The 60,250-nt window shown below is 44.0% G+C and overlaps 2 protein-coding genes and 1 long non-coding RNA gene across 8 annotated transcripts; all 3 read right to left on the bottom strand.

The window, feature by feature from the left end:
• Positions 1-8,054: 8,054 nt before the first annotated feature.
• Positions 8,055-10,784, bottom strand: LOC121401609. The gene is made up of 2 exons (XR_005966387.1): positions 8,705-10,784; positions 8,055-8,643 (listed from the first exon to the last, which is right to left on the bottom strand). It is a non-coding gene; the product is annotated as an uncharacterized LOC121401609 (long non-coding RNA).
• A 3,038-nt stretch (positions 10,785-13,822) lies between these two features.
• LOC108711660 lies at positions 13,823-16,024 on the bottom strand. Its single transcript, XM_018253603.2, has 2 exons — positions 15,811-16,024; positions 13,823-15,706 (listed from the first exon to the last, which is right to left on the bottom strand). The coding sequence occupies exons 1-2, from the start codon at positions 16,022-16,024 to the stop codon at positions 14,970-14,972; spliced, it is 951 nt and encodes a 316-aa protein (XP_018109092.1). The 3' UTR covers positions 13,823-14,969.
• brd4.L (bromodomain containing 4 L homeolog) lies at positions 13,823-58,697 on the bottom strand. 6 transcript variants are annotated; one of them, XM_041587125.1, is made up of 22 exons: positions 58,444-58,609; positions 43,008-43,149; positions 42,113-42,428; positions 38,108-38,245; positions 37,797-37,932; positions 37,110-37,190; positions 35,917-36,146; positions 35,328-35,723; positions 33,431-33,559; positions 31,591-31,803; positions 31,279-31,472; positions 25,489-25,811; positions 25,068-25,178; positions 23,417-23,469; positions 22,429-22,684; positions 20,976-21,644; positions 20,232-20,341; positions 19,854-20,013; positions 19,420-19,547; positions 18,179-18,378; positions 16,793-17,012; positions 13,823-16,703 (listed from the first exon to the last, which is right to left on the bottom strand). In XM_041587125.1, exons 3-22 carry the CDS (start codon positions 42,392-42,394, stop codon positions 16,632-16,634), a joined length of 4,101 nt encoding a protein of 1,366 aa, XP_041443059.1. In that variant the 5' UTR covers positions 42,395-42,428; positions 43,008-43,149; positions 58,444-58,609; the 3' UTR covers positions 13,823-16,631. The 6 variants fall into 6 exon arrangements, 5 of the variants coding, with proteins under 5 accessions (XP_041443059.1, XP_018106486.1, XP_018106488.1 ...); XR_001934734.2 differs by lacking the exons at positions 43,008-43,149; positions 58,444-58,609 and having other exon boundaries at positions 13,823-14,609; positions 16,031-16,703; positions 42,113-42,420; XM_018250997.2 differs by lacking the exon at positions 43,008-43,149 and having other exon boundaries at positions 58,568-58,697.
• Between the last annotated feature and the right edge of the window lie 1,553 nt (positions 58,698-60,250).

Below are 60,250 nucleotides of genomic sequence, written 5' to 3'. Positions count from 1 at the left end.
AATTTTTTTTTTTTTTTTTTTTTTTTATAAAAAACAATTGACGTTACTGTTTTTTTTTTTTGTTTTTTTTTTTTTTAAAGCTTGTGCTAGCCCCTGTCTGTAGAGCAGTATTTTGGCTACTATGCTTCAAGGGACAAGTGTGAGAACATTAAGTGAATTTGAATTCAAATTTCTCTGTTGTCTCAAGGGGGACACAGGGACTATGGGGTTAAGCTCCACCCTCCAGGAGGCAGGACACTTATTCAAATGAAAAAAGGGGGCGTGCCAGTACTACGGCTTAACCCCAGGCTAGAGCCAATGTATTCAGTTTTTAAGTGTCCTGCTTACTAGGAGGATGGACAACATGCAAGTTCCAAGTTTTCAAGCTTCAAGTAGACAGGGGTGCTACCACAATCAGGGCTACCTGTATCTGTTGAGTACACCTCCTCCGTGGGAGGCCCACTGGAGTCATTCCCTGGCCTATAGGCTATACAGACTCGCGTAGGCATGCCTGCAATCCTTGAGGGAGAGCAGAGGGCCTTACAGTGCGGCTGCATGTGAGTACAAAGATTACTTTGACTTCACGCTCTGGGTTCCCCCCCCCCCATCTACTGCTATTGACTGGCTGTTGTGCTGCAAGAGGGGATGTTTCTTTCTGCCAGGGCTCCTGGTTTTTTATGTTTTCCTCTCTATTCCTACCTTTCTACGTTTCCTCAGGGGGTACTGCAGGGGTTTTTTTCCCTTACATTGGCGCCATTCGCGGCGCAGCGCGCTTCTTTTGGAACGCATGTGAGAGGAGGGGGCGGAACCGCGTTCCAAGCCTCTCTTTCACCGCATCTCGCGCCCTTTTCCATTGCGGCGGCCATTTTGCGCTTCCACTACCTCCCTGAGGACGCGTCCTTTCCTGCTCTCAGCTCCTTAACCAGCTCAGTGCCCTTATACAGCCCGTTTTTGAAACGCACCTTCCTAGCAGCAGTGATTGCCAATTGGGACAAAGCTGCTTAACCTTCAGTGCACACAGCCAGTTATTCAGCAGGTACCACAGACACTGCTTATGGCAGAAGGTAAGTCTGGGGGACTATTCCCCAGGGCGGGTGGGGGGCAGAGCACCAGCAACAGCAGGTCAAATCACCTATTTTGCCTGCAAGAATTGCCAATCCAAAATTCCAGGGGGAGCCCCTTTGCAGATCTTGCTCCAAGGGAGCTTCTGTTGTACCTGTTTCAGGGGGCTCTAATTTCCCTCACACAGAACTATCGGGTCCCCCGTCAGGAGACGACACTCCTCAAGACAGCGCAGCTGGGCCCTCTTCAGAACCCCCTGCTCCTCTGTGGGCTCTGCAACTCTCACAGTCTGGCCTCCCTTCAAAATCTACCTGCCCTCGCAGATAATTTGGGTAAAGCCTTGACCAGACTGGGTCAAAGATCCAGTGGAAAACGCAAGAGACCAGAGCCTTCCAGACCACGCACAGGGACCCACACTCCCTCTGATGGTTCAACTGCGGGAGGGGATTCCTCTCATTCAGAGGGCGAACTTCTCCCCTCTGAGGTGTCGTCGGAGGATGAAGAGGAACTTGAGGATGAGGCTAAAGGCCACGATGTCCAACACGATATCGAACATATCATCAAAGGTGTTACTGAGGTATTAAAAGTTTCTCAGTCAAAGGAACAGGCTCAAACCTCCAGCTTGTTCAAAAGACAACACAAATCCTCGCTCTGTTTCCCATCACACGATCAGCTCTTAGCTATCATACAAGAAGAATGGAATTTTCCGGAACGAAAATTTCAAGCCACTCGCAAATTCTCCAAATCCTACCCCTTTTCAAAGGAATTGGTGGACAAATGGTCTATGCCCCCTACAGTCGATGCTCCTGTCTCTCGTTTGTCAAAATCAACTACACTTCCAGTCACAGACGCGGCTGCATTCAAAGACCCATCTGACCGACGTCTCGAAGGTTTTCTCAAAGCCGTTTACTCGTCAGCCGGTTCTACCCTACGTCCAGTCCTAGCGTCGGCCTGGGTAGCCAGAGCGATTCAAGCATGGGCCGACTCCCTCCTTACTGATATTCAGGAGGGTGTTCCAAGAGTCGACCTCGTCTCATCTGTTCAATCTATAACTGAGGCATCGGCCTATCTGTCCGAAACCACACTAGACACCGCACAGATCACCGCACGGACTTCAGCTCTATCAGTAGCCGCTAGGCGAACTCTCTGGTTGAAGAATTGGACTGCTGACCTCAGTTCTAAGAAGTCCCTAACTTCTATACCCTTTAAGGGACAGAGACTGTTCGGTGAGGAACTCGAGAAAATTATTTCCCAAGCCACTGGGGGAAAGAGCACATTCCTCCCACAAGCTAAGGCTAGATCTACTCAGTCCTTTCGTCAAAGAAAATTTTTTCGAGGCCAATCTGCCCGATCTTCACGCAGATACAGTCCGCCTCGACGCTCCAAACCTTCTGACAAGGGACGCCCAACTTGGAAGAATTCCAAATTCCAGAACAAATCTTCCTCCGACAAGCCCGTATCAGGCTGACGGGCCATCCCCTCCGGAACCGCAGCAGTCCATAGGGGGAAGACTTCTGCAATTCCGGGAGGTGTGGAGTCGACACTCCTCAGACGCCTGGGTCAACGAGATCATCACAGAGGGTTATCATCTCGATTTTTCGTCCTTTCCCCCAAGAAAATTCCTCATGTCCAGAATTCCAACCAGTCCCACCAAGGGCCAGGCTTTTCTGGATTGCATCACCAAAATGGAGCAAAGTGGGGTGATCGTACCAGTACCCCCCTTAGAGACTTTCTCCGGTTTCTACTCCAACCTCTTTCTAGTCCCCAAGAAGGACGGGTCCTTCAGGCCAGTTCTAGACCTGAAATTCCTCAACAAGTACATCCGCTCAGTTCGCTTCAAAATGGAAACTCTGCGATCAGTCATTCGAGGCATGGAGTCGAGGGAATTTCTGATGTCCCTAGACATCAAGGATGCTTACCTTCACGTCCTGATTTGGCCTCCTCATCATCGGTTTCTGAGGTTCGCCTTCAAGAATCGTCACTTCCAGTTTGTGGCGCTCCCCTTCGGTCTCACATCAGCCCCCAGGGTGTTCACCAAACTCATGGCGGTGACGGCTGCGGCATTACGGCTTCAGGGGATTTCGGTGACCCCTTATCTGGACGATCTGCTACTCAAGGCCAGCACAGCAGAGAGGAGCGCAGAGGATCTCCGTCGAGCGATTGTCCTTCTACAAGAATTTGGTTGGACCATCAACTGGAAGAAATCCAACCTTGTTCCCAGTCACCAGATGACCTTCCTGGGTCTCGAGTTCAATACTCTGACACAACGTGTCTTACTCCCACTCGACAAACAGGAGAAGCTACGATCTCTTTCCAGACTTCTCCTGCACTCTCAGTGCCCTACTGTTCATCTGGCCATGAAAGTCCTGGGATCAATGGTGTCCACCATAGAGGCGGTACCCTTTGCTCAACTTCACCTACGCCCCCTTCAATCCAACATTCTAGCTGCCTGGAAGGGCGGATCTCTCCTTCAGAAGATGACTCTTCTGCCCTCCACCAGGCTGTCTCTCCAGTGGTGGCTCAAGCCGAGCAATCTGTCCAGGGGTCAATCCTGGGCCACACCGGATTGGACGGTTCTCACGACCGACGCCAGTCTCCTGGGGTGGGGAGCAACATTCAACTCCTGTATCCGCACAAGGTCTGTGGTCTCCCGCGGAGTCCAAACTCTCCATAAACATCCTGGAACTCCGCGCCGTAAAGTTGGCGCTCCTTCACTGGTCCTCTCTTCTCCAAGCCAAAGCGATAAGAGTCCAAAGCGACAACTCCACCACAGTCGCATACATAAACCGCCAGGGAGGTACCCGCAGCAGAGCAGCGCTAGCGGAAGTTCAGCAGATTCTAAGTTGGGCAGAATCCAATGCGGCAAGACTGTCCGCCATTCACATCCCGGGAGTCGACAACACCAGAGCGGACTTTCTCAGCCGCAATCTCCTGGACCCAGGGGAATGGGAACTTCACCCAGAAGCCTTTGCGGACCTCGTTCATCGTTGGGGGCGTCCTCAAATCGACCTGATGGCCTCCAGGAACAACTGCAAAGTGAACACTTTCTTCGCCCGCTCACAGGATCCTCTCGCTGCAGGGGTCGACGCCATGACACAATGTTGGCTGTTCGACCTAGCCTACATCTTCCCGCCTCTCCCCATGTTACCACGGGTTCTAAAGAAGATCAAGCGGTCCCCTGTCACAGTCATTGTCATAGCTCCATTCTGGCCCAGAAGAACGTGGTTCTCGGATCTCCGGGACATGTCCATAGCACCGCCCGTTCGCTTAGCCCTCAGGAACGATCTACTCCGACAAGGTCCCATCTCCCACCACAACCCGGGCCTCTTCGTTTTGACGGGTTGGCTATTGAGGCGGCCATCTGGAAACGACAGGGAATAGCGGACGATGTCATTGCTACTATGCTGCAATCACGCAAACCCACTTCTTCTAAAGCTTATCACAGAGTCTGGCGCAACTATTGGAATTGGTGCAACGACACCGCAATTCCCATCTCCAGCCCCTTTTCCCTCACGGACTGTAACATCCCTAGAGTGCTGTCTTTTCTCCAACGGGGTCTGCAGTTGGGCCTGAAGCTCAGTTCCTTGAAAGTTCAAGTTTCAGCTCTCTCTGTATTGTTTCAACACCGTTTGGCTCTGGATGATTCCGTCCGCACCTTTCTGCAGGGTGTTGCACACATCAGTCCTCCATTCCGTCCACCAGTCCCTGGCTGGGACCTGAATACTGTTTTGGATGCTCTTTTGGATCCCCCCTTCGAGCCCCTCGGGACTGTCTCTGAACAATGGCTTACCTGGAAAGTTGTCTTCCTCGTGGCAATATCATCAACTCGGAGAGTCTCTGAACTCAGTGCCTTATCTTGCGATCCTGCCTTCCTTGTCTTCCACAAAGACAAAGCGGTGCTCCGCACCTTACCGTCTTTTCTGCCTAAGGTGGTTTCATCCTTTCACATAAATCAGGAGATCGTTCTACCCTCACTCTGCCCGGATCCCAAGAACGACAAAGAACGCAGACTTCATGGTCTGGACGTTGTCCGGGCTCTCCGCTGGTATATTCAGCGATCCAAGGATTTTCGACTGTCTCAAAATCTCTTCGTACTGCCTTCTGGGGCCCGCCGAGGCCTGGCAGCATCCAAGACCTCCATTGCTCGATGGCTACGGGAGACCATTCGTCAGGCTTACCTAGCCAAAGGTAAATCTCCGCCGGAGGGCGTCCGAGCCCATTCCACGAGGTCGGTGGGGGCCTCCTGGGCATGGCGCAACTCGGCTTCTTTGGACCAGATCTGCAGAGCGGCTACCTGGTCCTCCGTTCACACCTTCACAAAATTTTACAAAATTGACACGTTTTCCTCTGCGGAAGCCGCTTTTGGCCGCAAGGTGTTGCACTCTGTAGTGCAATAATGTGTCTTTTCTCTCGCTCCCACCCTGCTGTTCTGGGGCTGCTTTGTTAAGTCCCCATAGTCCCTGTGTCCCCCTTGAGACAACAGAGAAAACAGGATTTTTGATACTCACCGTTAAATCTGTTTCTCTGTGGTCGATAGGGGACACAGGGCTTCCCGCCCTATGCGAGTTTGACCGTGTTGGTCTGTGTGGAATTTCTTCCAGAGTTATCTGTTCTGCCGTTAATATTTTATATGAGCATTACTTATGTTTTTTTTGGTTAGCAGGTCTTTGATACCAACTGAATACATTGGCTCTAGCCTGGGGTTAAGCCGTAGTACTGGCACGCCCCCTTTTTTCATTTGAATAAGTGTCCTGCCTCCTGGAGGGTGGAGCTTAACCCCATAGTCCCTGTGTCCCCCTATCGACCACAGAGAAACAGATTTAACGGTGAGTATCAAAAATCCTGTTTTTTGCAACAATTTTTTTTTTTTTTTTTTTTTTTGGCACAAAAACTTATAAATTCAAAATTATATTTCCAAAAACCCGACTGTTTGGTATGAATTAAGCACAAAAAAATGTGAACAACTCAAATGTAAAACTTTTACATGAACTTGAAAGCTTTTGCATGCCGAAGTCGAGCCATTTTTTAATTCAAGATTTTTGAGGTTTTTTTTTTTTTTTTGAAACATTCGGTTTTTTTTTCCATTCGATAGTTTTTTTATATTCACTTTTTTTTCATAAATAAGCAAACGTTCAAACTTTTTGTTTTTAAATTGTGACTTTATTTAAAATTGAAAAAAATAAAAAAACCCTCACATTCAATTATTTTTTTTTTTTTTTGGTAAAGAAGCCCAGATTTGTGGTTCAAGAAACCAGATAAAACTGATAATGATCTTTAAAGCTAAACAATCAATCAGGGGCAACACTGGGTTCATCTGCATTCTCATTGGCTGGGATATCCAGGTATTGGTTTGACATGTAAGATAACCAGGTCAGCAGTTTGCAATTAGTTGGCTGCCCCTCTCTGTGTCAGACTTGGCTTATACGATGAGTAGAGCACATACGTGGTTTAAAGGAGAAGGAAAGCTACAGAGGCAGTTTATTACAAATAGATTAGCTGCAATAGTACAAGCTATAATACTATATGTATTCTGTAGAATGCTTTACCATACCTGAGTAACAGCTCTAGATACTCTGTTTGTTTAGAATAGCAGCTGCCATATTAGCTTGGTGTGACATCACTTCCTGCCTGAGTCTCTCCCTGCTCACTCATAGCTCTGGGCTCAGATTACGGCAGGGATGGGGATCAAACTGAGCATGTTCAAACCCAAGCCCTGGAGGTTTAAGCTGAAAACAGGAAGTCTGATACAGAAGCCCATGAGTACACAATAGAAGGAAAGAAATACGGTGTTTCTTCTGACAGAGGACTCAGAGCAGCATTACTTTGAGCTTTTACTGGAGTATTTATATAGACCTTTCTGATAAAGCTTAATTAAAGGAGAAGGCATGTTAGGCACCCCAAGTGATTGTATTAACTTACCTGAAACCTGGGGCCGGTGCTCCTATCCACAGAAAACTGCACCGGACCGGGGTTGAGCACCACGGATCGATCCTCTTCCGGCTTCATATTTCCCGGGGCAGACGCATGCGCAGTTGAACGAAATAGCCGACTTTTTAGTTTAAGTTCAGGCTTTTCACTCTAATGCACATGGGCATCTGCGCGAAGAAAGAAGAAGCCGGAAGAGGATCGCTCAGTGGTGCTCACTGGTATAACCCCGGGCCGGTGCAATTTTCTGCTGATAGGAGCACCGGCCCGGGGTTTCCGGTAGGGATGCACCAAATACAGGATTCGGTTCAGAATCCCTCTCTCCGGCCAAACCGAATTTGCATATGCAAATTAGGGACAGAAGGGAAATTGCGTGACTTTTTGCCACAAAACAAGGAAGTAAAAATGTTTTCTCCCTTCCCACCCCTAATTTGCATATGCAGATTAGGCTTTGGTTCGGTATTCAAATGAATCTTTCGTGAAGGATTTGGCCGAATCCAAAATAGTGGATTCGGTGCATGCCTAGTTTCAGGTAAGTCAATACAATCACTTGGGGGTGCCTAACATTTGGCACCCCCAAGTGCTGCAAGCCTTTCCTTCTCCTTTAAGTAAACCCAATCTGATGAGGCTACTTTAGCAGGACAATGTGGTCTCCACTTAATAAGCCAAGTGATGGAGATGTGGCTAAATTCTGGGCAGATAGAAGTTGGGAAGGCCATTGTTTCAGCCCTAAAACTGCCGACTGGAGGGAACAAACAGCACCCCCTGTTCTCAGACAGAAATCCTAGTCTGCTCGGTGGCACTGGCGCGGTTTATCGTGGTTCTATACACCAGGCAGCATGGAGACCAACGACCTGCTTCTCTTCTCCGCGCTCCACAATAGATTCTTCCCCCACTAATACTCAAACCAAAGGGTCCTTTGTTGTTGTATCATCATTAGTTTGGGGGCCAGTGATTTATCCATAAACGCTCCAAACCCAGGACATTAAAAAAAAACCTCATAACACTGCAATGGTTTTACAGCCCATTATAAAATATGATCGGAATATTTATAACCCCCCCAAAAATGTTTTACAAGGAAACACAAAGAAAAAAAAAAAAGTTTATTACAAGTAAAATGTCACCATTTTAGAGTAAAAATTCTATTTATTTCTTAAATTCACAGACAGTCTTTATAAGAACATGGTAATACAAGCCCGTGATACATTTGTGGTTTGATATAAATTTGTTTTTTTTTTTTTGTTTTTAATTTTATTTTTTTTATTTAATCTGTTTAGTGATGCTCTGCAGGTTCTGTAATAATCGAGTGGCGCTAACCTGTCCAATGACAAACACTGTAGCAAATAACTAATCTTAAGGCTACGGTTATTCATTCAGGAGGAATAAAATGTCTGACACTGACCCAAATGCCCCCAGAGAACTCAAGTTCCACTACAAGTATACGGTTTCATGTACGAGACCTGATAGGTATCAACCATTAACGAAATACAATTCTGTCTATTTGATGAGTGAGATGGGTCTACTTGTTTCAACCAATAACAAGAGAAGGTTCTACCTGTTTGATGCATGAGATCTGAATCGGATTAATTTCACCCAATAACAAGAGAAGGTTCTACCTGTTTGATGCATGAGATCTGAATCGGATTAATTTCACCCAATAACAAGAGAAGGTTCTACCTGTTTGATGCATGAGATCTGAATCGGATTAATTTCACCCAATAACAAGAGAAGGTTCTACCTGTTTGATGCATGAGGCCTGAATCCCTATGAGAACTGATGAATACTCATCCTTTAACAAGTGAAGGTTCTATCTGATGCATGAGATCTGAATCTGATAATTTCACCCAATAACAAGAGACGGTTCTACCTGTTTGATGTACGAGAACTGATGAATATTCATCCTTTAACAAGTGAAGGTTCTACCTGTTTGATGCATGATATCTGAATTGGATTAATTTCACCCAATAACAAGAGAAGGTTCTACCTGTTTGATGCACGAGACCTGAATCCCTATTAACCAGAGAAGGTCCATCCTGTTTGATGTTTTTGTAAATGGAAATTAAAGCACAAAAACAGGTTTCCCCAATCATTTCCTTTGCCACCGAGGAGTTCATCCACTATAGGTCAATAAGTCCAAGTCCTCACACAGTATTTATATATAATACAGAATAGATGTGTATAACACTGTCCAAGCTTTACACCTGCGCTGCAAAACATTCACTCACTGGCGAGACTGGAATTCTGGGATGTCGTTATCTTCTATCGGCTTAATCACAACAAGCTCGGCGGCCAACTGAGAAAGAACATGGACGGAGCTCCGGCCCTACAATAGAGCAGGATTCTTCATAGAAATGCTCCTAATTATGCGCAGTAAGTGCTTTAAGAAGTTCTTTGCTTTCTGGCCTGTTCTATCGTAGACGTTTCTCATGAATAAAGAAGTTGATCGATGGAGCTCAATTAGAACATAATCGGAACCAGAGTCCGTAAGTAGGGGCTTCTCTAGAGTTGATACCTGCCACTTAGTGATCTAAAAGAACTTCTCCTTCCATGGTTCTGTAGCCAAGATATTGCCTCGGGGTAGGAAAGGGGTCTGGACCACAACTGATCTAGAAGGTCTACAAGGGGCCGGATATATCCACCGTGATCAACTCCATCATTTATCAGCCGACTTCTGACCCTAAACATTTCTGTTTCTGTACATCATCTTTGAGTAACTGCACGTCCAAGGCAACATTTAGCACTGCTGCAAACTCTCTCCAAGCTGGACATGGCCGCCCTTTTCACTGGAGACCTGGAGATAATGGACATTGCCCCCCAACAAGACTCCACTGCAAACAGTAAATGCAACTTAAACCAGTGATGTCATAGTTTGCCAAACTTACACTGTTGCAATGACATCATGATTTGACAAAAGTGAGCCCGCCCAGTTAACTACACTTGCAATGACATCATGATTTGACAAAAGTGAGCCCGCCCAGCTAACTACACTTGCAATGACATCATGATTTAACAAAAGTGAGCCCGCCCAGCTAACTACACTTGCAATGACATCATGATTTGACAAAAGTGAGCCCGCCCAGCTAACTACACTTGCAATGACATCATGATTTGACAAAAGTGAGCCCGCCCAGCTAACTACACTTGATATGACATCATGATTTAACAAAAGTGAGCCCGCCCAGCTAACTACACTTGCAATGACATCATGATTTAACAAAAGTGAGCCCGCCCAGCTTCAGCTAAACCGTTTCCAGCCACCATTTATGGGCGTCCAGTGATTTAAAGAAATTAAAAGCACTTATACTTATAATTAAAAGCACTTATATACCAGGATTTGTCCAAGATTCAGTCTTTCTCAGAAGGATTCGGCCGAATCAAAGTGCCTGAAAGAACCAAATTGGATACAAAAAAAAAAAAATCACGCGACTTTTCATGATGGACGAGGAAGTCGGAATTCTTTTTTTTTTTTTTACTGTACACGGTTCTTTTTTCCCCCCCACGTTTCCCTAATTTACATATGTAAACGAGGATTCGGTTCACTATTTGGCAAAGACTTTCATAAAGGATTCGGCCGAAACCCTAAAATAGTGGATTTGTTGCGTGGCTACTTCTACTGTGTAGAACGTGGCTGCCAATAAGGAAGTATTAATGAGTAATGCTGCTGTATGGGACTGATGCAGGGAAACCCTCACTAACCCCTTTAATAACACTAAGGGGCACATTTACTAAGCTTGAGTGAAGGATTCGAATATAAAAAAAACTTCGAATTTCAAAGTTTTTTTTTTGGGGTACTTTGACCTTCGATTCAAATGATTCGAAGTAAAAATCGTTCGACTATTCGATAGTTGAAGTACTGTCTCTTTAAAAAAAAACAAAAACAAACTTTGACTACCTACTTCGGCACTTTAAAGCATCAATGTTAGCCTATGGACCTTCCCTGAAAGTTTTCTAAGCTATTTCTGATCAACGAAAAATCGATCGATGGATTAAAATCTTTCAAAGTATTTGCGGTAAATCCTTCGACTTCGATATTCGAAGGATTTTACTTTGAGGGACGAATATCAAGGGTTAATTAACCCTCGATATTCGACACATAGTAAATGTGCCCCATAATATCTGAGGTCACTTACAGGTGAAATGATATGAAAATACTTTTCACTTTTCAGCGATGCTCCCGTCTGGCAGATCTAAACTTTATGAGATGCGGGTGTCAAATGACTTCAGCTTTAGTCCCCAGATCCCAAGACTTTTAGAGGCCCATTTAACAAATGCCGAATTTATCTCCATATTTTCTGAAAACGAATTCGACCAAATCTGCGCAGGTTTTTCTCTCCGTATTTATCAATACTAGGGATGCAACAAATACACTATTTTGGATTCAGCCAAACCCTGAATCCCTTCGTGAAAGATTAGGGCGAATACCGGATCCTAATTTGCCTATGGGAAACAATGTTTTACTTCCTTGTTTTGTAACAAATTGTCATGTGATTTCCCTCCCCATCCTGAATTTGCATATGCAAATTAAGATTCGGATTCAGCTCGGCCGGTCAGAAGGATTCAGCTGAATCCTAAAAGGCCGAATCCCAAACTGAATCCTGGACCCTAATCAATTCACTTTTCCAAAAATATTCTTTGTGGGTAAAAACCCCCATAAAAATCGAATCGTACAAATTTGTTCCGATTTTTGCGACCGGAAACGACTTCATTTTCGGATAATTGCGGGAAACCCAGCTTAGATCGAGATATCTTTGGGACTTCTCCCATTGACTTAGAATTCGAAAAATCCGGCATCTCAGACTTTTTTTCCATCCTCTGGCTATAATAAAGCCCGAAACATTTGCGTTTTCACAAAAATGTCAGATTTTATAGTAAAAATACATACATTTTTGGGGTTTTTGGTATTCATAGTTTAATAAATAACCCTCTGCTGTAGGTCTGACACATGTAGGGAGAGAAGTTTAGGCTAAAGCCGTGTATTTAGCATGTAGATGTATGAAGAAAAGGAGTCTCCGTGCTTTTGTCAGACTGCTTGGTTAAAGGAGAATTCAACCCTAAACTTAAACCCCTACCCAACATAGACCCTCCTCCCTCCAGCCTAAGTGTTACCCCGGGCAAATGCCCCCAACGTTTTACTTGCCCCTCTGTGCAGATTCAGGCATCGGAGTTCACGGGCGCCATCTTGTTCTCGTCTGAATGAGACCGGCATGTCGGCGCTTGCGCAGTAGGAGGAATTTTTTGTTTCGAAACTCATGAAATTTGGCGAAACGCCGGTCTAATTAAGATTACCGAAGCGACTGAAGATGGCGCCCGCAAACTCCAATGCCTGAATCTGCTTCTAGGGGTAAGTAAAACGTTAGGGGCATATGCCCGGGGTAACACTTGGGGGGGGGGCCGATGTAGGATAGGGGTATTTTTAAGTTTCAGGTTGAATTCTCCTTTAAAGGAGAACTAAACCCTAACAATGAATAGGGCTAAAAATTTAATGTTTTATCTAATGAACTTATTGCACGAGGCTAAAGTTTGAGCTTGTCAATAGCAGCAATGATCCAGGACTTCAAACTTGTCACAGGGGGTCACCATCTTGGAAAGTGTCTGTGACACTCACATGCTCAGTGGGCTCTGATTGGCTGTTGAGAAGCTAAGCTTAGGGCTCGTCACTAATTATCCAGCAGAAAATGAGGTTGGTCTGTAATATAAGCTGATGCTACAGGTTTGCTGATTATTAAATTCTGATGCTAATTGCACTGGTTTCTGTGCTGCCATGTAGTAATTATCTGTATTAATTACTAATCAGCCTTATATTGTGACATTTCTATTCTATGGGGCAGATTTACTATTGGTCGAATATCGAGGATTAATTAACCCTCGATATTAGGCCGTCGAAGTAAAATCCTTCGACTTGGAATATCGAAGTCGAAGGATTTACCTCAATTCGTTCATTCGAACGATCGTAGGAAAAATCACTCGATCGAACGATTAAATCCTTCGAATCGAACGATTGGAAGGGTTTTAATCCATCTATCGAAATTCCTTCGATCCCAAATTGCTTAGAAAGCCTATGAGGACCTTCCCCGTAGGCTAACATTGATGCTCTGTAGGTTTTAGGTGGCGAAGTAGGTGGTCGAAGTTTTTTTTAAAGAGACAGTACTTTGACTATCGAATGATTGAATAGTCGAACGATTTTTAGTTTGAATCGTTCGATTCAAAGTCGAATTCGTAATCGAAGGTCGAAGTAGCCAAAAAAAACCTTCGAAATTCGAAGTTTTTTTATTCTAATCATTCACTCGAGCTTAGTAAATGTGCCCCTTAATGTACTGTATATTGTGAGTGGGTCCCTAAGCTCAGTAAGTGACAGCAGCACAGAGCATGTGCAGTGAATCAGCAGAAAAGAAGATGAGGAGCTACTGGGGCATCTTTGGAGACACAGATCTTTACTGCTAAAGGGCTGTGGTTGCCTTGGGCTGATACAGAAACACAAAACATAATGTACAATATTTCTACCAACTTCTTTAGTTAGGCTTTCCTTGTCCTTTAAGCCCTACTCTATTGAGGAGTAGATGTGATTCTTATTGCCTTTACTGTTCTTCTAAAGCCACAGGTTCCTTCAATGTCCAAACAACTGGGGGTCCTGCAGAGCATCACTGTCCCACCTAGAAAATACTGCACAAGTATCAATCCCTGACAACTTTCACTGCTCCTCTCTAACGTCTTTGCAGAGAATTTCACCACCGCACCCAACACATACGAGGGGGTCACTCTCCCCCCCCCCACGCCAATACAAAGAGGGAAATTTAAGGGGGAGGTTTGACATAAAAACATAAAATAAAAATGCAACCAAGGTAAAATAAAATGAAAATATAATAAAAAAAGACTTTATTGCATGAAATCAGTTACAACACAGACTTCCGTGCCTGTTACTCAGGGGGACAAGGACGGGAGGGGGAGACACTAGCTAAAAAAAAAAGGATAAGGTTTTGTGGGAGTCGGAGAGGAGGAAAGAGGAGGGAGGGAAGGACAATGTTTATGGCACATAAAGGATTTCTTTTAGTTTTTTTTTTTTTTTTTTTAAAACAGTTCAAATTATATATATATTTATATATCAAAGAAAAACAAAACAAAATGAAACAGGAGGAGGATAAAATTACAGAGAGACGAGAGAGGGGGCAATAAGGGCCGTTAGAACAGTCAAATTTTGTTTCAAATGAAAGAAGCCAAAATGATGAGAGTTAAAGTACCTCCCCCTCCCATTCACACACACACAGTCTGCACTACTAATAGGGGTCGCACAGCCCCTCCCACTTTTACTGCAGCTCTGGGGACGACGGGGTTGGGGGGAGGATCCTGCGGAGTCTTGGGGTCGTGTGTGCAGAAAATTGCACTAAATCAAGCTGCGGTGCGCCGGGCTGTGGAGGCCGCGTTGATTGAGGCGTATTTAATGGTCACATGATGTGGCAGTTGATTATCTGCTGGTAGCCAATGAATGAGCAGAGCAGAGTTGCACGCGCATATATTGCAATTGTGTCCACAGACATGCGGGGAAAGCAATCCATCCGCTCCCAACTGAAAAAAGTCGCGCTCCGTCAAGCACGTGATCATGCACAGTATCCGACATACTCGCCGAGCAACACATGTGCAAAATAAACCTGTAAAGAAACGTGCGGTTATATGATCTTCTATGTCCATGATGGGCCGTGTACACGCTCCTCCCGTACAAATACACGCAGAGCAATAGAAAACAAAAAAACCCCACCAATGATGTGTGCATGTGTGTGCTGCGTGTATTCTCCTGCAGTGTGAGAAAGGATTACACGCGTGTCTGTGATCTAAGCTTGCATAGTCATTTTGGGTTATAAAACTCCTGCCGTGTACACGCACCCTCAGAACATGCCAAGAACATAGACAAAGACATAGAAACAAACAAAACGTTAATGGCAAGCACATGGAAATGTACTAAAAAAATTGTGTGCACGGGGGCCGGGTGCAATGGGTAGGAAATTGCACGCTTACATTCTTTGCATGTGTTTTGGGCAACACGCGGTCACAGAAGCACGCGTGTAACGGGCAAGCGAATGGTGTCGTTTATCATTGAAGACTATCAGACTGCACGGGGGATGCTGAATGTATACAGTGCAATTTGCACGGGGGATGCTGAATGCATACAGTGCAATTTGCACGGGGGATGCTGAATGTATACAGTGCAATTTGCACGGGGAGATGCTGAATGTATACAGTGCAATTTTCACGGGGGATGCTGAATGTATACAGTGTAATTTGCACGGGAGATGCTGAATGTATACAGTGCAATTTGCACGGGGAGATGCTGAATGTATACAGTGCAATTTGCACGGGGGATGCTGAATGTATACAGTGCAATTTGCATGGGGAGATGCTGAATGTATACAGTGCAATTTGCATGGGGAGATGCTGAATGTATACAGTGCAATTTGCACGGGGGATGCTGAATGTATACAGTGCAATTTGCACGGGGGGATGCTGAACATATACAGTGCAATTTGCACGGGGGATGCTGAATGTATACAGTGCAATTTGCACGGGGAGATGCTGAATGTATACAGTGCAATTTGCACGGGGGATGCTGAATGTATACAGTGTAATTTGCACGGGAGATGCTGAATGTATACAGTGCAATTTGCACGGGGAGATGCTGAATGTATACAGTGCAATTTGCATGGGGAGATGCTGAATGTATACAGTGCAATTTGCACGGGGGATGCTGAATGTATACAGTGTAATTTGCACGGGGGGATGCTGAACATATACAGTGCAATTTGCACGGGGAGATGCTGAATGTATACAGTGCAATTTGCACGGGGGATGCTGAATGTATACAGTGCAATTTGCACGCCACAACCCTAAAGTGCACTTGTAAAACACATGATGGCAGCAGCCACAGTTCACCCTGAGCACCCGTGAAACAACCTCCACTTGGAAGTGCAATATTTAATGCATTTATATCATTGCACATCCGGAGAGCTCGGGGGTCACACGCATGCTGCACAACAGACCAGAATGTGAAGGGATATTTTTTGTTCTGCATACTCACTGCTCTGCAGGTCTTCGCTTATTCATACATTGCACTACATCCAATAATTAATACAAGTAATATCTGAGCACGGATCAGAGGCAGTTATTTAAAAAGACGGTTGGAGACAGCGCTGTACCCCTTGCAGAAATGCTCCAGCAAACAGGCCATTAGCAAAGCTTTCCAGATTAGTGATTATGATTTGCACACACGCAGAGCAAAGTTCTGCAACCCCTCCCCCATCCCAATAGTCATTATTTGTCTAGCACCCACATCAGTCTCCTCTTCAGCTTCAATAATACCAGAGAGGCCATTAATACAGACAAAAGAAGGAAACAGATTCACAAATGCCCCCACTTGAGAGTCTCTGCTCTGTCACATGTTACTGCACAACGATTGGATTGAATGGGGTGGGGGCAGGTATCACCCTTATTTTCTATTACCGCTTTTGGAGACTCTGCGTCTCGACATACAGGGGCTGGGATAAAAATACAGGAAGGGGAGTAAAATTCAGCGTCTCTTATGGTGACATTAAAAAAAAAACATGTGAACCGGAGGGGGGAGGAGCCGCTGGGAGTAAAATGGTGATGGAGGTGGTGGTGTCGGTGAAGAGACCGGAGTCTTAGGAGAACAGGTTCTGTTCAAATATCTCCATCAGTTCACTCTGAAAATTCATATCTATAGAGGGGGCCATCTGTGGGGATAGAGGGGAGAAATTATTAATTAGGACAAGAAAACGGGGGGAAAAAAAAAAAAGCTACTCTAAACAATAATGATACCCACCGCCTGCCTTCGTCTCCTCTCCTGTTCCCGCTTTCTAGCCATTTCTCGCTGATCCATGATTGGCTGAGAGCTCTGTGCGGGTGATGGGGCTGCAGGGAGGTTGCTCTGCACATGTTGCTGCTGTTGTTGTTGTTGTTGTTGTTGTTGTTCTTGCCGCCTGCGAGCCTCTTCGTGGGCTTTCCTCGTCTGATCCTGCACGTCATCATCTTCCCGGGTCCTACTGCACAGGTTGTGTAGGTTACAATCACTAGCAATGTTCTATTACCTGCTCAATGCTATACTACTGCGTTAATAAACGAATGAAGAAGACGTTCAATGTCGAGTAGAGTGATGAGTGGGGTGGACTCGCCCAAAAGAAAGGGGGCTCCAGGTGCTCAAGCCCCAGACCTTCAGCTCAGGGAGGCAATTGATGCAAATAGAGAATAGTAAAGGGCTGGCACATACCGGACCACACTCCGTAAATTGATGTAGTAAAAAAAGGTTTTATTGGAACAAAAACTTTACAGCGAAGCCTTACACGTTTCATACCTATGGGGCACTCAGTCATAGGAGAAAGTATCCCAAGGCACACAAGGGCAATGCAAGCAAGCTGCCTTGCTTGTTTATTGCGAAATGCAACGTTTCGGGGTCACGCCCCCATTCTCGTGACCCGAAACGTTGCATTTCACAATAAACCTTGGGATTCTTTCTGCTAGACTGTTTATGAGGCTGCCGATCCTCTACCCTTGTGCACCAGGTATCGTTTTGATAATTATCGGAGGGTGTGTGGGAGCCAAAGTTGAACTAGCACTCAGTCATAGGCTCATAACTAAGTGCCCCTAAGGCACGAACCGCGTAAGGCTTTACTGTGATGTTTTTGTTCTAATAAAACCTTTTTTATGGAGTGTGGTCTGGTATGTGCCAGCCCTTTACTATTATCCATTTACTACAACTATATGCTCAACCCTGTCATGGACCCCCCGCCATGTTTCCCAGTCCTCTCTGCATTCAGAAAAGACTTCTATTGTCTACACATGGGCTTCTGTATCAGACTTCCTGTTTTCAGCTTAAACCTCCGGAGCTAGGGCTTGAGCACGCTCAGTTTGCTCCTCTGTCCCTCCTCCCCTTCCAGCTGTAATCTGAGCCCAGAGCTATAAGTGAGCAGGAAGAGATTTGGGAAGGAAGTTATGTCACAACAAGCTAATATGGCCGCCGCTCTCCTGAACAAACAGAGAGCTTCTAGAGCTGTTTACTCAGGTATGGTAAAGCATTCTACAGAGTAAATATAGTGTTCTAGCTTGAACTATTGTGGTTAATCTATTGGCAGTAAACTGCCTCTGTAGCTTTCCTTCTCCTTTAACTGCAATCGTTTTGGATTCTTGCAGGCCAATAAGAAACCAGCAGTACCTCATTCTCTCCTGCTCCCTGCGCATTCTTTCTGCTTGCTCGGCCTGATGTTTGAGGGCCCTCTCGCGCTCCTCTTTCTCTCGGGCCTGCCTCCGGAAAAGTTCAAAGCTGTCACTTGTTGACTTGCCGGCAGAAGTCGGGGTGACTGGCGGCTTCTGCATCAGACCGGCCCACGAACCCATGTTTTTAATCTTTAGGTCCTGAAAGAGAAAAGCAATGCTCATCTTTCTATGTGTGTGTGTGTGTCACAGGAGCAATATACACCATTGCTGTAAATATCCATCAGAGGGCCCACAAAAACCAACACATGAGGCTATTGCTGTTGGGAGATGGGATTTTCAGGAACCCAGTAAAAGCCAGTGGCTCCACGATATCCATTCAAAGAGGAACTATCACGAAAATTAATATAAGCTTCTTCATACTGAAATAAGAAACTTTCTAAATACAATCAATTAAATATTCTGCATTGTTTCTGAAATAATCAAGTTTATGTTCACTATTCCTCTCTCAGCATCTGTTTCCCTTCATTCTCTCTTCATGCAGCAGTTGGGTGTCAGATATTCATTGACAGTTAGATCCAATATATCTTATAGGAGGGCTTCCTTTCCTAGCAGATGAATTAGAGCTCACTCAAATTACGGATTCCAGTATAAACAAAATAACTGCCTCTTGCACAAATAGAGTGAGCTCTAATACATCTTCTAGGCAAAAGGAGCCCCCCTATAAGATATATTGGATCTAACTGTCAATGAATATCTGACACCCAACTGCTGCATGAAGAGAGAATGAAGAGAAACAGATGCTGAGAGAGGAATAGTGAAGATAAACTTGATTATTTCAGAAACACTACAGAATATTTAATTGATTAAGAAAGTTTCTTATTTCAGTATGCTGAAGCGAATATTAAATTTTTATTTTCGTGATATATAAAGTATTCCAGTGAAGTGCCCAGCGTCGGACTTGGGGGCCCAGGGCCCACCGAGTCTGCAGCCCCAGGGGCCCACACATCATCTTCTGGGCCCCCCAGCTGCAAAGCCCTCTCTGCCAGGGTCTGGGAGGGAGTTAAGGAGAGCGGGTCTGGGCTGGCAAGGAGGGTTTTTTCCCGGTGTCCAGTCCGACCCTGTGAGTTCCACTTTGGGAAATGTATTCCATATGAAGAAGTGATGAATGTAACCGATTCAAGAACAAACAGCCTAAATATTTCAGCCATTTCAGCAGATGGTCGTGCACATTACACTCACCTTTTTAGGAGCAACAGGTGTCTTAGGTTCTTGCTTTTGTTTCTCTTTTTCCGGCATCCCTTGAGGTGGGAGGCTCTGATCAGGCGGTCGTACGGGACGCCCACCGTCCATTGGCTTCAAATCTGGCCCTAAGAACAATGATGGACATGAGACGATTAACATGGGATAAAAAGCCCAAATACAAGGGGGCTCATTCATAAACAGGCAAATTTGCTCCTGGGCTATAACCCATAGCAACCAATCAGATGATTGCTTTCAGTGTTCAACCTGCAACTGACTGAAAGAAGGCTAATCACTGATTGGCTGCTATGGGTTACTGCCCAGGTTTTATAAATGAGCCCCAAGGACTGATAAGTAAGTAAGGAGTAAGTCCTTCATCTACAACAGGCAACTAATAATAAATGGGCAGGAAAAGGCAAAATAACTAGACTGACGTGGTTGGATGTGACTAGGTCCTTTTAGAACCTCTGGAACTTTCGGAGGTTCTGGGCGCATTCCGGGAGAAAAGCCCTCTGGACGCACTGAAGGCGAATGTCGTTTATCTTCTTTCATAACGAGAGGCTGAGGCTGCAGCACCAATGCTCCTCTCATCTCCTAGAGAACAGAGGCAATCAAGACCGGAGCTAAGCAAGCACAATGAAAGAGGGGGTTCAAGCAGGGAATTGGGTAATAGAGCAGCAAGAGCAGAGGGAACTTGAAAGGAAGCCTCGTCTGAGAACAAATCCATCGGAATGAAAAAGAAAGGGCAACTGAAGAGTCAGGTAGAAGATGGAGAGTGATGACTAAAGTAACAATGCTTGCTGGAGTATTACCTGCTTTTTAGGTTGAACAGACTGTGGGGAAGGTGGGTGGGTCAGACCCGGATAGGGAGGAACCTGAGGCGAATGCAGGAGAAGAGGGGAAGGAGCTTCCCGCAAGTGACCTGAAAACAAACAGGACAGGTTATTACACTTCCACTGAACAGAAAGGTCCCATCTTTAAAGGGATACTGTCATGGGAAAACATGTGTTTTTTCAAAACGCATTAGTTAATAGTGCTGCTCCAGCAGAATTCTGCACTGAAATCCGTTTCTCAAAAGAGCAAACAGATTTTTTTTTTACATTTAATTTCAAAATCGGACTTGGGGCTAGACATATTAGCTGCCCCAGTCATGTGGTAGATCTAAGAATAGTACTCAATAGTAAAATCCAGGTCCCAGTGCGACACGTTCAGTTACATTGAGTAGGAGAAACAACAGCCTGCCAAAAAGCAGTTCCATCCTAAAGTGCTGGCTCTTTCTGAAATCACATGACCAGGCAAAATGACCTGAGATGCACCTACACACCAATATTACAACTAAAATAATACACTCGCTGGTTCAGGAATTCAATTTTATATGGCAGAGTGATTTATTTGCCGTGTAAACAGTGTTATATAGAAATAAAAACGACACCACAAAAATCATGACAGAATCCCTGTAACATGTATTTTCCTGCTGATAAATTCCCAGACACTATTTCTTAGGCTTTCATCCCCTCCCCTCTTTATGGTGAATTGTGATGACCCAGCCTTCCTACCTCCAGGATAGGTCTCTTGCTTCTGCTGCCGTGGAGAAGGATGATGATGATGATGATGCTGAATCACTTGTTGTTGTTTGGCCTGTTGGTGCTGCACATGATGCTGATGTGAAGAGACTAATGTGCCTTGCAGAGCTGGGTGCTGCTGTTGTTGTTGTTGCTGCTGCTGCTGCTGGGGGGGTGGCGGTGCCTGACCCGCTGGCTGTTGCTGAGGGACTACAGGGGGAGACTGCATTTGGTGTATGTGAGAAGAGGCAGGAGGAGGAGCTGGGCTAGCAGAAGAGGATGGAGGAGGGTAAACCAAAGGCTGGTGGTGCCTCATGGATTGGGCAGGAGCAGCCATTGGTGCTTGGGACTGAACCTTGACAGTTGTGAGAAGTGAATGAATAGGAGATTGAGTAGGAGGTTGCTGTGACTTATGAAGCTGCTGCAGGTAGGAAGGGAGACCTGTGTGAGGAGAGGGAGGTCCATCATCTTCCAGAAGAACATGAGGGGGTTGTGCATGGTGGTGGTGATGATGATGATGATGGACATGGGCAGGAGGCTGGTGGTGGGGCTGTGGAGGAGGAAGCGGTGGAGAGGCAGAGGGAGGCCGAGCAGGTTTTGTAGGGAGGGCAGCAGCACGGTTGGATGGCCTGGAAGGCTGCTGGGGCATTGCGTTGTGTAGGGCTTGCGGAAAAAAAAAAAAAAAAAGTTAACAGAATGATAAAATATCAGCATTTCAGTGCTAAAATACTGCCCCTTTAATAGCGACCAAGTACAAAATCCACATGAACAGTTGCGTTCCAATGCATGATCTATGCCTGTCTGTATGTAGTTAGCTGCCTCTGTTATACTGCGAAATAATCGTTAACGTTTCATATGTATGTGTATTACACACATGAGCAAAACAGGGACACTGAAGCTGCTCCATGTTTGGTCCTTGCTAGGTAGATAACTTTATTAGCCGTGCAGCGATAATTGCCCTGCATAACGGACTCCTGCCAAGAAAACAGTCACACAACAAACGGGTGAAGGAAGGGGCTTGTACGCTGGTAATTACCTACCTCGCAGGGACTAAACAAGGAGTAGCTTCAATTTGCCCCGCTGAACTTGCACATTAACAAAAGATATACATGGTTTTATTTTTTTATTGAAACAATTGGCAAAAAAATATATTAAGCACAAGCCCTATTCATTGAACTTATGTTTCTTAATCCTCTTTCTATTCAGTCCCTCTCCTATTCATCTCTTATTCAAACCAATGCATGGTTGCTAGGGTAATGTGAACTCTAGCAACCAGATAGCTGAAATTACAAACTGGAGGGCTATTGAATAAAAAGCTAAATAACTCAAAAACGACAAATAATGAAAAATGAACACCAATCGCAAACGGTCTCAGAATATCACTCTCTACATCATACTCAAATTTAATTTAAAGGTGAACAACCCCTTTCATGTACAGGACACTTACCTGGAGGGCTTGTCAGGGCATGTTGGTTGAGGTGTGGGGGCGAGCAGTGCTCTGTCTGTCCAGCAAGGTGAGGAGGCAGATCAGGAGGAAGTTGCATGACTGCTTCAAAAACATTTGCAGGATGGAGAGGGTGGTGGAGAGAAGGATGCGAGGAGTCCAGGCTGGAGGGTGGAGGGTAAGAAGGCGCTAATGTAGGAGAAGGAGGCTTCATGACAGGAGGTGGTGCGATCAGAGGCTGTTGCATAGGGTGATGATGCTGAAGAATAGTACATAGAAAAGGGAAGATAGAAAAAGAGAAATCATGAGCCAAAGGCCATTGGATATTAAAAAAAAAAAAGAGAGGAAAATAAAATAGGGCACATAAAGGGGAAGAGAACAATCAATTAGTAAGCCTATTCTCTTTCACATTAAACATAGGATATATAAAGTGAGAGGGCAGCTACATATTACACATTATCTGCCATTAAAACATATTAACCTTATTAAAGGAGAAGGAAAGTCCTTTTCCACTTGGGGGTGCCAAATGTTAGGCACCCCCAAGTGATTGTATTGACTTACCTGAAACCCCGGGCTGGTGCTCCTATCGGCAGAAAACTGCACTGGTCCGGGGTTATTCCAGTGAGCACCATGGGGCGATACTCTTCCGGCTTTTCCTCTCTTCATATTTCCCGGGGCAGACGCATGCGCAGTAGAATTTTTAGCTAAAGTTCGGCTTTTCGCTCTACTGCTCATGTGCAGCCGCGAGAAGAAAGGGGAAGACGGAAGTGGATTACTCCATGGTGCTCACTGGTATAACCCTGGGCCAGTGCAGTTTTCTGCTGATAGGAGCACCGGCCTGGGGTAAAATCACTTGGGAGTGACTAACATTTGGCACCCCCACGTGGAAGAAGAATTGCCTTCTGCTTCAAACTAGGAGACATCAGTATCTTGTAAATTCAGATTTAGCATTTGAAATCAAGTGTATTGGATCTTTCTGCCTCCATGTTACCTTTCTAGACTCTCTTCCCGAGTGACCCTTTTTCTTCTGATTTGGTGCCGTTTCTGCAAAACACAGGAGGAGAAGAGACATTAGAAAGTGCAAGCGATGCCTCACACGTGTATCCGCTGCATCATGTCTCTCTTATTCAATCAGGATGCACCTCCAACCCACGAGCCATGGGACCTCAAACACTGCCTGAAATCCAGCTAACACATGCTCTGTCTTTTTTCTTTTTTTTTTTTCTTTATTAAAGGGATACTGTCATGGGAAAAAAAATTATATTTCAAAACGCATCAGTTAATTGTGCTGCTCCAGCAGAATTCTGCACTGAAATCCATTTCTCAAAAGAGCAAACTGATTTTTTTTTTTAATTCATTTTGAAATCTGACATGGGGCTAGACATTTTGTCAATTTCCCAGCTGCCCCTAGTCATGTGACTTGTGCTCTTATAAACTTCAGTCACTCTGCAATTGGAGTGATTTCACCCCCTGCCTTCCCCCCAGCAGCCTAACAACAGAACAATGGGAAGGTAACCAGATAACAGCTCCCTAACACAAGATAACAGCTCCCTGTTAGATATAAGAACTAGGGGTGCACCAAATCCACTATTTTGGATTCGACCGAACCCCCGAATCCTTCACGAAAAAAATACCAAACCGAAGAAGAAGAAAACAATTTTTACTTCCTTGTTTTGTGACATAAAAGTCACACCATTTCCCTTCCCGTCCTAATTTGCATATTTATATTAGGATTCAGTTCAGCCGAATCTGAATCCTGCTGAAAAAGGCCAAGTCCCAAACCGAATCCTGGATTGGGTGCATCCCTAATAAGAGCAGCACTCAATAGTAAAAATCAAGGTCCCGCTGTGACTCCTTCAGTTACACATTAAGTAGGAGAAACAACAGCCTGCCAGAAAGCAGTTCCATCCTAAAGTGCTGGCTCTTTCTGAAAGCACATGACCAGGCAAAATGACCTGAGATGCTCCTACACACCAATATTACAACTAAAAAAAATACACTTGCTGGTTCAGGAATGAAATTTTATATTGTACGATGAATTATTTGCAGTGTAAACAGCATAATTTAAAAATAAAAACAGCATAAAAATCATGACAGAATCCCGTTAATAAAATAAACACAGACACCTAATAGAATTCATAGAAGCAGGATCATTCCAATTTGAGGAATGACATACAACGTAGACACCAAGGAGCAGATTTATCAAGGGTCGGTTAGGAAATTCAAATTCTTGAAAATTTTTGTTTTTTTGGGTCAATTGGGAATAATCCCAATAAATTAGAAATTTATCAAACCTTTACCATGGGAATAATTCGAATTTGACTATTCGCCACCTAAAACCTGCCGAGTTCACATGAAAGTCAATGGGAGAGGTCCAGTGACCCATTTGAAGATGTTAATAGCCTTCCTGACATTCCAGTTTTATTTTGGAGAAAAAACATGATTCGAGTTTAGTCGAATTCAATTCAAGTTTTTGCCTCAGTAAAATTTGTTCAAGTTTTAGACAATCTAATTTGTTCTTAAATAACCTCCCAATCGAATTTCGAGTGTATTCGAATTTATTAGAGTAAAAAACAAAAATTTACATGAATTCGACCTTTGATAAATGGGCCCCAAAGTAACGCAGTACATTGGTATCTGACCTGGGTCGGACTCCTCGCTGTCGGACGTGCTGGACTCACTCGAGCTCTCAGACTCTGAAGAGGAATAGCTTTTGACTTTAACAATGCCAGATGTGGGAGCTTCTATTTTATCTGCAACCAGAATAAACAATTAGAACATTGGGAGAAACACAAACCTACAACTCACTCCCTTCCCATAACAACTTCCAAGAATGGTGGCCACACACAAGCAGACATTACTTGCTGACCCAGCCAATCAGATTACTGGCCTGTGTGTGGAGGCAAAATGATAACCTATCCCGTCCTAGACTGGCCAGATATCTACAAGTTAGTGAGATGAGGCAACAATCCACTGGTTTGGTAAGGTTTTGTTTTACTTTTATGCGGGGCTTTACCTTCACAAATTTTAAATATCAATAAATTATTTCCCCCCCTCTCTCACCCTGTGGTTTTCGCTTCTTTCGCAAACAAGAGGTCACATATCTTTCCAACTCTCGCAGCGTGGACGGTTTAAGTGTCTCAAAGTCTATCTCAATCTCGTCGGGATTGGAGTTCTTTAGGGAAGGTTCGCGAGACTGGATGATGTGCACAACGCGGCCCAGCTTCTCGCCTGGCAGCTTATTAATGTCCAAGCTTAGCTGGCGTTTCTCTTCGTATGACATGGGCCGGCATCGTTGCGTATCTTCCTCGGAGGACTCACAGGGTGCTGGAGGCGGAGCTGGACGAGCAGGGCGTGTCACAGGGGGAGGTGCTTCTTTCTTGATGCTAGAGACAGAAGTGGATATGAGAAGCAGAATCTTTTACCAACGCTATAGTGTTGTGTGTGAAATGCTAGTATTCTGGATTTTAATTAAAAACAACGACAAAACGGGATTTGTGTTACTCACCGTTAAATCCGTTTCTCTGTAGTCGATAGGGGGACACAGGGAACAGCTGGGGTTAAGCTCCACCCTCCAGAGGCAGGACACTTGATAATGATTTAAAAGGGGCGTGACCTGGGGTCTGGCTTAACCCACTGCTACGCCAACCTAATTAGTTTGTACCAAAGAGACTGCTAAACATACCATAAAAACTTGCAGAACTGTAAATCAGAAAAGGATTTCCTCACGGACCAACGTGGTCAACATCTCGCCGCGAGGCGGGAAGCCCTGTGTCCCCTTATCGACTACAGAGAAACAGATTTAACGGTGAGTAACAAAAATCCCGTTTTCTCTGTCGTCTCAGGGGGACACAGGGAACAGCTGGGGACTTAAAGCAGCCCCGAGAACAGCAGGGTGGGAGCGAAGAGTTAGTGATACATTATTGTACCACTGACTGCAACACCTTTCGGCCAAAGGCTGCCTGGAAAAGGTGAAGAGGGTAGACTGTAGAATTCTGTGAATGTGTGAACAGACGACCAGGTAGCCGCTCTGCAGATCTGATCCAGGGAGGCAGAATTGCGCAAGCCCAGGAAGCACCCATGGATCTAGTGGAATGTGCTCGCACCCCTTCTGGTGGCGGTTTTCCCTTGGCCATGTAGGCTTCATGGATGGTCTCCTTCAGCCAACGTGCAATGGAAGTCTTGGATGCCGCCATAACTCTTCAAGGTCCCGTAGGAACGACAAACAGTTTCTGTGACCGTCTGAAGGACTTCGATTTTTCCAAGTACCAACGAAGGGCACTGACTATATCAAGGTTGTGAAGGCGCTTTTCCTTAGAGTTCTTGGGTTCAGGACACAGGGAAGGCACAACAATTTCATGGTTTGTGTGGAATGAAGACACTACCTTGGGTAGAAACGAAGGGACTGTGCGTAGAACTGCTTTATCTTTGTGGAAGACTAGATAAGCTGGATCGCAGGATAAGGCGATGAGCTCCGAAACTCTCCTGGCTGATGATATTGCCACTAAGAACACTACAGGTGAGCCACTTGTCGGAGATGGTCCCTAGTGGCTCAAAAGGCGGGTGGGTCCAGTAAGGCCTCCAGGACTAGGTTTATATACCAAACTAGAGTCGGAGGGCGAAAGGGGGGTGCCACGTGAGCTACTCCTTGTAAGAAGGTATGCATGGAGTCTTCTAGAGCCAGTCGTGAATGGAAGAGGGCCGACAAGGCTGATACCTGTACCTTCAAGGAACTGAGCTTGAGGCCTTGTTGTAGGCCGCGTTGTAGAAAGGACAGAATTCTTGGGATGTTGTACTCGAGGAACGGTAGTTGGGCATCTTGACACCAGTTCCAGTAGCTGCGCCACACTCTGTGGTAAGCTTTAGATGAAGTGGATTTACATGACTTTAACATCGTGGCAATGACCTCTTCAGTCATGCCTCGTCGTTGCCAAATGTCTGCCTCAATAGCCATCCCGTCAAAGCGAATAGGCCCGGGTTGTGATGAGCTATGGGCCCCTGACAGAGAAGGTCTTTTCTGTTTGGAAGACGAATTGGTTGTGCCACCGACAATTCTTGAAGATCGGAGAACCACGTTCTTCTGGGACAATAACGAGCAATCACCGTGGTGGTGCACTGTTTTATCTTCTTGAGAACCCGAGGCAACATGGGAAGAGGAGGAAATATGAAGGCTAGGTCGAAATGCCAACTCTGCGTCATGGCATCCACCCCTACAGCCAACGCATCACGAGCAATGAACCTCTTCACCTTGCGATTGGATCTGGACGCCATCAGATCGATCTGGGGAAGGCCCCAGTGCCTGACAAGTAGAGAAAAGACATCCAGATGAAGTTCCCATTCCCCTGGATCCAGCTGGTTCCGGCTGAGGAAGTCTGCTTTTGTGTTGTCCACTCCCAGGATTTGTCCTTCGCTAGATTTTCTTGTTGCAGCCACCAATGGAGAGAGTCCCTTGTTGCTTGCAGTAGTGTGATCTTTTGATAGAGGGAGCCTCCTTTCCATCCAGATAGGATGTTGGCTTGCAGGTGACGTAGGTGTATCTGAGTGAACGGTACCGCCTCTAAGGAGGAAACCATCAATCCCAGTACTCTCATGGCCAGATGAGTGGTAGGATGGTAGTTGTGGGCTAATATGCTGATCTGGTCTCTGATCTTCATCTGCTTGTCTAGTGGTAACACAACTTGCTGTGTGAGGGTCTTGAATTCTAGATCCAGGAAGGTCATCTGGTGGTTGGGACATAGGTTGGACTTGTCCCAATTGATGGTCCAGCAGAATTCTTTAAGCATTAGAATCGCCTTTTGAAGATCTGCTTTGCCCTTCTCCCTTGTTCTGGATTTCAGGAGAAGATTGTCTAGATAGGTCGTCACAGAGATTCCATGGAGTCGTAGTGAGGCTGCAGAGACCGCCATTAGTTTGGTGAAAACCCTGGGGGCCGAGGAGAGGCCGAAGGGAAGGGCTACAAATTGGTAGGGAAGGTTCTTGAAGGCAAACCTCAGGAAGCGGTGATGGGGTGGCCAAATGGGAACATGAAGGTACGCATCCTTGATTTCCAGGGACATCAACAATTGCTCTGGTTCCATTCCCCGAATCACAGATCACAGAGTCTCCATTTTGAACCAAACGGAGCGTATGTGTTTGTTGAGAAACTTCAAGTTGAAACCGGAGAATTTCTCTAGAGGAGGAACTGGTACAATCACTCCGTTCTGTTCCATCTTGGATATGCAGTCCAAGAACGCTTGAGCTTTGGATGGTGCGGAAGGGATTCTGGACATGAGGAATTTTCTAGGGGGGGGGGCGGGAAGAGAAGTCCAATTGATATCCTTCTGAAATTATTTAGTTGACCCAACTGTCTGACGAATGTCTGTTCCACGCCTCCTGGAATTGGAGCAACCTTCCCCCTATTGGTTGCTGCGATTCCGGAGGGGATGCCCCGTCAACCCGAGGTGGAATTGTCGGCTGGGGGCTTGCTGTGGAACTTCTTGGTCTTCCACGATGGTCGCCTTTTGTCACTGGTTTTTGATCGAAAATTGGAACGTTGGGGTGGACTATTGCGTCTAGTTTAACAGCCGCTTTGGCCTCGAAAAAATTTTCCTCGTCTGTAGGAGGAGGTAATTCTACTTTTGGACTGAGGGAGGAATGTGCTCTTTCCTCTGGTAGCTTGGGATATAATCTTTTCTAACTCTTCTCCGAAAAGCCTTTGACCCTTGAATGGTAATGAGGTAAAGGACTTTTTGGAGCTGTGGTCAGCTGTCCAACTCTTGAGCCATAGGGTTCTACGTGCTGCATCGGATAGTGCTGAAGTGCGAGCTGAAATCTGTGCTGCGTCTAAAGTTGGGTCGCACAAGTAGGCTGATGATTCTGCTATAGCTTGTGCCTTGGAGAGAAGTTCAGATCTGGGAGCTCCGTCTTGGATATCACCAATTAGGGATTCAGACCATGTTTGTATGGCTCTAGATACCCAGGTAGCCGCTAGTACTGTGTGTAGAGTGGATCCAGAAGATGAATATATAGACCTTAGGAAACCCTCCAGTCGTCTATCAGACGGATCCTTGAATGCTGCTGCGTCTGTGACAGGCAGGGTTGTGGTTTTGGTAAGTCTGGATACCGGTGCATCAACCGCTGGTGGCATTGACCACTTGTCCACCTATTCTTTGGGGAAGGGGTAGGACTTAGAAAATGTACGTGTAGCCTTTAACTTCCGTTCAGGTGAATTTCACTCGTCCAGGATGATGGCGAGGAGTTGGTCGTGAGCTGGAAAAACTGTAGAGGATTTGTGTTGTCTCTTAAATAAACTTGCCGTTTGGCCTTGTTGGTCATTTGGTGGTGTAATTTTTAGTACATCCAGCACCCCCTTTATGTTAACATCAATATCATGTTGGGGCTCATTGCCTTTTGAATCTTCGCCCTCTTCTTCAGAAGATATGTCGGATGGTGGAAGTTCCCCTTCCGACGGAAAGGATTCTGCTCCTGCTGATGAAACTTCCGAGTGAATCTGACTTATGGTATCACCTCTCTTGCGTTTTCCGCTGGTTTGCTGGCGCAGCTTAGCTTAGTCCTTGCCCAAATTGTCAGCAATGGAAGGAAGACTCTGTAGAGAAGCCAGAGACTGTGAGAGCTGGACAGCCCAGTGGGGGGCTGGTGGTTCTGTGGAAGTGCCAGCGCCGTCATCTAAGGGGGTGTTGTCTAAATTGGAGATATCAGACTGGGAGGGTGTGGGTCCTGGGATGGAAACAACTCCCTGCCCCTTGGAACAAGGTCTGCAGAAGGGTTCTCCCTGACCCCCTGTAATCTTAGCATTGCATTTGGAACACTTAAAATAAGTGAACGTTGATGTTGCCACTGCTGGTGCTCTCCCCCCTGGCCTGGGGAATAGATCCCATGACTTACCTTCTGCCATTGCAGTGTCTAGGGTACTTGCTGAATAGGTTAGCAGGTAAGTTATATTTCAGCCCTAATGTGGGGAAACAGTGAACTCTGTTGTTGCTGCTGCTGCCTTAAATACTCCTGCCTGAGGGAGTGTGGAGGTCGCCTGAAGTCCGGAGGGACCTAGCTGGTTCCCTGTAGTCCCCAACAAAAACTCTGGCAGGCATTGTGTACGCGCATTGTTTGTGGCGCAAAGGAAAAAAATTGTGCCCGTTTGGAACGCAATGGCGCTTGGACGGCAAGGCATGCGTTCCAAATGCAGCGCACAGCAAAATGGCGCCTGGAATGCGCCTTCCGTCCCAGCTTATGTGCCTGTTAGATTGAGGTGAGCGGCTAAGTGCTGTGGTTCCCCTACCCGCCAGGCAGTGCAACCATCTGGGGAAGGCCCCAATGAGCATCGCCTCTCTGTACACTGGGGAACTGAGGCAGACTGCGAGATGAGGGAGGGGGGAGACGAAGAGGCAGGAAATAGCAGCAAAGACCGAAAGTTGAAAGGGGAGAGCAGGCAAGTGAGAAGAGTCAAATTACTCACACTTTTTGTCCATACCGGCAAAATACCATCTGCGTCCTTAATAGGGGCAGGGACTGTAGTGGGTGGTCAATATAGCCCGCAGGCTAGGATGAGACCCCGGTATGGTTTCCCACGAAGGGGGTCCCCCTTATAATACAGGTATTCCTGATCCAGGGGGGGCCCTCGCTGCCAGCTAAACTGGCTTGACTTCTTGTGCAGGATGTCCAACCTCCTAGAAGGACACTTGAAAACTGATTAGGATGGCGTAGCAGTGGGTTAAGCCAGACCCTAGGTACGCCACTTTTTAATCATTATCAATTGTCCTGCCTCCGGAGGGTGAAGCTTAACCCCAGCTGTTCCCTGTGTCCCCCTGAGACGACAGAGAAATTGATTTATTGTGCATCTCTAGCAGCACCACTGACCTTGGTGTACCTCCAGACACTTGAACACTTTTTTTGGGTTTCTTGGCTGGTGGCTCTCTGATTCGGCCCTTACGGGTTTCCTCCACCTCTTCTTTTCGCTTGTGCTTTTCCTTGCGTTTTTCGCGCTCTTTCTTCTTTGGTTTGTTCGGCTGTGGCTGAGATAGAGCTGCCAACTGCTCGTGTACAGCTTTCAACTGCGTATAAACAAATAAAGCAACTTGTCAGATAAACGTAAACGCTCAACGGATTCTCGGCTCTCACCCCATTCTTCCCTGTGAATCATTGATAGGCTCATCGATGAATGTCACTCACCTGTTCCTGAAGCTCTGCCAGTCTTTGTGCCCGTTCTTCTTCGCTGTCTGAACTGCTTTCGCTGTCAGAAGAGCTATCACTGCTGGTGTCACTAGAGGTTGGCGGAGGGATTTTTATGGATGGGGCCGGGGGTCCTGGAGCAGGAGAAGGCACGGGAGCTGGTGCCTCCTCCGGTTCATCTGGCATTTTGGCAAAGCGCATTTCAAAAACATCCTAAAAAGGGAAAAGAAACCATGCAACAACCAATATAACAGACAGAAATTCTATGACTCCTCTTTGATTTACATGGCAAAATTGGGTCTTATTTACATATAACAAATATCCTGCCCCATTCAAGGCCTCAGGAGTACAAGGAAGATCAGTAAATCAAGAGGAACTATATCTGAACCCTTTAATTATCTGTCAATCTATAGATGCCCATTTGAGAAGGTTAAAAGCCACCAGTTACAAGACGTCTCATCGGTGCAGAGATACAGGCCACTCTTTGGGGTGTGCTGGCCAAACATTGCTTGACTATGTTAGCTATGGACTGCTCAGTTTCACCTGATAAGAGTTTCTTATGGGACCCGGCAAAAATAAAACGCGGCACTTATACTGTGTATAACTTTAAGGGGTTGTTCACCTTTGAGATAACTTTTAGTATAATGTAGAGTGATATTCTGAGACAATTTGCAATTGGTTTTCATTTTTTATTATTGAAGGTTTTTGAGTTATTTAGCTTTTTTATTCTGCAGCTCTTCGGTTTGCATTTTAAGCAATCCGGTAACTAGGGCCTAAATTACCCTAGCAACCATGCATTGATCGGAATAAGAGACTGGATTCTGAATAGAAGGATCAGTGATTTATAATTAACAATAACAATACATTTGTAGCTGTACAGAGCATTTGTTTTTAGAAGGGGTCAGCGACACCCATTTGAAAGCTGCAAAGAATCAGAAGAAAAAGGCAAATAACTATAAAAAATAATGAAAGCCAATTGAAAAGTTGTTTAGAATTGGCCATTCTATAACAAATAAAAGTTACCTTAAAAGTGAACCACCCCTTTGAATTAACTTGTAGCATGATGTAGAGAGTGATATTCTGAGACTATTTGCAATTGTTTTTTATTTTTTATAATATGCAGGGTTTTTTTTTTGTTATTTAGCTTTTAATTCAGCAACTCTGCAGTTCGCAATTTTTAGGTACATGGTTGCGTGGGTCCAAATTAACCTAGCAACCATGCACTTATTTGAATAAGAAACTGGAATATGAATAGGAGAGGGGCTAATGAATAACAAAAAGTAGCAATAACAATAAATATGTAGCCTTATAGAGCGTTTGTTTTTAGATGGGGTCAGAGACCCACATTTGAAAGCTGGAAAGAGTCAGAAGAAGAAAAATAAATACATTTAAAAAAAACTATAAATAACGAAGACCGGTTACTTAGAATTGGTCATTCTACAACATACTAAAAATTTACTTAAAGGTGAACCGCCCCTTTAAGCGGCTAAACCAAGTGAGTATTTAACTGCCGTATATGAGAGGAGAGAGAGGTTATTAGGAATCGTCACTCTTGCAATCTTCTACCAAAACAGAACACTTGTAGAACTCCGTAGCTGTAGATGGAGCTCATATTACATGCAATCAGGGCAGAAACTGTGGATTTTTACTTTACAAAATTTACTGGAATCCAAAAACCCCGGTGGAAAGTCCTCATTTAAAAGTGTTTAAAGAACGGTGTCCACATCTTGTCTCTATGAATGCTGCTAAGATGGGAAAGCTTCTAAACAACCAACTGTCCCTCTGCAGACCCACATGCCACACATTGTGTGTACTTTCTTGCAGAAACAAGTTGCATTACCTGCAGCTTGCGAGCCATGATCACAACTTCATGATCGGGGGGATTGTACTTGTAGCAGTTTGAGAACATAAGCCGCACATCAGAGGCAAAGTCCTGTGCGTTCTTGTAGTCACAATTCTCCATTTTTACCTGAGGGGGGGCAGCAAATAAAAAAGGTTGCCACTCACAGCTGTTCATCGGGCAGGTAGGTTAGAGGAACAATGTAGCTTATTAACGAATAATAAGAAATAAAAACACAAGTGCTTGATTGTGGTGATGTTAGGTAAAACCCATTTTTTGAGAAAACAAAACCCAGCCTTTAATAAATAGACCCCTAGGGATACTGGCCCTTTAACACATCCTCTGTCAAAATAGTAAGTGCTGTGCACTTTTGTATTTTCATTTCTCTTAATATCTGCTAGATCTGATGTGGAATCTAACAAATAATTCCAGGGAGCTTGAGAAAAACGGGCACTGGCCCCATTCTTTCTAAGCCAACAAGGCTAATGTTAAAGGGATATAGTAATGGGGAAAAAATGTTTTCGTTTTTTTTTTTCGAAGTTAACAGTGCTGCTCCAGCAGAATTCTGCACTGAAATCTGTTTCACAAAAGAGCAAACAGATTTGTTTATAGTGAATTTTGAAATCTGACATAGGGCTAGACATATTGTCAGTTTCCCAGCTGCCCCAAGTCAGGTGACTTGTGATAAACTTCAGTCACTCTTTACTGCAAGTTGGAGTGATATCAACCCCTCCCATTCCCCCCCCCAGCAGCCTAAAGCTGGCCATAGACGCAAAGATCCGATCGTACAATCATCGTACAATCGGACTTTCCCATCTCCCGACCTGCCACTAACCATTCCGATCGAATAAAGTACAAAAGAACAGATGAGCCGATGTTCTGCCCCTGACAGCAATCGTATGAAATTTATGTCCGACCAAAGCTAATCAGTAAGGGATACCAGACACTCAATGGCTAGTGAAGCGGGGGTGACCCCTGCGTGTTTATTGCGTCAAATGTAACGTTTCGGGGGCGTGCCCCTTCGTCTGACGAAGGGGCACGCCCCCGAAACGTTACATTTGACGCAATAAACACGCAGGGGTCACCCCCGCTTCACTACCCATCAAGTGTCTGGTATCCCTTACTGATCTTCAAGTAGGAGAGGCGCCGACCTCTCTAACCAGCACCGGGCTTTTACTTCGAGAGAGGTGGGGAAAGAGGATCTTTGTGAATCGACCAAAGCTAATGACAGTCTCCCACTGAAAATCGTACGATCGGCAATACACTTAGAGATATTATCGGCAGCCGACAGAAATCTTTTAACCTGTCCGATCGACCGATCTCCGCTGGACAAAAAAATTTCGGGACTCTCCACACACGGTCCGAAAATCGTATGAATCCTCGATTCATACGATCAGATCTTTGCGTCTATGGCCAGCTTAACAACAGAACAATGGGAAGGTAACCAGATAACAGCTCCCTAACACAAGATAACAGCTCCCTGGTAGATCTAAGAACAGTACTCATTAGTAAAAGTCCAGGTCCCCCTTGCGACACATTCTGTTACATTGAGTAGGAGAAACAACAGCCTGCCAGAAAGCAGTTCCACCCTAAAGTGCTGGCTCTTGCTGAAAGCACATGACCAGGCAAAATGACCTGAGATGCACCTACACACCAATATTACAACTAAAAAAAATACACTTGCTGGTTCAGGAATTCAATTCACTGTTATTTGCAGTGTAAACATTGTCATTTAGAAATACACCATAAAAATTATGACAGAACCCCTTCAATGAGAGTTGTGTGCTAAATATACTGCACATCATTACTTCTGCTGGATTACTAGAACCATAAACACAGCTGTTCAAAGCTCTATTTAACTAAGAACAATAAGATTAGGTAGAAACAAATCACTGACCTTAATGGTACCCAGATCCATTGGGTGCTTGATAATTTCACAGTAGTCATGTAACCCAAGGGTTTCCACATCCACGGGCTTGTAAAATGGCCAGGCATACGCCTGATGCTTTTTGGAAAACATTTCCCGGACAATGCCTGCACAATACCGTAACTGCTCGCTGGTCTTGCTGTCCTTCTCTGCAATTGGTGCAGGTTGGGGATGCAAGTCAGGGGGGGCAGGTAGTTGAGAGTCAGGCACCTCGGTCTTCTTAATCGGTCGAATCGGACGCCCACTCTCCTTTCGAGGGCCAGCCTTGGGAGGCTTGGGATCACTAGGGAGTGGGGAGGACTCGTGAAGTGGGTCATGGGTAGTGGGTGTTGTGGTGTCTGCTTTCCTCTTCACTCCTTTCTTTGTCTAGGGAGTTGGGAAAGTATAGCATCAACAATGGTTCCAGCTTCCCACCTTTATTTCTCCATAAAAAATAAGAGCATACACATTCATACCTTCAAAATAAACAATGCACAGCAACAGCATGGGCATTATAAAAACTGAAAAATAAAAGGTATTCGTCTCATGAAATAAGCAAAATACAACCACTTGACCTCACCTTTGCAGGCTGCGCAGCAGTGTGGATGACTGCGGGATGATTTGCCAGTGGCTGAGGAACTGGCGTAGGGACTACTGTCGTAGGAACCACCACATCCTGAGTGATGATGGGAGAGAAGCTGATGGGAGCTTGAGTGATAGCCGGAGGGTGTGCTTGTTGGGGTTTGGTTTGTGGAGGGGTGGGAGCCCTGATCACAGCAGGGGGCGTTGGGGTTGCAGGCTTGGACACAGCTGAAAACAAAAAGGGAAAAAAACGTCTGTTTGGTCATTCATTGGAGCAAATACGGACTGATCTTATTGCACCAGCCTAAATTTTCAGCTTGTCAATAGCAGCAATGATGCAGGACTTCAAACTTGTCACAGGGGGTCACCATCTTGGAAAGTGTCTGTGACACTCACATGCTCAGTGGGCTCTGAGCAGCTGTTGAGAAGCTAAGCTTAGGGGTCGTCACTAACTATCCAGCAGAAAATGAAGTTTGTGATGATGCTACAGGGCTGATTATTAAATTCTGATGCTAATTGCACTGGTTTCTGTGCTGTCATGTAGTAATTATCTGTATTAATTACTAATCAGCCTTATATAGTGACATTTCTATTCTATATGTACTGTATATTGTGAGTGGGTCCCTAAGCTCAGTAAGTGACAGCAGCACAGAGCATGTGCAGTGAATAAGCAGAAAAGAAGATGGGGAGCTACTGGGGCATCTTTGGGAGACACAGATCTTTACTGCTAAAGGGATGTGGTTGCCTTGGGCTGGTACAGAAGCACAAAACAATGTACAAGATTTCTTCCCAGCTTCTTTGGTTAGGCTTTAGTTTTCCTTTAAATGTTTTTACTCTGTATAATATATATTCCTTGCTTGCACACTGCTCGTATATTCAGTATATCTCCTGCAGGGTACAGTTCTGGCATGATAAGACTTTAAGGAGAACAAAACCCCTTGCTCCCACACAGTTGCAAAGCTGAAGTCAACTGATCATTCTACAGCCGGAAAGAATCAGATGCAGCGAGACATGGTGTCTGACAACACTGCTGTGCAACTCTACATGGTTATAGCAGGTACATAGCTAAGGACACTAAACAGGTGGTGCAGGAAGGGGGGGGGACTTTTATTCTCCTTGGATGCCAAGTTTGGAACCTTTACATATGAATCAAATTTATGTACATAGGAAAAAGCATAGAATTTTATTTACGTGTAACTGGAGGTTTGACCGCGCTCTTGTCTCCTAGTGACCCAGAAAGGACTCTGGTTCTCATGGGGGTGATTGAAGCATCTGAGGGGAAAAAAAGCGCACAAACAGTATTAAAGGAGAAGTATTAATGCCCATCTGTCCTCAGCCTGCATCCTCCATACCCCACAATTCCCTGCACATGTGATTTCAATAAGGAACGGATCACAGTGCAATGCATTGTGGGATATGTAGTTCCTGCATGCCGTCTGTAAACTGATGAGTTGTTACAATTTGTAACATCAGTGTTTAGTCCCTCCTTCCCTCACAGGATTTCAAATGATGCAGAAAGAGAAGAACTGGTAAACAGCTGGACTGCAGCATAGAAAATGGCATTTATTTATACTTTTTGAAGAAACAGGTAACCTGTGATGGTATATTAGGGGTTTCTGTGTTATGTGGGCCTCTTAATCAAATTTTGGTTTGGAAGCCGGAGTTCCTCTTTAAATTATGAAAAATGAAAACCAATTGCAAGTTGTCTCAGAATATTACTCTCTACATCATACTAAAAGTTCTCACAAGTGAACAACCCCTTTAAGGTGTGAGAAGATCCAAATTATGGAAAGATCAGTTATCTGGAAAATCCCAGGTCCCCGGCATTCTGGATAACAGGTCACATACCTGTATAAATGTATTTTTTGGATATCTCACCTTGTTCTTTTCTTGCCCGCCCACGGCCTTTGCACTGCACAACTGCCAGTTCCGTCTCTTCCTGGGGCATCTCTGAGATCTTCTGCAGAAAAAGCTTCTCCAGGGCTTCGGCCATCAGCACTATGTCATCTCCAGGCTAGAAAAAGGGACACATTGTGATTGGACAAATTGTAACCTACCCCTCTATTGTTACATTCATTATTTTATAATAGTGAACCGGCACATTCGATTGGTTCTCCTTTCCCACCGGCGCTTCAGATACTGCCCTAAATATTTACAAAGTAAATAGTATTCTAATTCATCTATCTCACCTTGTTATAGATATAGCAGTTTGTAAACATTGTGTTGAAGTCCTGGATACATTCTTGGGCGTTCCAGTAAAAATGGTTCTCGAGACGCTTTTTAATGGTGCCCATGTCCATTGGGGTCTTAATTATTTTATAATAATCCTACAAAAGAAGATACGAAAGTAAGTCATGAATGTGTCCCTTCTTTTTTTGCCTTCCTCTGGATCAACTGGCAGTTAGGCAGGTTAAAATAGAGTTGAAAGGTTGAACATGATGGACTTGTGTCTTTTTTCAACTGCGCTGATCACTTATCATTCATTACTGCACAGGTCTGGAACTTCAAACAGTGAGAGCCACAGTTAAGTAGAAACGAAAAGCTACCGTCTTTAATACTAAAGAAAATAACATTGTAAAATATGTTTTAGTTCCCTTTAATTAAAGAGTCACACCTCAAAACACATCATTTATTAAAGCTGATTCAGCAGAATTCTGCACTGGAATCAGTTTCTCAAAATAACAAATTGTTTTATATTTAATTTTGAAACCTGACATGGGGCTAGACATATTGTTAGTTTCCCAGGTTCCCCCAGTCATGTGACTTGTGCTCTGATAAACTTCAGTCACTCTTTACTGCTGTACTGAAAGTTGGAGTGATATCACCCTTCTCCCTTCCCCCCCCCCCCAGCAGCCTAACAGAACAATGGGAAGGTAACCAGATAGCAGCTCCCTAACACAAGATAACAGCTGCCTGGTAGATCTAAGAACAGCACTCAATAGTAAAATACAGTTCCCACTGTGACACATTCAGTTACATTGAGTAGGAGAAACAACAGCCTGCCAGAAAGCAGTTCCATCCTAAAGTGCTGGCTCTTTCTGAAAGCACATGACCAGGCAAAATGACCCGAGATTGCACCTACACATCATTATAAACATAAAAAATACACTTGCTGGTTCAGGAATTACATTTTACATTATTTAAATTATTTGCAGTGTAAACAGTGTAATTTAGAAATAAAAACGACACCATAAAAATCATGACAGAATCACTTTAAGCAATGCACGCCACATTCTCAGTTTGTACCTTCTCTGTGCAATTTCTTTGTACTGGTTCAAATCAGAAGCTGCCATACTGCTTACTAAGGATGCAAAAGCCACCGTAATGGAAGAGGTGAGTATATTGTCCCCTCAATGGCACAGAATATGACCTCAAGCCTCCGGGAATGAGTATTCACCACTCATATAAAGGCAAACAGCAGTCAAAAGTAGTGGCCAACGCCTGCAATAATTTATGTGCCATTATGGGTGACAAGTCTCCAACAAATGTGGAGGTCATGCACTGATCAATCCTCTCTATGGTACCTGATGAACCAGGCCACAGGTCCAACAGATGGATATCACACAAATAGCCATAAACAAGCTTGTCTGCATTCTTTTTACTATTCAAACTGCATGCGGTTTACTCCCCTTTACTTCCTTATTTGCTACTTGCCAACATGGTATAACTGCACGTGAAATCTTTAATCAGGACCGATCATTTGTATTTTGCCAAGATCCGGTCTTTTAAAATCAACCTCCAACTTGGTACATATGCCCATATGATAATGTGGCATGGGTGAAACTGGCCAACCAATTTGAGTCATTTATGGCTGGCTTTAAGCCATATTACATAAGCCAGTAATGAAATTTACTTGCAGCGATTCAAATGTTAGCAAAGGGGATGGCATTTTGGAGAGATCGGTCACCCGAGGTAGTGCAGATTACACCATGGGAGACAAATCTTGCCATGTACCACTGCCTTAAAGCTGGCCATACATAGGGAGATCCGCTCAATGGCGATGTCACCAAAGAAGCATTCTCTCCCCTATATTGCCACCTTGAGGTGAGTGATATTGGGCTGATCCAATTGCGAGCCCTAGGGATCATGATCGGATCACAACAAGAAGGATACGGGAAGGCGGATCGAGGGCCGCATCAATGAACCGATATGGTCCTCGATCCAACAGGATTTCTCATTAGCGATGCACCGAATTCAGGATTCGGGCTTTTTCAGCAGGATTTGAATTTGGGCAAACCGATTCTGAATCCTAATGTGCATATGTAAATTTGGGGTGGGTAGGGAAATCACATGACTGTCACACTTTTCCCTTTCCTGTCCCTAATTTGCATATGCAAATTAGGATTTGTTTCGGTATTCGGCCAAATCTTTCACCAAGGATTCGTGGATTCGACGCATCCCTATTTTTTATACCTCGATCAGGGAAGCATGTCAGAGGGCCCCATACACTGACCAATAATAATGACAATCTGCAGCTTATATCTGTCTGTGTATAGGAGCCATGACGTTTAAGAAGCCAAAGATCTGGCAAATATAAAATTGAGTCCCTCACACAGTCTGCCAGGCATATCTCAGCTGCGGAGAAGGAAAGCCTCTAAAAAAAACATGGGTTAAAAATATCCGCCATTATAGCAATACTACCATATTCCTCCAGAGCAGCTTTGTGCTCCATAGTGAGCTTGGGAAACGGAAAAGTGCCAGCAATGTATCAAGTACCTGTATTCTCTTACTGCGGCTTCCATTTCTCCTGTAGAACTGATTTCCCGGGGCAAACGCATGCGTGCTGCATTCATGAGCTGTCCCATACCTTTTTATTTTTCTAATTTGCATAGTATGTTCAGCAAAAAAAAGCACCGTGTATGTCAAGTTGAAATTTATTACATGCAAGTGCTTAACTGCTGGATTCTTACAGGGGCACAGAATTGACGAGGAGGAATCAAAGATGGCGACTGCAAGCCAGAGGGCATTGCTGCACTTGAAAGGTGGACTAATCATTTCAGAACATACTTTTAATTTTAATTTGTCTTGGTGGTTTTTTGTTGTTGAATTCTAACGAATTTTTAAAAAAATTTTTTTGATGTTACTGGTCCTTTAAAAGAAACATATATATATATATATATATATATATATATATATATATATATATATATATATATACACATACATATACATATATATATATATATAAATATCACAATATTCATGAGAACCAGCAATCCCATATAAAAGGATCCTTGAGAAAGGCCCTAACAAGGACCGAAACATTGGACATTGATGCAACAGAAATAAATGAGAATATTTTATAATATAATATTATGTTATATATATCCTAACCGTGCACCCCAGCTATATAAGGCGCAACAGTGTGCGCCTTGGAGTGCGGACACTTTGAGAAAGGCCTCAGTGGAGGCCGAAACGTTAGTCGCATTTAAACAATAAAACGTTTTATTATTTTCATAAGACCTGAGAGTGCGGATCCTCTTTGGCACCAGTCACAAGATAGAGGGGGAACCAAAAACATTTTCACCAGCACGCAGAATAAACAGGATAGCAACAACACTGTTTTAATGAGTGTAAATTGCTAGATTTCTCATACCCTGCCTGAACGTTTCATGTGGGCGATCTGTTTCCACCAGACGGGCACAAAAACCACATACAACGCCCCTCCCCTCAGTGGGTCAGACTCCTGTGCACAGCTGCAGTCCCAGGTAAGATAATGACAATACATTGTTAGGCCAAACAGAATCCTTGGCTGAGCCGAATTAAAAAGGGGTGAAATGTACCAAATGGGAAAGGCACAGGTATTTTGTGGGCTAAAAGTCTACTGAATTTATTATAAAAAGATGGAAAGGATTTTGGGCTGAACTTGTTGCATTCAGTCAAATGAGATGCTGTTTATGATGCAGCTATTTCGCTATGCACACAAATCCGAATTAGACGCAACTGCCAGCTCCCATCTAAAAGTCAATAGAACACTTTGAGAAGCAGTAACATTAGACTTCCTTTACTTTCATCATACTGTCTGCTGAACAGTTTTCCTCTAGGAAACACTATATACACTGTATTCTGTGCAGATGTCTCTTTCGTGTTTATGTCCACCCAATGAATAAACCAACTGCAAAGCAAAGTTGTCTTCTGTCCAATGTGGCCAATTCCCTCAGAATGGCAGGCACTGTGAATGTATTGGTACTTACAGGCAGATTCAGCTTGACCACATCAACTGGCACCTGGAAGGGCCATGCAAACTGGTGCTTCCACAATGTCTTCAGCACGGTCTTCAGTAAGTACTGCAGCTGGTTGGTCTGGCGCTTCGGTTGGTTGGGTCTTGCGATTTCAGGAGGGGGGGTTTGCATCATTGGGGTCTGTGGCTGGGGCTGGGCAGGCTGCTGTTGGCCCGACATCTGAGCCCCTTCTACTCCGTCACCCATTACAGATGTGGCTCTCAGACGTGTACCAAGCCCAGTCTCGGCTGACATAGCGTAGCTCCCATCTCACGCACAGACAGGTGACCTGGAGATGCAGAAAATAGAGGTCAGTATAATTGCATGGAACACACAATCCATTCATTAAGACAAAAAGATATTTAGTTAATAGCCTTAAGGTGGCCATACACTATAAGATTCGCTCATCTTAACCCGATATGGCCACTAACGACTGGACGATATTGGATGAATCCGAATGATCGGTTCTGGGACCGCAAATTGGATTATAATAATATAAATGGGCTCTGACGGGTCGCAGGACGGGTCCCTGCTGAGCAGAATCTCTGGGTTTCATTACAGGCAGCTGTTAGAATTGATACAATAGTTGCTGATCCTCCAGAGATGCTGCTGAGAAATGGATCAACTAAATGCTGCAAAATTGTAACAGTTCAGAGTCTGCGTCTGAATTACTGAGCTGTCAGATCAGAGACGGGAACATTCAACTTTAAACTTAGGTTTTGCAAAAACAGTAAAAAATAAATAATGGAAAGTAATTGAAAAAAGTATTTTTGGGGAATAATCTAAAAACAATTGAACTGAAAAGTGTTTGGAAAGTGAACAACCCCTTTGAAAGTACAAAGTCATTTATAAGGACAAAAAAACCTGCCTGTATGTTTCTGGGGAGAAAATACAAATGATATCCCTTGACAAAGCAGGAAGAGGGAAAGCAAGTACAGGTATGGGTCCGGTTATCCAGAATGCTCGGGACCTGGAGTTTTCCAGACAATGGATCTCTTCATAACTTAAGTCTACAAGAAAATCATGGAAACATTAAATAAACCCAAAAGGCTGGTTTTGCCTCCAATAAGGATTAATTATATCTTAGTTGGGATCAAGTACAAGCTACTGTTTTATTATTACAGAGAAAATCATTTTAAATATTTGGATTATTTGGATATAATGGAATCTATGGGAGATTCCTTATGAGGAGCTTTCTAGATAACAGGTTTCCAGATAAAGGATCCCATACCTATATATAGTAATTATTATTTAACAATTAACATTAGATGACCCAGTCCCTGTGTCACAGGTCAGGCTTGCAATTTCCCAGCTATCTGGTTGCTGGGGCTTAATAACCCTAGTAACCAGGTAGCACTTTGGGGGTCAGCATGGAAAACGAATATTAAAAGGATTGAAGAGAAAAACAAGCAATAAAACAAAAATGTGTGCGGTCTTGTGGGGTCAGTTGATTTTCAGTTGCTGGGCTAAAAAGGACAGGACAAGAAAACCATAAAAAAACTAATCCTAGTTAAACTGTGTTTATAAATGTGTTTTTAAAGGACAAGGAATGTTAAACTAAAGCAGTAGCTATAAATGTTGTACATTATGTTTTGTGCTTCTGTACCAGCCCAAGGCAACCACAGCCCTTTAGCAGTAAAGATCTGTGTCTCCAAAGATGCCCCAGTAGCTCCCCATCTTCTTTTCTGCTGATTCACTGCACATGCTCTGTGCTGCTGTCACTTACTGAGCTTAGGGACCCACTCACAATATACAGTACACATAGAATAGAAATGTCACAATATAAGGCTGATTAGTAATTAATACAGATAATTACTACATGGCAGCACAGAAACCAGTGCAATTAGCATCAGAATTTAATAATCAGCCCTGTAGCATCAGCTTATATTACAGGGGAAGCTCATTTTCTGCTGGATAATTAGTGACGAGCCCTAAGCTCAGCTTCTCAACAGCTGCTCAGAGCCCACTGAGCATGTGAGTGTCACAGACACTTTCCAAGATGGTGACCCCCTGTGACAAGTTTGAAGTCCTGGATCATTGCTGCTATTGACAAGCTGAAACTTTATTCTGGTGCAACAAGTTCAGTATATAAAATATAGCATTTTTAAACATATTCATTTTTAGGGTTTAATTGTCCTTTAATATTAAAGGCCCCAACAACCTGCAGAGTTTTACAACAGATAATGCAATAATGTACAAGGGGGCAAATTATTTTAATAGACTCAAAAATGGTTTCTGAAAGAATTATTTCAGTACACACTAAACAAAGAATATCAAATACATTTTTGTAAGAGACAAACTAAAACAAATAAATGCATAAAAGGTTCCCAGCAAGTGTAGTGACACAGCCCAGCAGCAGGCTGGAGGCTAGACAGTCATACAATAAATACAATCACATTCTTTAGGAAGTTATGTAATAAAGAAACTAAAAGTAAACAAAGTTTTGGCTTGATCAGTTTTGGGAGCCGTTTCTGTGCATCGATATGAAGTATATATTTATTAGTGATGTCCTGGGTGTTTAACAATAATCTACTGTAAGTATAAACAGCCGCACAGACACACATCATCACCCTCATCTCATATATAAAACATTGTCTCTTTACTTAAATGCGTCCGCACTTTACTGCCTTACTGTGCAGATTGATAGTGATGCATTACATTATTCTGAGACTTGTATATATTCCCATTACTGTGTTATTAGAGACATTCTGATTGGCTGCTACATTGTGCCTTGCAACAGCCATTATCCAAATATGAAAGAAGCTCACGGGCTTCTATCCTGAGAAGTAAAAGTCGTGTGTGCTTCAACCACCTTGTAAGAACTTGTGAAGTGGGTGCAAAGCAGACCGGAAACCCTTGCCAGGGGTTACATAGACATACATGATGAAATACCACTGCAGCACCTCTTACTTGCAAAAGCGAAAAATTGCATTAATTGGGTCAGACCTAACAAATTACATTTTTCACTTTTGCAACTAAGAGGCTCTGCAGCGGTATTTTTTTCTGAAAGGGCCGTCCCAGACAGGGCACGCGAAAATAAAGGACAGGGCCCGGGGAAATAAACGGACAGGGCCCGGGGAAATAAACGGACAGGGCCCGGGGAAATAAACGGACAGGGCCCGGGGAAATAAACGGACAGGGCCCGGGGAAATAAACGGACAGGGCCCGGGGAAATAAACGGACAGGGCCCGGGGAAATAAACGGACAGGGCCCGGGGAAATAAACGGACAGGGCCCGGGGAAATAAACGACAGGGCACGGGGAAATAAACGACAGGGCACGGGGAAATAAACGGACAGGGCCCGGGGAACTAAACGACAGGGCACGGGGAAATAAACGGACAGGGCCCGGGGAAATAAACGGACAGGGCACGGGGAAATAAACGACAGGGCACGGGGAACTAAACGGACAGGGCCCGGGGAAATAAACGACAGGGCACGGGGAAATAAACGACAGGGCACGGGGAACTAAACGGACAGGGCACGGGGAAATAAACGACAGGGCACGGGGAAATAAACGACAGGGCACGGGGAAATAAACGACAGGGCCCGGGGAAATAAACGACAGGGCCCGGGGAAATAAACGACAGGGCCCGGGGAAATAAACGACAGGGCACGGGGAAATAAACGACAGGGCCCGGGGAAATAAACGACAGGGCACGGGGAAATAAACGACAGGGCACGGGGAAATAAACGACAGGGCACGGGGAAATAAACGGACAGGGCCCGGGGAACTAAACGACAGGGCCCGGGGAAATAAACGACAGGGCACGGGGAAATAAACGACAGGGCACGGGGAAATAAACGACAGGGCCCGGGGAATTTAAGGACAGGGCAAAATAAAAGACTGGGGAGCCGGTGAGAGCAGCTATATAGTCACTGGCTGCAATGGGAGAGCTGAGGCAACTGCAGACGGACATGCAAAAAGGCTCCTATTTACAGTTACACACACCCCCGGCCCGGGCCTCCTCTCCCAGAAAATGGCGCCGGCTCGGGGCTTCTCTTCAGGCCAAGGGCTCCTCCTCCCCCTTTAAGCCACACCGGGCAGCGTACATATTTACATCTATAGAGCGCCCGCTAGGTCTGTATATGTCCATATACACCCGCACCCAGGCGCCTCAACACTAGCGGACTCACCGTCCGACACAGGGCCCGCCAAGGAGACACGGCGTTACGCAAACTGCGCAGCTCCTGCAATCAACCGCGCACAATGTGCGTAAGTGGCCGATTCCCCAATGGTCTTCCTACGCCTATGGCGTAAGTCCCCCCCCCCCCCACCGCTATGGATCAGCGAATAGGATTCCCACAATTTACACTTCACATAAAGCGTAGCAGGGAGAAAAAAAAAAAAAAAGAATTTAGATGCCGGAAAGTGGACGTAAAAGACAATTCACAGCCGCGCTGCGGAAGTGACGAAACCCGCTGAGGGAGCGTGGTGATGAAACTCTCTGTAATGGAAGCAAAACGGAAACCGCGTAGCGGGCACATATACAAGGAAAGGACTTACGCAAAATACGTAACTTATTACTGTGCTGATATCTGATCTCCGGCGTGCCAAAGCTCATTTTTAAAGGGGCAGTAACGCCGAAACTGAAGGGTTTCTGCATGAGATTACAAAGGACTGTTGCCCTGCAGTGGTCATTCACAAACACTATTGCTATTTATACAAGTAACAGGAGGGGTAATAGACACACTCTGGAGAATACAATGGGTTTATGTCTTACACAGGGGACACACGTCACTTATTAATGATTCATTAAACACATTAGCTCTGGGAAATGTAAAGGGAATGATGACACTGTGGGAAATATTAGTGTACTCTTTCCCCTTGAAAGGAACTGGGGCGGGGAAGGGGAAATCTATTTGTGTTTTGGGAAGACAGATGTTTGTCATTCCCTGTGTGCCCTGCCCATGAGAATCAATGACTGCAATTACCTTAAAGGGATACTATCCAAAACACATCAGTTAATAGTGCTGCTCCAGCAGACTTCTGCACTGAAATCCATTTCTCAAAAGAGCAAACAGATTTTTTTGTATTCAATTTTTAAAATCTGACATGGGACTAGCCATATTGTCAGTTTCCCAGCTGCCCCCAGTCATGTGACTTGTGCCTGCACTTTAGGATGAAACTACTTTCTGGCAGGCTGTTATCTCTCCTACTTAATGTAACTGTATGTGTCTCAGTGGGACTTGGCTTTACTATTGAGTGTTGTTCTTAGATCTACCAGGCAGCAGTTATCTTGTGTTAGGGAGCTGTTATCTGGTTACCTTACCATTGTTCTGTTGTTAGGCTGCTGATGGGGTGATATCACTCCAACTTGCAGTACAGAAGTAAAGAGTGACTGAAGTTTATCAGAGCACAAGTCACATGACTGGGAGAAGCTGGGAAACTGACAATATGTCTAGCCCCATGTCAGATTTCTAAATTAACTATAAACAAATCTGTTTGCTCTTTTGTGAAACCGATTTCAGTGCAGATTAACTGGTGTTTTGAAAAAAACATTTTTTCGCCATGACAGTATCCCTTTAATATCTATATGTTACAAACACCTTTTTAAAATGAGACTTCAGCCAGCTGGCATCCCCTTTAGGGTCAGGGCACAACGGTCAGATTCGGGGATATTAGTTGCCCGGCGACAAATCTCCTCTTCTTTGGGGCGACTAATCTCCCCAAACTGCCTCCCCGTCGGCTAAAATGTAAATCGCCTGCGGGATGCAATTCGTTTTCCAAAGTCGCCCGAAGTTTTCTCGTGAGGTGACTTCGGAAAACTAATTGCTAAGAGTGTCATCCAGCCGGCGATTTACATTCTAGCCAGCGGAAACAAACAGCTTGTCTAAATTTCATACCCATCATTCAGATATTTATTACGTTTACGGCTACATAAGAAATAGTGGTTTGCGAAATATAGCAATATACATTTTCTCATGAATCAATATTTAATTTATATTTTCCATGGAACAGAATGCTAACAATGCTTTTATGGATGTAGATCATAATGGGACATCATCACTAAAAGTAGATCTCACTAGTAAAGTATGGGCTCTCCTGAAGTACATGTGTTCAGCATATGTGACTTATCCCTATGAAGCCCAGCTGTCCCCAAAGTATTTTCATTTATTCTGATAAGGTAATAAAATCCTGAAATCAGCTCAGAACACACAGCTAGCAAGATCTAAAGTGATAGATTTACTATGCAAACAAATTCCTTGGGTATATTAAAATATAGAGCGAGGGAACCAGATCATTGGTAAGTTCCATGTCATTAGAGGGGTTTCCCACGATGCAGAGCACAATTTTCCAGATTGATAGCACTAAGCTCCAGAGTTCAATAAAGTAACATAGTAATATAGTAACATAGTAAATTAGGTTGAAAAAAACACACGTCCATCTTTTTACTTTTTTTAACCTACCTATCTGCCAGTTGATCCAGAGGAAGGTTATAAAAAAAAAAGTGTCAGCAACGATGGTCAAATGGCAAAAACAGAAGAGTCCAACTGTGTCATTTTATGGGGCTAAAATGTGCCAAAATAACATGTGTCTGTAGGACCATCCCTTGAGAGGTGGCAATGGAACAACCTTCACAGTTTAACTATTTATCCTCACCAGAGCCGGAATAATTCCATTAACTGAATGCCGTATTCTCCCGACTGTGTGTTCAAGTTACATGTGTGATCAGAACAGGACAAGGTATGCAATGTGTCCCACCCCACACACAAAAACAGACAATTTGAATCAATTCAGCAGTTAGCACAGACAATTTTGTGATGCAACTCCTTTCCGGGTAGAAGAACATCGAGATCTGAAGCAATGTAGCACAATTCAGGCTTGGAACAAAGTTGCAGCATGGAAATTGCATAGTCCAGACTCTCCTCTAACTGAAGCAGATAGCCAGTGGCCAAAAAGTCAGACTGGGTAAATAGATAGGCTGTGCAAAAAACAAAAATGTATCTAATATAGTTAGGCAAAAATGTAATGTATAAAGTCTGGAGTGATTGGATGTCTAACAAAATAGCAGAACACTACTTCCTGCTTTCCAGCTCTCTAACTCTGAGTTAGTCAGTGATTATAAGGGGGGGCCCACGTGGGACATAACTGTTCAGTGAGTTTGCAATTGATCCTCAGCATTCAGCTCAGATTCAAAAGCAACATTTATGACCCATGTGCCCCCCCCATTGTCTCTGATTGGTTACTGAATGGTGACCAATCAGTGGAAACCGAGAGATCTGAAAAGCAGGAAGTAGGGTTCTGGCTATTATGTTACACGTCCAGTCACTCCAGCCTTTATACATTACATTTTTGGATAACTAACTATATTAGAAACATTTTTTTTTATTTTGCAAGTACTATCTATTTAACCAGTTTTTATTTTTATACTGAACAATTCTATGGGCAGATGTAAGCTGTAGACAGATTAAGTCGGCACCTTAATGCCCTGTGTATGGGGCCCTCCAACGGGCTTTCCAAATCGATATCTGGCCAAAAGTCATCAAACAAGCTTTAGTGGGCAATGGATGGGAGAAGATCTGCCAGCATAGAAAATGATGTGTGTGACTGTCCTTACTGCTCCTAAATGCTCATGAAAAAAAGGTCAGACCCTGCTAAAAGTAAAACAAGTGATCAGAACATAAAGGTGGCCATACACGGAGAGATTCGCTCATTTGGCGATGTCGCCAGACGAGCGGATTTCTCTCCGATATGCCCACCTTGAGGTGGGCAATATCGGGCTGATCCGATCGTGGGCCCTAGGGCCCACGATCGGATCCTAACGAACGGGAGGTCGGATCGCGGGACCGCATCAACGAACAGATGTGGCCGCAATCTGACGGGATTTTTAGTCCCATCCGATCGAGATCTGGCCGACTTTTGGCCAGATCTCGATCGGGAAGCCCGTCGGGGGCCCCATACATGGGCCAATAAGCTGCCGACTCGGTCTGTCGGCAGCTTTTATTGGCCCGTGTATGGGCACCTTAAGGGTTGCTAACCTAAATAACTTCCCATAATCCACAATGTAAATGGCTCCATCCACTGCAAGGGGGTGAGCCGAAAAGCACCTAGACCGCCACTAAATCCTCACCTGGAATCACAGAATCCTCACATGGAATGTATAAATTGACAGTTTTCCCCTGCAGCATCAGCCATTCACCTCTGATCATCAACTGCAGTCAGGGCTCAACAATCCAGTGGGATAGAATTTGTTTGCATGTCCAATTGAATCAGCAAAAGGAATGAATGAATCACAAGCCATCATGTTATTTAGGGGCAGACGGTGAATCATCCATTACAATCTCTTTATTGAGCAAAGTGCATGACAATGCCCAAGTCTAATGGCCGCAAACTCAAGAGTTGCTTCGGGTGAGTCTGAAAATGTTCTACCTTGAATTTCGCAATTAAAACGGTGTACAATAAGCACCTGCAGTTATTTCATTTCTATTTTCTCTTAGAGCTCATAACGACTTTGTACTGTATATTGCAGAGTCCTCCCCTCTGCCCAGAGATATAATTCAAGGGAAAAATTGTCCTAAATATGAATGTCCTCAGGAAGAACACTCAATACTGAGAGCACGAGAACTGAAGCAACATCAACATAAGAACCGTTCATTAGAAGCATGGGGTTTTTAAAGAGGTGGTTCACATTTAAGTTAACTTTTCAAGTTTTTTTATGGCCAAAACTGTCAAATTCGACTAGGGAATTGTTAAAATTCAATTAGAGTTTTTTTTTTGAAAAAAAACTCATTTAATTTGCGAGATTTATCTTAATCTGGAGCAAACACTCTACTGAATTTATTATAAAAAGATGAAATGGATTTTGAACTCGTTGCATTCAACTAGTCAAATGAGAAGCTGAAGCTATGATGCACCTATTTCGCCAAGCACACAAACTAATCCGTATTAAATGCAACTGCTAGCTCCCATCTAAGGGGCAGTTTATCAAGGGTCACATTGAAACTTTGAAATTCTTGAATCGAGTTTTTAAAATACTGATCCAATTTGTTTTTAATTGGAGTTTCCAGATTGATCCAATTCACCAGAGTTTAGAAAATTAGAATTTTTTTTATCTTCTATTCAGGCCTCTCCTATTCATATTCCAGTCTTTTATTCAATTCAATTCAATGCATGGTTCCTAGGGTAATTTGGACCTTAGCAACCAGATTGCTGAAATTGCAAACTGGACAGCCACCAAGTAAAAAGTTAAATAACAAGTGTCAGCTCCAGTGGCAAAATGTTCATGGTACACATTAGTGATATGCGGGTTGATAAAAACTCAACCTACATCCAAACCCTCCTTCTCCCCTCTTTTTATAGACCCCCCCCCACTGATGACATCACAAAAGGGGCATGGACAATCATGCGCTATAAAACTGGAAGCTGGCAGTTTAAGGTCCAGCCCAAAGAGTCCAGCCCAAAGAGTCCAGCCCAAAGAGTCCAGCCCAAAGAGTCCAGCCCAAAGAGTCCAGCCCAAAGAGTCCAGCCCAAAGAGTCCAGCCCAAAGAGTCCAGCCCAAAGAGTCCAGCCCAAAGAGTCCAGCCCACAAATGGTGTGTTGAGGTTGACCAGAACGCACCCAACATGCGAGTAATGGGCCAGCCTGTATATCACTAGTACACATATTTTATCCACTGGTAAAGAAAATTCCATGCATACCATGAGCCTACAGGATGCTACCACTGGAGCAAAGGAAAACCAAGACTGGGTTTGGTAGATTCAACAAGAACGCTACTGCCTGAATGTCTGATGCCGACTGCAAAATTTGGTGAATTAGAAATCACCTTCTAGTGCTAGTTTTTAAAGTTTGGGCCCTGGTTACAGTCACAGCAATGCACAACATGCCGATTTTATGCTTCCTCTTCTGTCACAAGATTGGGGAAAACCCTCTGCTTTTTCAGCTGGATAATATACCTAAGAACAATACTAGCTTCATGCAGTGGTGGATTGCCGAGACAGAAGTGGAAAAACGTGACTGCCTTGCACAAAGCCCATGACCTTAGCCAAACACATGTAGGACCAACTGGACTGTGAGTCAAGCCTGATCAGCCAACATGTGTGCACATCTCTCTAAACGTTCCAACACCCAGTGGAGATCTTCCTAGAAGACTAGGGCAACAAAGGGTGTAGAAACTCCATATTATTCCCTTGGTTTGAGAATGGCATTGGGCAGGCAGGATACTTTTGAACAATACAGAGTAGCTAGTTTTCCGACAAACAAACACAACCAACCTGGTAGCAATCCTCATGATGCAACCGCATGCAATTTACATGTGATCCAACTACACGGGATCATGCGAGTAATGAGTCATCATATGTGAGCAGTAGCACGAGAACGCAGCTCAATACAGGTGAACGGGGATGACATTGGAATGATAATGCAGTCAGACTGAGCAGAAATTGCAAGTAAAACGTAAAGGCAAATATAAACGTAAGGAATTACGGATGTTTAGCACAGTGGGGCACCTTATAACGCTGGGACAATTAGCAACACAGCAGCAAACCACACACTTGCAATATTTTTCCTGCGAGACATTGCTACAGGCTCGGGACATAAATCCTTCGACTCGTTTTATGGTACCTCCGACTCCTCTGTTTTTAAAGGAACCGCAGCACCAAAAACTGAAAGTGGATCAAAGTAATTCAAATATAATGTACTGTTGCTCTACACTGGCAAAAGCAAAGTATTTGCATCAGAAAGATTATTATAGTTTATATAATCAAGTTGCTGTGTAGCCATGGGGGCAGCCATTCAAGCTGCTGGAAACAAGGAGAAAAGGCACAGGTTACATAGAAAATAACATAAGCTCTGTCCAATACAATGGTGTTTTTTCTGTTATGTGTGATGTAACCTGTGCAAACACACAGCTTTTACTAGTACATGCTAACTGTATATTACAGGTTAATATGAAAGATTCGGCCGAATAACGAACCGAATCTGAATTTGATTATGAAAATAAGGGGTGGGAAGCAGAAAACAGTTTTTACTTCCTTGTTTTGTGATAAAAAGTCACGCAATTTCCCTCACCACACCTAAGTTGCATATGCAAATTAGGATTCGGCCGAATCCTGCTAAAAATGGCAGAATCCCGAACCGAATCCTGGATTCGGTGCATCCCTTTTTAATATACTGATGCCTTTTCCATGTTAAAGGAGAACTAAAGCCTAACTAAAGATGTAGCTAGAAATGTTGTACATTATGTTTTGTGCTTCTGTACCAGCCCAAGGCAACCGCAGCCCTTTAGCAGTAAAGATCTGTGTCTCCAAAGATGCCCCAGTAGCTCCCCATCTTCTTTTCTGCTGATTTACTGCACATGCTCTGTGCTGCTGTCACTTACTGAGCTTAGGGACCCACTCACAATATACAGTACACATAGAATAGAAATGTCACAATATAAGGCTGATTAGTAATTAATACAGATAATTACTACATGGCAGCACAGAAACCAGTGCAATTAGCATCAGAATTATATATTACAGGGGAAGCTCATTTTCTGCTGGATAATTAGTGACGAGCCCTAAGCTTAGCTTCTCAACAGCCAATCAGAGCCCACTGAGCATGTGAGTGTCACAGACACTTTCCAAGATGGTAACCCCCTGTGACAAGTTTGAAGTCCTGGATCATTGCTGCTATTGACAAGCTGAAACTTTAGCCTCGTGCAATAAGTTCAGTATATAAAATATGGCATTTTAGCCATATTCATTTTTAGGGTTTAGTTCTCCTTTAAGTACGACATACAAAGCATTTTATCACTGTCAAAGCTCAAAAATAGAAACAGCATCCTTTGGTTATTCTAAACTAAAGTCAAAGTTAAACTTCATAAAACAAAAACAATTGGAAAACCTGAAACAACTTATATATGAAATGAACCCGGCATGTAGCTGTAGAATAACTGCTGCTAAATACAATCCAAAAATCAACTAGTAGTAGTGTTCTTAGAAACAGAATTGCTTCAGCCATATCTTTTTATAGAAGCTCTTAAAGCAACAGTAACAAAAAAAATGAGTGTTTTAAAGTAATGAAAATATAATGCAGTGTTGCCCTGCACTGGTAAAACAGATCAGTTTGCTCCAGAAACACTACTGCAATCCATATAACTAAATGGTTGCCAGTATCAATAAACCTAGCAACCAACCACCAGCTGCTTACACAGTAGGGCTCATTTATCAACACTGGGCAAATTTGCCCATGGGCAGTTCCTACCCATAGCAACCAATCAGTGATTGGCTTTTTAAAGGCAGTTGCGAGTAAAGCAACGAATGCAGCAATTAGATTGGTTGCCATGGGTTACTGCCCATGGGCAAATTTGCACAGTGTTGATAAATGACCCCCTATAACTGGCAACACTCAAAACTGTGCAACACAAATCAGACATATTTTATAGGGGAACTCACAAAATTAATTTTTACATGATGAAAAAAAAATCTGAGCAACTTTCCAATACACATGAATGGGCTCAAATGTATTTGTAACTGTAATTGCTACTGAAAACAGTATCTGTCTGTCCCTGTCTGTGTTCTAGTTCTGGGTGTCAATATAATGTAGCAGGAGGCATTTGTCTGCTGATCAGCTTGGCTTCTGCTACACAGTTTAAGGAGTCAAAACAAACATTGCAGCCAATATAAACAGCCAGACACTGTTTTCAAAATTACACTTATAAAAACTTTAAAGGGACAGTATACCCCCATTTTCAACAATGGTTCCATGAAAAGGGCTTAAGCTGAACATACTTTTGGTAAGTTTTAAAAATTAGGAAATAAATTTATTATAATTAAAACCCATACATATTTCATAATTAAAACAATATGAAAAACTATGTTCAGCACCAGCTCTATTTGGTGAACCACTGTTGAAAGGAGGAGTTTAATGTCCCTTTAAAATAGTTGTTCACCTTTAAATTAACTTTTGGTATGGAGTAGAGAGTTATATTCTGAGAATTTGCAATCGGTTTTCATTTTTTTATTATTCGTGTTTTTTTAGTTATTTAGCTTTTTATTCAGCAGCTCTCCAGTTTGCAATTTCAGCCAGCTGGTTGCTAGGGTCCAACTTACCCTAGCAACCATGCAATCATTTGAATAGGAGACTGGAATATGAATAGAAGAGGCCTGAACAGAAAGACGAGTAATAAAAAGTAGCAATAACAATATATTTGGAGCCTTTCAGAGCATATGTTTTTAGGTGGGGTCAGTGACCCCCATTTGAAAGCTGGAAAGGTTCAGAAGAAAAAGGTAAATAATTCAAAAACTATAAAAAATAAATAAATAAATAAATAATGAAGACCAATTTAAAAATTGCTTTGAATTGGCCATTCTATAACATACTAAAAGTTAACTTAAAGGTGAGCCACCCCTTTAATGTACAATATACATTTCATTTTATTATTATACACCCTTATGTTAATCAAACAGCTTTTGTTTGAAGGCTGGCATTGTACTAAAAAGGAATCCAACTATTAATAAAAACAACAGAGCAAGTGTCCGGAACTCAATCCAAAAAAAAAAAAAAAAAAAAAATGGACAGATCAGTCAGGAGTAATCAATTTGCTTTACTGATCTTCCTGTGCAGCTATTATGTGGATATCCAGCAAGCACAGAACATTGGCAGGGCAAGAGTGGATTTATATAGTACTTGTCCATGAGTGATACTTTGTATCTATGTACGGCAGATAAAACTAGCAATGATTGACACAAAAACAATGCACCCGATTTCCAGGTAAACACTTCCGGCGATTATTTGATTTAATTTAGATCAATGGAGCAGGGGGCACTGAGCAGATCTGCTTCTCTCAGCCTGCAAAAATACACAACAGCCCGTGGGCCCATAGACTGAAGGCTGGAAAACAAGATAAAACATGCATCAATAAGGTTCAAACTTTAGAACCCTTAAGGGTTGGGGCAGACGAGCAGATTCGCGGAGATTTAGTCGTCTGGCGACCAATCGCCACTTCTGTGTGGCGACAATCTCCCCGAACTGCCTTCCGTCTGCTTGAATGAAGAATCGCCTGCGCAAATACACTCGCGGCGCTTAGAATTCCGAAGTTGCCCAGAGTTTCCTCGTGTGGGCAACTTCGGATATCGAAGCGCCGCGAGTGCATTAGCGCAGGCGTTTCTTCATTCAAGCAGACGGAAGGCAGTTCGGGGAGATTGTCGCCACGCAGAAGAGGCGATTAGTCGCCTGGTGACTAAATCTCCCCGAATCTGCTTGTCTGCCCCTTAAGCAAGACTTTTCATCCCAACTGAGATAACAGAGGCACAGTAAATGATACCATCTATAGTCTATAAGGTGAAATGTAAGGTATGTTGTTCACCTTCCTAAGGGCAGACACGTGTGATTCGGGGAGACAGTCTCTGCCTTCCCGTCGGCTAGAATCTAAATCACATCTTCTTCAGGTGACTAATCTCCCCGAACTGCGTTCCTGCTGGCTAGAATCTAAATTGCTGGCGGGATGGCTTTCTGAGAGCTTCGTTTTCCAAAGTCGACCAAAGTTGCCTCACGAGGAAACTTCAGAAAACGAAGCGCTCCAAGTGCTACCCCGACAGCGATTTAGACTCTAGCCGACAGGAACGCAGTTCGGGGAGATTAGTCACCTGAAGAAGAGGTGATTTGTCACCAGGCGACTAAATCTCCCAGAATCTACACATGTGCCTCTGCCCTTACACCTTTTCACTTAGTTTGTTTTCAGATTGTTCACCAGAAACAAAGACTTTTTTCAATCGCTTTCTATCTTTTATTTTTTACTGTTTCCCCAAAATTTAAGTTTAAAAAGTGTCTCTTGTCTCTCGTGTCTCAGTCTGGCAGCTCAGTGATCCAGTAGCAGATTTTGAACGGTTACAATTTGCTACATTAGTTGATAGATAGATAGATATATATATATATATATATAGAATATTAGCAACTATTGTATCAATTCTAACAGCTGATTTTAATGAAACTCAGGGATTCTGCTCAGCAAGGACAAAGATAAGAAACGTATCACCTAAATGTATCAATATAGAACAGTTTAAGAGTTGGCGACCCCACCTTCCATAGCTGCTTTAGGGCGGGAAATTCGGGAAGATTAGTCGCCCAGCGACAAATCAGCCGCCCGAAGAAGAGGCGATTTGTTGCTGGGCGACTAATCTCCCCAAACTGCCTTCCCGCCAGCTAGAATCGAAATTGCCTGCGGGATGGCACTTGGAGGGTTTATTTTTCCTTAGTCGCCTCCCGAGGAAACTTCGACTTCTGAAAACGAAGCGCTCTAAGTGCCATGCTGTTGGCGGGAAGGCCGTTGGGGGAGATTAGTCGCCAAATAAGAAGCGATTTTTTGTCGGACGACTGTGTCTCTGCCTTAAGGGGGTGAAACATGAATCTTTACACTTAAATATTAGGGGAAAAAAACAGTCACATATAGAACATAGAAAGTAATTGGAAAAAGTCTTTATTTCTAGTTAATTATCTGACGGTGAACAACCTGCTGTTATGAGACATCTCCATGTGATGTACAAAGATGCCCCTGGTTGACACACATGGAGCAGTGCCTTCCAATGCACATTTACTGGACAGATAGAAACACATACAGTACAGTGATGTAAGCGGCCCTTTAAGAACTTACAGAAGTGCACACGCTCAAAACAGCAGAATCTGGTTATTGCTTACGCAAATTGCGTAGAGCCACAATTCGTGCGAATAGAAACACGCTGCGTAACCAGATTCGATTATCAGGCGTAAGTTCCTCAAACAACGTAACCTAAACCCCGCCCCCTCGAACAGCGTTTATTACGTAGCGCTTGTCCGCCCATTTCACATGATCTTGTATTGGGCCGGAGCCCTGGCAGATATAAAGTCCATAGCGGCCGGGTTTGATCAGTCCGGTGTCTGTAGCGAATAACACAGGCAATCCGCGGCGCCCCTTTACTTCACGTACGACGAGCGCACTGCGTAAATCCGCAGCTAGTTCTCGTCTCGGGCACAATAAACTATGTAGTTTTATTATATAACATAGGTACTCGGCAATTCCCCTATCCAAGGAAATGTTGGACTGGCCCTTGCCAACCAACTGGTACAACCGGAATATGAGAACAGCTAGTAGCAGGGGGGTTTCCCGCCTTTACGTAGTTGGCGTAACCCCGCCTTAATCAAACTAGCGTTACGCAAACAACGTAGGCTTCTCGTTCAACACAAATAGATCAACAAAAGGAAACCGTAACGCATACAGCGTAGCCGAAGCGGGCACATTCGTAAACTCCTCCCACAGTGTTCCTTTAGTTACGCAATGCGGGCCCAGCGAAGCCCATGTTCGAGTGTGTATATGGAGGAATAGGCGGGCCGCGGCCCTGTGCTCACCTGTGAGAGACCCTCCGGGCAGCGGAGATGACGGACGGGGCAGCGAGAAATCCGACCGCTGTCAGTGGTTGTTTGCAGCTAAATATAACTGTGCGTTCACCGCCCGGAACTAATGGAGACTCACCGAGCGTTCGCTCCCTGGGCTCCTTCCTCGCTCAGCGCCGCCGCTACGTACCGTGACGTCATACGCATAGGCTCGCGCCGCTCCGGCTACACCCAGCTTCTCTCCTTCCTCTCACACGTGATACGCCGCGACATCAGGCGTGCGCTTCATTGGGGCGTACGTGATTCTGACAGGGGGCAGAATGGGGAATATGGTTGTGGTTGAAGGTGCTCCAAACGCGACCCTTCGTATATATATGAGATGTGAAAGAAGACAGAGAATGGCTACAGCACCCCACTGACAGTAGGTGGGACTCGCAGCTGAGATTGTGGACAAGTCTGTGTGGTTGCTGGCGTCAGCAATCCCTAGCAACCACAACTTCCTGCTCAAGCTGGATTTATTTATGTGTTCTGGGTTTTTATTCAAACTGCGGCCTGGTTGCTAGGTAAAGTGAGACTGTAGCAACCAGCTAACCGGTTTTCAGAAAGGATAACAGCAGATTAAATAGTATATATATGTTTTAATATATTCACCTGGTAATGCAGAGTCTAAAGTGCTGGAAAACAATTCCATCATTTTTGGTATTAATGGGCTTGTTCATCTTTAAATGAACTTTTAGTGTGATGTAGAGAGTGATATTCTGAGACAATTTGTCATTGGTTTTCATTTTTTATTATTTGTGGTTTTTGAGCTTTTTATTCAACAGCTCTCTAGTCTGCAATTTCAGCAATCTGGTTGCTAGGGTCCACCTTACCCTAGCAACCATGTGTTGATTTGAATAAGAGACTGGAATATGAATAGATGAGTCTGAATAGAAAGATGAGCAATAAAAAGTTGCAATAACTATACATTTGTAGCCTTACAGACCCTTTTTTTAGATGGGGTCAGTGACCCTTTGTTTAGATGGGGTCAGCTAGAAAGATTGAAAAAAAATCTATAAATAATGAAGACCGAACCTTTTAGTATGATGTAGAGAATGATATTCAGACAATTTGCAATTGGTTTTCATTTTTTTATTATTTGTGGTTTTGGAGTTTTTCTAGCTTTTTATTCAGCAGCACTCTGGAATGCTATTTAAGATATCTGGTTGCTAGGGTCCAAATTATCATAGCAACGATGCATTTATTTGACTAAGAGACAGGAATATGAATAGGCTAGGACCTGCATTGAAAGAGGAGTAATTAAAAGTAGCAATAACAATCCATGTGTAGCCTTACAGAACATTTTGATGGGGTCAGTGACCCCCATTTGAAAGCTTAAAACATTCAGAAGAAGAAAGCAAATAATTCAAAATTTATAAATAATGAAGACCAATTAAAAAGTTGCTTAAAATAGGCCATCCTATAACATACTAAAAGTTAACTTATAGGCGAACCATCCATTTAACAACCAGGTAACCGGTTTTCAGACAACATAACAGCAGATTAAATAGTATTTATATATATATATTATTTTTTTAATATGTCCATTTGACCTGGTTATGCAGAGTCTAAAGTGCTGGAAAGCAATGACATAATTTTTGGTATTAAAGGGCTTGTTCACCTTTAAATTAACTTTTAGTATGATGTAGAGAGAGATATTCTGAGACAATTGCGGAAATTCGCGTTTGGCGAATAAATTCGCCCATCGCTACCCACCAGGTTTTTTCCCAGTCCAACCCAGGACTTACTACAGTACAGGGCAGCCATCAGGGAGGGACGGGGG

This window comes from Xenopus laevis, chromosome 3L (assembly GCF_017654675.1).
Source record: "Xenopus laevis strain J_2021 chromosome 3L, Xenopus_laevis_v10.1, whole genome shotgun sequence".
NCBI lineage: Eukaryota > Metazoa > Chordata > Amphibia > Anura > Pipidae > Xenopus > Xenopus laevis.
This window is presented reverse-complemented; position numbering and strand designations above follow the sequence as displayed.

Bases quoted from the DNA above. Each gene is read 5' to 3' on its own strand.
- LOC108711660 (XM_018253603.2), bottom strand. From the start codon at position 16,024: ATGCAGAACAAAAAATATCCCTTCACATTCTGGTCTGTTGTGCAGCAT. The intron at 15,707-15,810 runs ATTCAGCATCCC...TACACTGTATAC, and splicing joins GTGCAAATTGCACTGTATAC to ATTCAGCATCCCCCGTGCAA.
- brd4.L (XM_018250997.2), bottom strand. From the start codon at position 42,394: ATGTCAGCCGAGACTGGGCTTGGTACACGTCTGAGAGCCACATCTGTA. The intron at 36,147-37,109 runs GTAAATAAAATT...TTTTGTTTTCAG, and splicing joins GGTCAAACCTCCAGTTACAC to CTGTGTCCAAGCCTGCAACC. The intron at 20,014-20,231 runs GTAATACTCCAG...TCTGTTCTCTAG, and splicing joins CTGTTCAACCTAAAAAGCAG to GAGATGAGAGGAGCATTGGT.